This window comes from Pararge aegeria, chromosome 25 (assembly GCF_905163445.1).
Source record: "Pararge aegeria chromosome 25, ilParAegt1.1, whole genome shotgun sequence".
NCBI classification, from domain to species: Eukaryota; Metazoa; Arthropoda; class Insecta; order Lepidoptera; family Nymphalidae; genus Pararge; species Pararge aegeria.
The window spans coordinates 7,692,245-7,764,333 of NC_053204.1; the positions used below are offsets into that span (position 1 = coordinate 7,692,245).

General features: G+C 36.9%; 1 protein-coding gene across 1 annotated transcript; it reads left to right on the plus strand.

The window, feature by feature from the left end:
* Positions 1-6,325: 6,325 nt before the first annotated feature.
* LOC120634965 (sex peptide receptor) lies at positions 6,326-51,774 on the plus strand. Its single transcript, XM_039905877.1, has 5 exons — positions 6,326-6,748; positions 10,012-10,249; positions 29,084-29,184; positions 49,556-49,694; positions 50,229-51,774. Exons 1-5 carry the CDS (start codon positions 6,504-6,506, stop codon positions 50,772-50,774), a joined length of 1,269 nt encoding a protein of 422 aa, XP_039761811.1. The 5' UTR covers positions 6,326-6,503; the 3' UTR covers positions 50,775-51,774.
* Positions 51,775-72,089: the final 20,315 nt, after the last annotated feature.

A 72,089-nucleotide genomic window follows, 5' to 3' on the forward strand; every position in this document is an offset into this window, starting at 1 on the left:
TTGGTATGCATGTCACCTATGCTATAGAAAAAGACATGAACTTCCTATACCGATCTCTCAAATAGTTCCCGTGGTAGGATTAAAAGTTGTTAACGAACGAAGAAACAATTCCTAAGGCCTCGCTTACATCATTAGGCATTCTATTAAGGTGATGCAACAATGCCTAGGTTTAGTGGAAACGGGACTCCTCCCAGACTAGACCAGAGAAAATTCAGACCCTGCCGGGAAATTAACCCGGGCCGTCCAAATTAAAGCCACAGCGCTGACCGCTGCACCAGAGAGTTGAAATGTGAAACACTGTATGTCTAATTCCGTTTCATAGCAAACTCACTTCCATATATTATTAATCCTATATTTATTGAATATTGAATTTACCGCATTTTTTCTCTTTTTGTGAGCTAAAATAGTTATGTAGTATTCACATCAAAAACATCGCATGCAAATGTCGTTTCTATAATACGAACGGAAATTACGTCAAGCTAAATAAATACCCACGTAACGTTCACAAAGAACTGTCACAGAATTAAATTACACTCGAGGTAAATGTTACAACGCTATATTAGTGACATGGTGGTATTATACCTTTTGATACTCCACATTTAACACGATTGTTACTCCAAAAGTGTGTCTTGTGTTACAAGTTGTTAACGAACGAAGAAACAATTCCTAAGGCCTCGCTTACATCATTAGGCATTCTATTAAGGTGATGCAACAATGCCTAGGTTTAGTGGAAACCATCACATGAGAACAATTTGAAGAACACACACCAAGTGTGTGTTCTTCACAGTAAAATCAAAACAATAATTCACACAAAACGAGCAGACAGCTTTGAAAGAAGGTATGCATGTCACCACCTATGCTGTGGAATAGGACATGTACTTTCTATATCGATCTCTCAAATAGTTCCCGTTTTTGGTATGATTAAAAATTGTTAACAAGCGAAGTTTTAGACCCTATTTGAAGTCCACGCAGACGAAATCGCAGGTATAAACTAGTCCTATCGTACTAATATTATAAATGTGAAAGTGTGGATGTTTGTTAATCAATCACACAAAAACAGCTGAACGGATTTGGATGAAATTTGGCATGCATGTAGCCTTTGACATGGAAAAGAACATAGACTACCTTTTATTCCGGGAAATAAGAGAGTTCCCGCGGGAATAAAAAACCTTCGCGGGTATCAGCTAGTAATCCACATACCTTTGGGAAAATTAGGTAGAACTCTCAGGCATGCAAGTTTCCTCACGATGTTTTCCTTCACCGTTGAAGCGAGTTATATTTAAATGACTTAAAATGCACGTAACTTAGAAAAGTTAAAGGTGCGTACGGGGATTGTTTTTGCTCATAGGGAAATACTCATCACGGCACGGTCAATATTTCGCACTCTTACCGACTAAAACCCCACGGTGTTCCAACCAGTCGCCTGGAGGCTGGGCCACGGGAACGCTTTCGCACACATCTGTGACTATTCATAGAGGCCTATCACAAGCACTTTACGAAGCGTTCATTCATACATGTTACATTATTGTGATGCGATGTTAATAACTACGTTCGGAAACTTAAACCTAAAGCTAAGAGGGTTCCAAACGCGCCCTGGATCTAAGAAAAGACTAAAAAAAACGTAGCCCGCTAATGTTTTTTGGTATCACCGGTAATTAAAATTTAGCTATGAAGTTATGACGATTCACAGCCAAGCTATTCTATCGTTTGAGTAATCGTTTGAGGATTATTATAATAATATGATTCCTAATGTAATTTTGGTTGTATATTTATTTGTTTATTAAATTGGTAGGTAATTTAATAAATAAATAAATATACTACGACAATGCACATCGCCATCTAGTCCCAAAGTAAGCGTAGCCTGTGTTATTGGCTAAGACGACTGTTGAATATTTTTATGAATAATATATATAAATACTTGTAATATACAGATAAACACCCAGACACTGAAAAACATTCATGTTCATCACACAAACGTTTTCCAGTTGTGGGAATCGAACCCGCCAATGCATAGCTTTAAAGCATATGTTAAAACACATATTTAATTACAGCGAGGTTACTATACCATTGATGAATTTCGTAATGAAGGGTTGCTTGGTAGCATCCGGCTCCGATTGCATCTCTCACAAGATAGAAAAATGAATGTCAAAATGTAAAAAATGTAATATAAAATTGTTGATATTGGAAAAGAGCAACTCCTGAGATTCTGGCAAGCTTCTTTTCTGTAGAATCTTCCTTCCGAACCGGTGGTAGAGTCACTACAAACAGACGTGATGTTTCAAAAGTGCTTATAGAGTAAGCCAACTTGAAATAATAAAATAAATAAATAAGCCATTTAATAGAAATAAACAAAATAAAGAGAATCTTAGTAATAAACATGCATTAGTTAGTTGGGTACCCATCTTCGGGTAAAGGCCTCCTCCATCTTGCCACACTGCACTCTATTAGTGGCGAGCCTCGTCCAAGTGGGCCCTGCGACAACTTCAATGTTGTCTCTCCAACGAGCGCGCGGTCTTCCGCGAGGCCTGCTTTGGTCACGGGGCCACCAGTGCAAGACTCGCTCGCTACACCCGTCATCTTTAGAGCGCGCCACATGACCCGCCCATCGCCATATCAGTTTGCACGCCAGTTCCGCGGCGTCAACTAACTTGAAATAAACAAATTTCAAATTTGAATAGGATTTTTCTATAAGCTTACGTTTTATATAAACTTTGAACTTATTAAGATATATAATATAGATTTTATATCAAAAAATAACCTCAACACAGATGGTATTCATAAAGAGCATCGGGATTTGATAACTTTGACTTGTTTCCAAGTTTTATAGCAAACTGTTAAAGTTTCGAGGCTATTTCTCGATTTTCTTGCAAACAAGTTGATAAGTAATCTATTTAAAACATCGAAGGTATTCCGCTACAGCATTTTGTACATCCGGATATTACGTGAAGCTAAAACAAGATCAACGATACCCCTTTATAGAGAACTGTCACAAAATTAGATTATGCCCCGAGCGTAACGGAAGCTTTGTAATTAGTATGTACGCTGTCATAGGGAGGGGATAAATCGATGTATCGCAAGTTTTATCGACTTTTAATTTTAATTAATTAATTTAGTTAAATCCCATTACTATTTATTCCAAGTTAAAATCGCAGCACGCATGCTAACTTTTCTTAGTTATGTGCGTGTTAAGTAATAAAATATCACTTGTTTGAACGGTGAGAGAAAACATCGTGAGGAAACCTGCATGCCTGTGAGTTCTACATAGTATTTTCAAAGACGAAACCCATCAATGCGCAATGGGCCAGCGTGGTGGACTACGGCCTAAACCCTTCTCATTTCGGAGGGGAGACGCTTGCCATGTAGTAGGCCGGTAATAGGTTGATATGCTAAGGATGATAAGACAAGTAGAAACAATTTATTGTATACTAGCTGTCATGGCGAACTTTGTACCGCGGATCATTTTTTTTTTTTTATGAATCTTATATTTTAATACTTATTATCCTATTCCGGACTAAGAGAAATCCAAAAAATCAAATGTTGACGTTTTTGAGTTATAAATGGTGTAACTAACACAACTTCTTTTTATATATATATACTAGCTGTCCCGGCGAACTTCGTACCGTGGAACTTATTTTGATGAATGTCATATTTTAATACTTATTATCCTATTCCGGACTAAGCGAAATCCAAAAATTTAAATATCATAAAAATTGGTCCAGCCGTTCTTGAGTTATAAATGGTGTAACTAACGCAAATTTCTTTTATATATATAGATAAGATTATGAAAATTAAGCCTTATTTGCTATACTCCACACAAGCAGGAATTTATAATTACTTCATCTTTCATCCTTATACTCCACACCAAACAGATCTTCGGCAATGTACCCTCTACGCACGTTTCGCTCCGAAACTGGAGCATCCTCAGTAGATGTTGACTTTACAATGAATGATTGTTAAGATATATTTACAGTATAATTTATTTTTTAGTATAAGGATTTAAGAAATTATAAATGACACCATACAGATGTGCCTGCTTCTCGCGAAGTAAAGCAAATTCAGCTTAATTTTCAAAATACATTATGGAATTCCGCAAAGTAAAAGCTACTTCTATCCAATAGTCTATTGTATGCACGAAATAAAACGCAGTTAATTGTATAGAAACAGTTTATTGTATGCAAATACTAGTATTACTTGAATGGGTTAAACTGGTATTATTAAACAGAATATAAATAAAAGATAAACAATTTACGTTCAATTGAAAATCCTTTTAAACGTCCACGTCGGTTGGAATTACTTAAAAGTTGTTCGTAGATAAGATAAAGGGGTCACGCTGAAATTAATATCGTTGTGACCCCTTCTAAAGTTAACTGTCAGAAAATTAAATTACCCCGGAGTCGCAAAAGCTTTATGCTTCTAATTATAAGCGTAATATAGGAAGTAAATTGATATCCCGGCAGCATTTATATTTATATAATAATTCTTTAATGCGGTACGGAACAAAATTATTAGGAATAGAAGAAAGTCAAAGTCAAAGTCAAAGTCAAAAATATCTTTATTCAAGTAGGCCCATAGGTGGCACTTTTGATGCGTACATAAGAATTACACGGTAGTGAGATGATGGCGATAACCACATTCGTAAACTTAAAACTAAAGCTACGAGGGTTCCAAACGCGTCCTGGTCTAAGAAGAAGCCAACAACAAACTTAGCCGGGTGCTTTTTTTTGTTATCACCATCTCACAATGTCATTTTAAATTATTAAAAGAGCAACCTGGTTAGAGCAATAATTTACACCCAAGCTTTTTTATCGTTTACGTAGTCCTTTATACTATAATAGGACTTTTCTATAAGCTTACGTTTAATACAAACTTTGAACTTTTTAAGAGACATCTCCAAGATGTCAATTGGTAGTTTATTGTAGAATTGTATGCAATTTCCTTTAAACGAATTATAAATTTTATGTAACCTAGTATATTGCACTGTAAGTTTATTCTTACTTCTAATGTTTAAATTATTGCAGTCACATTTTTTCTTAAATTTAGAAATGTTTTTATGAACGTACATTAAATTTTAAAATATGTACTGACTATACACTGTCATTATTTTAAAATTTATCTCTCAATGACTCTCTCGGACCCATTTTGTAGATAGAACGAACAGCCCTCTTCTGCTGAAGAAAAAGCTTAACACATGTATACATTACATGGCTTACGTACTCTGTATGATATAAAAATTTATATATATATATTGAATTTGATAACTGCTGTGTTGAAAAGTGTTTTTCCCCTTTCCTTTGTCGGGTTGCCTAGCAAAGGTCGATTTTAAGCGATGAGGCCGCCCATTGTACCTATGTTTTATTTAGGGTTGTTTTTGTTTATAATTTAATTTCTGTTAGGTGTACAATAAAGTGCATTTTTATTTCATTTCATTTACATTAAAATAACAAAAAATAAAAATAAAATGTTTATAAAATAAAACAAGTTAGAAATAATAGAATAACTCAGAAGATTATTCCAACTAAAATACCGACACATCTTTTCTTAATATTAAACAGAAGCGTGCCGTGAAATAAACATATACAAAATATAACATGATGTACGAGAAAGTGTAAGGTGTAACAAAAAAGAGGCGAAATTCACTTACTTACACCTTATCTCACGGAATGCTGCAAATTTTACATATTCATACAATTTATCCCGCCATAAAAAAGACGCTTCATGCAACGGCTTATGGCGTGGATATTTCTTTACACATTTCCCAGGAGCGTGACGTGGTAGCATTATATTTTGTTTATGCTAGGTGTTTACCGCGACTTAGTCCGCGTTTGTGTCTGTTTTTAAACACTACTTCTTGTTTTCTCGGGCTAAAAAGTCATTTTTGGTTTAGCTGCTAAGCCGCGCATTGTAGGAATGCAATTAGTAACAGACATTTTAATTTGACTAGTATGGAAGCGGTGAAAGTCCAGTGGTTAGGACAGGGCCGAGTTCGAATCGCAGCACCCTCCCTAACTCTAACTCTTTTAAGTTATACCTATTCATTTTAAGCAATTAAATATCACTAGTTTAACCGTGAAGGAAAACATCGTGAGGAAACCAGCATGAGAGTTCTCCTTAATGTTCTCAAAGGTAGTGTGAAGCCCACCTATCTGCTCTTGCACAGCGTGATGGACTACGGCCTAAGCCCTAGCCCTTCTCATTTTGGGAGGAGGAGCCTTTCCTGTGGTGTTCCGCTAATGGGTTGTAAATGATAATGATAGAGATCGTAGGTTTTCCTAAATTACCTATTAAAATAATGTACTTACAGATGTTTTCTCTTGTCCACAGATAATCAAAGAATGATGTAACCCCACCACCGAGTAGCAAGATATCACAGATAAACCACCAGGCTGTATGGTGTCTTACCTTTGCCTGTCCTGAAGGAGACCAATCAAAAAACACCAAACCAATCTTCGTAATCAACCACCATGTCAACATCAATCGCAAGATAACCGGGAAGGAAAAACAAGATGGCGTCAGAACAAGACGACTGGCTAGACAATTCCCTTCAATACAATTTAACAAGATACCAGCCCATAGATAAATTACTTCCAGAAGTGTCAGATACCAGATTAAACTACAGCTTGAGCGATAATGTAACGGATCTTGGTTATTCAAATTTCACTTCGGACGACTACTGCTTGTCAAATCACTCCCACGTTTATTTGAACGTAACTTGCGAGTTTCCCATCAATTATGCGGAACCTATGTATGGGTGAGTCTTAATTCCATTATAACTTACTTAGTAACTGTGGAGCTAAATTTAGTAACATGAGGATATTCCCATAGGAGCACATATATGTGTAAACGGATAGCAGGAGATATTTTCGATTATCAAACTGTGTATCTACAAAGTAAAATTGACCTAATAACCCTCGTTTTGGAATCGTATATCCTGCATCCTTTATCCTACTACTGATTTTTGTTTTAGTAATACTCAACAGCCCGAGCTAAAGAACTGTAGGCAAATTTAAGCTTTAAATCAATGCGTAAAAGATCCATTTTATTCCAAGGGCCAAGTATACCCGTACTCGAAACAGACTTGTCGATTATATGAGCTAGCAAAGTATTTATTATGCTGGACACAGGTCTTTTGTAGGGAGTTCCACATACAGGGTCCTGGGTCGCTTGCCTATAGCGGCTTCCAACGACTCGCCTGATGTCATCTGTCTACCTCGTTGGGGGCCTACCTACGCTTCGATTACCGGTTGCGGGTCGCCATTTCAGCACCTTGGAACCCCAACGTCCATCGGGTAGGGAGTTCCACAATCCAGGGTCCTGGGCCGCTTGCCTATAGCAGCTTCCAACGACTCGCCTGATGTAATCTGTCCACCTTGTTGGGGGTCTACCTACGCTACGTTTACCGGTTGCGGGTCGCCATTCCAGCACCTTGAACCCCAACATCTATCGGTTCTCCGAGCTATGTGCCCCACCCATTTCCACTTCAGCTTTGCAACTCTCTAAGCCAGGTCGGTAACTCTGGTCCTTCTGAGGATCTCCTCATTTCTGATTTGATCACGTAGAGATACTCTCAACATTGCTCTTTCCATCGCCCGCTGAGTGATTCTGAGCTTCGTACGAGGCTAAGGCTTACAGTATTCATAAATATTCCATCATCATCATAATTTTTACCGATTGACGTCCACTTCTGGACATAGGTCTTTTGTAGGTTCCACAATCCACGACCCTGGGACGCTTGCCTCCTGCGGCTCCCAGCGGCTCGCCTGATGTCATCTGTCCACCTCGTTGGGGGCCTACCTACGATACGCTTACCGGTTGCGGGTTGCCATTCCAGCACTTTTGAACCCCAACGTCCATCGGTTCTCCGAGCTACGTGCCCTGTCCATTGCCACTTCAGCTTCGCGACTCGCTGAGCTGTGTCGGTAACTCAAGTTCTTCTAGGGATCTCCTCATTTCTGATTTCATAGCGGAGAGATACTCGTAACATCGCCCGCTGCGCCGCATAAATATTTGAACGCAGATAGTGCTGTCCTTTTCTAATGGGAAGATTGTGAAATAGATATTCTTAGAAATTTCAAAAAATTCAAAAGCTATATTTAAAGCGCTAAATTCCGACCAAATAAAAAATAGGCTTCTCAAATTTTGGTTAAATACTTGTTATACGCTTCTGTCATAGCAAATGAGTCGAGTGTGACCCAATTTATAAAGTATCATGTAGCAAATTCACCAAAATTGTATGTTGATATTTGAATAAAGGCATTTTGTATACTCTTTGACTCTTTGTTAGTTTGAGTACTCCTCGAATAACATAGGTCACGAATTCATCTGTTTAACAAATAAAACTGTCAAAAAGTTTCCAAAGTAACACGAATGGGTGATCAGTGAAATGGCAAAATGTCAAATTACATTCCCAACTTCTTGACACGTATCGGACCGATATCAAAGGGGCAAGATAGTTCCTACCGTTCTTAACGCCCTGTTGGTTTCGATTGAATGCTATATTTTATTCGTATTACTTATAGGGTTTGGAAGTCAAACAAGGAAAGTTTTATAGTTATGTCTTGGTTTCTGTCCGTACAGACCGATAATTTATCTGTATGTCTTTGTGCCACAACAGTTTTATTCAAGTACTGTAGAGCTATAAGGAAGGAGGCGATGAGGAATTAACTGGCCGACTGGCGCAGTGGGCAGCGACCCTGCTTTCTCAGTCCAACGCCGTGGGTTCGATTCCCACAACTGGACGATGTTTGTGTGATAAACATGAATTTTCGGTAGTCTGGGTGTTTATAATATTATTGTGTTATTATAACTTTTTATGATGATGATGAAGCTACGCTTACTTTGGGACTAGATGGCGATGTGTGCATATTAGCATATTAACTATACATACGAGTAATCTGGAATAATCATTACCACTATTAGTTGGTACGTTGCTAATCTTCTAAATAATGTTTTAAGGATATTTCGGATATTTAACGCCTGCTTCTGTCCAATATGTAAAATGGAATTAATGCCTTTGTTTTAAAGCACACTTCACTTGATATAAGGGTAAAGGAAAACCTCCTGAGGAAATCTACATGTGTAAGATAATCATTACCAAGCTATACCCAGCTCATTGCCGGACACGGATTTTTAATTTGTTAAAAAAGTTTGTTTGATCCAATAACTATAGCTTTTAAGCATAGCTTTTAAAAACAAGAAATTAATACTTTCTATAACATTCTTACGTCGGGGCAAGTAGAATGGAAAAATTATTAGGTAACTATAGCTTTTAAAAACAAGAAATTAATACTTTCTATAATATTACATAATAATATAAATAACATTCTTACGTCGGGGCAAGTAGAATGGAAAAATTATTAGGTACCTTAAAATCAAATTAAAATACACTTTATTGTACACCATACACAAAACAATAAAAAACAAAATTTCGCGGAGTATAGCAAATTATGTTTAATTTTCATAATAGACCGTTTCAAAAGTGTCGTAAGGTGTACTTAAAATAAATGAAATTTTAATTTTCTTGAATTTTGATTTTTAATTTATGTTTATATATTGACCGTACCGTACAGCTCTTTTCTGCAATAAAAGCATATAAAAGAGAAAGTGTGTGGGTATGTTCCGTATAGGCTCCGAAACGGCTAGATCGATTTCAATGAAACTTTCAGGGAATCTCCGGATTGACCTGGCGAGTAATCCTGTAAAGTTTGATGACGATCGGAGCACTCCTGTTTTTGAACTGTCAAACTGTCAAATACAGCTTTTATTTACTATGATGATATTCTATTGTACATGGGTGTAGTTAATGATCTTCACCTTTCTTTCGCTCGAGAAGAGAATAGAAGAGAATGAATACTGAGAGAAATAAATGATTTAATATATTATGAGACTTAAATTAAAAATTTAATGATGTAAGTTTATTGTTTAAATTAAATAAAGCAAAATCTTGCCCGGCGTATTGGGCTGGGTACGCTAGTATCTTATATAGAAGACTAATATTTGACTACTACCTCGCAGATACATCGCACCGTTCCTGCTCGCTACTACAACTGTCGCGAACACCCTCATCGTGGTGGTGCTTTCCCGGCGCCACATGAGAACTCCCACCAACGTGGTCCTCATGGCGATGGCTCTATGCGACATGTTCACGATGCTGTTTCCCGCACCGTGGCTGTTCTACATGTACACCTTCGGGAACCACTACAAGCCTTTGAGTCCGGTGAGAGCTTGCGAGGCATGGCATTACATGAACGAGGTAAGTTACTTTGATTTGACGGACTGGCGCAGTGGCCAGCGACCCTGCGTTCTGAGGATGTGGGTACGATACGCGCAACTGCAAAATGTTTGTGTGAAATTAATGATTTTCAGTGTCTGGGTGTTTATCTGTACACTAGCTGACCAGTGCCACTTCGTCTGCACCAAATCGGTTATTACCGGAAAACTTGAATAAAATGACATTTTCTAAAAATGAATCCTCGCTAGATCGATTTATCGCCCTAGAAACCCCCTGTATACTATAATTTCATGAAAATCGTTGGAGCCGATTCCGAGATTCCAATTATATATTAACAAGAATTGCTCATTTAAAGATATAAGATTATAAGTTTAAATGTATATTATTCATAAAAATATTCATCACTCATCTTAGTACCCATAACACATGTGTGGGCTAGATGGCGATGTGTGTATTGTCGTAGTATTTATATTTATTAATTTGGTGCTGTGTCCCGCTGTGCTACATGCGGTGAATAAGTATTTTTTTTATTCCACTTTAAGTTAACCCTTGACTGTAATCTCACCTGGTGTTAAGTGACTGTGTAGTCTAAGATGTTAGCGGGCTAACTTGTTAAAGGGTACGGCAGTTATATTAAACCTTAACTAACACATAATAAGTTTCACGACCAAAGCCTGCCTCCTACAAGACCAGAGAAAATTCAGAAATAATAAATTCACAAATTGCCTGTGTCGGGATTCGAACCCGGGACCTCCTAATTAAATTCACAGAGCTATAGCTGCGCCAGGGAGGTCATAAAAATTATAAGTTAGGATAGGTTAGTTAGTTTGTTTCAAATTATATTAAAAATATCGACATATTCTATAAATATTTCTCACCATTGCACAGTCTTATGAGAGATGCACAAAATGTATTACAAATTTTAGTTCGGATTTAATTTTGGAGTTAGTTTAATTGGTGACAATGAAGAGCTCTTTCTCTCTAGTTAATGTATTCTGAGATGGCTACAAAACAGACTACTTAATGATATCTGATACCTGGGTAAGAGCCCGGATAAAATGCCTTCGTGAAATTTAAGCAAATAACATCCTTTTTGCGAAGGAATTAAAGGAAGAGATCCATAGCTCGCAATGCGTTAACAAAAATAAAATTGTTATTTCATTCAAAATTTGGCTTGCTCATTTTTTCTGGTTTATTGGCAATGTTACAATAAAACTTATAACTTAGCTAGTTACTGCACAAGTCATGCCTGTGTTGTCACTGGCTGGATGGCTCCGCACTGAACATTCGGGCTGATCCTTTGCCCAAAAAACGAGCCAGGGCTGGCTGGCGACATCACACAGCATAACGCCTCGAAAGGGTCACGAAGATACACCCATATTTTCTATCAAAATTAGTAGTAATTGGATAATTTTTCGCGCTAATTGCAGCTCATATAAGTACTCAAAAATACTTAAAATTCTACTCTTAAAGGCAATTTATATATTTAGGAAATAGAGATACTTTTGTATTAAACAATTTATCAAAACACATTTAACAAATCGTGGTTACTACACGATTGATGAATTCCTTAACGACATGGCTGCTTGGAAGCAGGCCACTCCGCTCTCATCTCTCACAAAACAGAAGTATTCTAAAGATTGTTAAACTTTAAAATGATGTTGGAAAAGAGCAATCTGCTTAGTTTCTTGCCGGCTCTTCTCAGTGGAATCTGCCTTCCGAACCGGTGGTAGAGTCACTACAAACAGACTGACTTGACGTTTCAAAAGTGCTTATTAATTAGGCCTACTTGAAATAAATGAATTTTGAATTTGAAGTTTAATATCGTACAGCCGTTCCTTAATATTCCATTGATATGAGCGCATCAAATCTATCTTCCATTGACTTTGACATTTAAAATGTTTCCATCCATATCTAAATGTAAAACTTTTCCTTTTTTATCTTGCGTAGATTAGTTTCCGGTCAATTAAATTTTAAATGAAATTGTAGCAGACATTGGGTTGGGGAAAAAGTTTCTTCGCATTTTTTAAGAAAATTTAAAACATTTTTTAATATAGCTTATTTACATTTAACTAGAGTATGTAGGCACCATTTTGTTCGATAACTTTTTGCCATCTTCTAGGTAGGGACATAATCCCATTGCTATAGAATATTTTGGGGCTTCTGATCAAAAAACCGCGACAAGTAGTTTTGGCAGTCCTCTCGTGATGTTAACCTGATACTGCCTAAATAATTCTGAAGAGTCCGAAACAGGTGAAAATCTGAAGGTGCAAGGTCAGGAATATACGGCGGATGCATTAACACCTCCCAGCCAAACTCTCTTATTTTTTGCTGAGTGGCTAAAGATGTGTGAGGTTCTATTACAAGCAACACACAATAAATTATACCCTAAACGTCTTCAAAGTCTTCTTTTCAAAATCTGTAAAATAATAAAAACTAGCTGACCCCTGCAACTTCGTTGCACCAAATCGGTTATTACCGGAAAACACAAATAAAAAGACATTTTCTAAAAATTAATCTTAGCTAGATCGATTTATCGCCCCCGAAACCCCCTGTATACTAAATTTCATGAACATCGTTGGAGCCGATTCCGAAATTCCGATTAAATATATACAAGAATTGCTCGTTTAAAGATATTGAAAATTAAATTTAAAAAGTTCCATAAAAAATTTTCTCAAACTTGTACAAAAATTGCTAAGGTGGTTTCCGCGTTTCTTTACTGTTATTTCATTCAGCGAATGCGACACGAAAACTTTTGCAAAAATGTCTAAGGCGACATTTAATTTCACTGTGAATTATTCAGTATTATCTCAAGCCGGTTGTTATCCGGTTTTACTCTTCAAAAGCGTTTTATGTTATCCGGCTTTTAGGCGTGTATCAAGATCCATCTTATTTATTATACCGTTTTGACGAATCTGTTCATTTATTAAGCCCATTATAAATAGTACTCAGAGTGCTAGCATGTAAAGATCAAGGCACACGTGTTTTATGCGACGTTTTTCAACACACGTTAGAAAATGATCAGGCGTTTTTGCCGCATTAACACTGTCTTAAAGTTGCGTAGGCCGTTAAATATACCTTTCTTGCTTATTTTACGGTACCGTCGTAAGCTAGAAAGGTATATTTTGTTCCCCCTTCTTCTTTATTTGGACTTGGTTTTTGGTCTACCTTCTTCTTTATGTGGCCTCGTACGAGGCTAAATAAAGAAGAAGGTGGAAAAGATAACAAATTTACAACACAAATGGGGCGCAAATTTCTTTTCTTTTTAATACTTAACATAAATAACAATTAAAAAGAAGAAAAATATAATCTGAACACATATTAAATGCAGATTGCTGTGAGGTAAAAATATAACTAAATCAGGGTATTATAATACACGAGAGTTGTAATATTAGGTAAAGACACAAAAACGTGTTTAGTAAGTATATGGAATCTACATTTATATACAACAACTTTTAGATGTAATTAAATAATGCAAAGCAATAAGTGATTCATAAAACGCTATTAATATTTACGTGCTTGGTTACGACTTAATTTAATAAGATATTTTGTTTGTTAGTCTTTGTCTACAAAAAAGTATATTTACTGGTATCTTGATAAAAGAAAAATGAGGTCTGGAATACCTTTATAAATAAAACCCGGATAACAACAAGCTTGAGTTATTCAGGGCAAAATATAATGCCGTAGGAACAAAAAACATTCAGATTATGTTTTTAAATCATAAATATAATGTTGCCTTTAGTTTTATCTTGTATTACCTTTTGCCGGAGGCTTACTTTGCGTGGATTTGTTTTCCCAGTATAAGCAGTATTATTAGTTATGACTCATGAGTCTACTTGAATAGTGGTAGTGATTTATACTAAAAGGGTCATACTTTCTTCTCAGGTCAGACTATTTAACTATCTTTGCTGGCGTTACCTCTCTCTGTGTCTGTCTATTAAAGAAAAAAACTATTTTCTTAGTTCATTGTTGTGTGAAAGAAAGGCAAACCAAAAAATAATAACCATAAAATAATTACATCTTATTTACTATCTTGGTTACAATTGAATCTAGTAAGTTTTTTTTTTGTTACTAAAAAAAGTATATTTACTAATATCTTGATAACCGGAAAACGGTGAGTTAGAATAAATTTACAAATAAAACCCGGATAACAACAGACTTTAATTCAGGGCGTAAATAAAATGGTCTTAAAATCAGTGCCGTTTAAGAAACATTTAGTTGAGGTTTTAAATCATGGCTTTAATGTAACCTTAAGTATGTTATTGTTGGCCGCGGTTTTCTACGTGAGGATTTTCCATGGCACAGTAGACTCAATATAAAAATCACTGTGAAAATAAAACAAGAAAAAATGACATTAGTATGAGACCATTCGATGTTGTTTTCACTTACATTTATTTGCAAAAACATTTGAAGTTCTAGATGTTCGAATGAGGTAAGACAATTTGTACCCGAGATCTATACCCGGAGAGGGTAAAGCAGATGGCCCACTTGATGGTAAGTGAAAAACCAATGCCTATAAACCGAGGCATCACTTTGCTGGGTATGCAAGGAAAACACATCCTCCAACGTGCCGCCCGTGTCCGTCAACTTGCGGCGTAGGTGTTAAATATCATGTGTCTGTAATTACAGCGGCAACCACGCCCTTCAGACTGAAACACAGAATTGCAGAAGTAAGCATGGTAGTACGTATTTTGATGAACTTTATCAAAAAAAAGCTCTACCTACGACAACTAACTATATTTCGAGCTTCCAAACTATGTACTTTAAAAATTTCGCATAAAAAAAAGCACGTTTTCGAAATAGTGATTTTACTGGGATTATGAACAAAAAAAATGCACACAAAGAATACCCGGATATTAATGTACCCGGGTTTTGTATAACCGGCAACTTGGTAAAGACAGTCGGCACAACTATTGTCCTTAACAAAAGGCTTTCAGACCCGATGCTATCTACGTCTACCTTTGTTATTATAGAGTACATGTCGGGTAAATTCTAACTAATGGTCGGTAGTATTGATGTGTTTCGAATACCAGTTACTCCTTCGACTGAATCTTATTTAGTTGAATGGGTACAGCGATGTTATCAGAAACTAGCTGTTAGAAACTTATGCTGAGATCCAATCCATTCATCAAAGTCGAACTGCTCGTTTGACACTCCAGTATAAAACACCAGACTAGGTGTCAACATCCAATTTAGTAAGGAGTGCGTCAGGGAGATGTAATCTCACCAGAGTTGTTTATGATTTCATTGGAAAACCTCTCTCTCTCTCTCTCTTTAGTCGGTCCCTCATGACTGAGGATCGTGATCACTGGTATGGCGAGTAATCTTGTCATATAAGATCTCTCTCCATCGGGTCCTGTCTTTGGCCATTTGTATTGCGTTATAGAAGGTACGGGCACCAGTTTCTCTTAGTTGATCTGACCACCGGGTTGGAGATCTGCCACGGGGACGTTTGCCTTCTACATTTCCAACCAGTATCAACTTTTCAATGCTCTATGAGCCTTCTATATTGTAACAAGCTTAGCATCAACATCAACAGAGAGTACAACATTTAACTACTGTTTTTTAAGATGTAATCGTTATGACAGGCACTAAGGAAGACATTGCAGTCATCTTTATTATGGTTCAGCCAGTTGGCCGCTTTGGATGCTGTCGATCGCCGAGCCAGGAGACTCATAGGCAAGGATTTACCACTTTTGGCTTAACTCCACTCTCGATCATCGTCGTAAGGTGGCCAGTTTGTCGGTGCTTTATATAATTTGGGGAGTGTACTCAGGAACTATTCGATCTCATTCCCTCTTCACCATTCTACCATCGCACTGCAAGACACCGGGCGGGTTTTTACCCCTTTATTGTCAATGTCCAAAAAACTCTAACGAAGCAATTTGCTTCTTCTTTTCTTATATGCATGCCTGCAGTGCTAGCATGGGCAGGAGACAATTATCTCACAGGGGAAAGGATACAAATGTATCCTCTCCCTCAGCTTTGACAACTCTCACAGCACTGGCGCACAAGTGGAAATAATATCCATATAATATTTGTGTAATAATAAACGGGGGTAAACTTCTTCCAGTGGCGTGCACTTCATACATGCAGAAAAGCACTGCATACCCTAAAATTTTTGTACGACTCATAAATGCAAAGGATTTTTCCATTTTATGGCACCTTCCTTTATGCATACCCTGGTCAAAAGCCCTGTGCTGACTTCTTCTATTCCCTGTTCCCATGATTGAGCTCGTGGGCACGATAATTATATCACTTGTCAGGGAATATAAACGGGGTATATAATTTTTGTCTCCTGCCTATGCTAGCCCTGCTGGGGTTTAGAACGCCCTTCCGAGTTCTGTGTTTCCTAATTCTAACCACCTTTCTAACTGGGTATCTTAGAAAACAAGTGAATAGGCATCTTCTAGGCAAGCGCGTCTTATCTTAGGCCGCATCTACACTTTGATTGTGGTTAAGCGCTAGTCTATTAAGGTTAAAAAAAAACCTCAATAATAACTGACCAAAGCGGAGTTTCTTAATAGGAGGGCCTAGCACGAGCAAGAGTTTTTACTCAGTAATCGCTGAGAACTCTGCACCCATAATTGACGGCCGATTGGCGCAGTTTGCAGCGTCCCTGCTTTCTGAGCCCAAGGCCGTGGGCTCGATTCCCACTACTGAAAAGTGTTTGTGTGATGAGCATGAATGTTTTTCAGTGTCTGGGTATTTAAGTATATTATTCATAAAAATATTCATCAGGCATCTTAGTACCCATAACACAAGCTACGCTTACTTTAGGGCTAGATAGCGATGTGTGTATTGTCGTAGTTTATTTATTTATATTTATTATAATTGTACACGAATACATTTTATAATTTTACAATTTTTGCGTCAGTGACTAAAAATAAAAATAAAAATGACGGTACTAAAATAACTGATAACTTGGTTAAGAAAATTAAATTTCAGTAGGTGCCTACACGCATGAGTTGATATTAATATCAACTGAGGTGTAAACTAGAATTATAAATATTTTCTAGCATACTGACTTTCCAATATGTTTAAAACATTGAATTAATGAATTAATGAATGTAAAAATTTTATTGCACACCACAAAAAGCACATAAAAAAAGAAAAGTATTATTAAAAAAAAGTAGAAAGTACCTGTCCTTTTCCACAGCATAAGTATTATGCATACCAAATATCAAAACTATCTGCGGCCTAGCTCGTAAACAATTTTCAATTTGCCCTTGGGAACTACTTAAGGAATCGGGATAAAAGGTAGCCTATGTTCTTTTCCATTCCAAAGACTACATGTATGCCAAATTTCATCCGAATCCGTTCGAAAAGTAAAGTATAACAAAATAACGTATACAATTTGGCGACCTGAACACCCTACTGGCAAGTTAACACCCTACTGGCAAAGACGTGCCGCTAAGCGGTTTGAGGTTCCGATACGATGTGGCGTAGATACCGAGTAGGGGTATGGTTGCAATATAACTGCGATACTCCCTAACAGGTTAGCCCGCTACGGCGCTTCCTTCTCAGAATACATTATCACTAACCACCACCAGTCAAGGGTAAACGTGTGGTAGTGGGTTTTTTTTTGTATGTTTATGAATGAATGAATGAATGAATATTCTTTTATTGCACACCCCAAAAAGTACATAGAACAAAAAGTAAAGTATAACAAAACAACGTATACAATTTGGCGGCCTTATCGCTACATAGTGATTCCTTCCAGGCAACCAATGGCGAAGATAAAAAACAGTTACAGAAAATAGATAGGTGTTGCATACATACATATACCCATAAAATACATATTTCATTACTTAAATAAATACTTATATTATATAAAAAAACAATATAAAATTATATTTACTTCAAAATAATATAATAAATTAAATAAATAATATATATATATATATATATATATATACATATACATGTATATATATATAAGTACGCACAGTCGTGCTCTCTTGCCACAAGCTCTGTCATACAAAGGTTGCCTGTAAGAGGTCGCTTACAGCAATAAGGCCGCCTTTACATGCCTACATTTTGTGTTATCTTTATTATGCAATATAGTGTTTCTTCTTAAATTCAAAGACCTAACTGACTGATATATCAACGTACCTACAATTTTTGTATTCGCATCAAATGGCCACAATTATATACATATACCAATGAAACTACTAGACTTTACGTAAGAGTAAGCAATTGATCGTAAGTTTTGCGTAAGTAAAAAAAGTGACTTTAATTTTTTCTGGTTTAATACACACGTGTATCGGTTTTTCCAGTACAAAGCATCACAGAATCAGCAGTAATAACAAAGTTAGAATTTCCCTTACGGCCGTAACAAAACATAATGGCGAGACCCTTGTCATATTTTTGCGTCATCGGATACATGCAAACTCTTGATCGAACGAAATTATAATATTTCGTAAGGCTACGTACACGTGTTTAAAGATGATTTCTGTTTTGGTGTTGCAGATGCATAAATCATAAACATCTTGAACATTGAGTGGCGGCCATCTTGGATGTTAAATTTGTCTCAAGCCCTTTCATTTGACACCCACATAAAGAAGATGTGAAACACGCGCTCACGAACACGCACCCGCACCCACAACCACACCCGCACCCTCACCCACACACACCCACACACACACAATAAATTTTTGCGTCGGGGATTAATAATGGAATCTATCAAGCTCTTTTTAAGGCTCAGATTCGTCTAAACTCATGAAGCAAGCGCTCTTTGCAAAATAAAATCAGGATTACCTACAGTATGCGTGACTCTAGATACAGCAATTAGGTCCATATTGCTTTGACGTTACCAGTTCCGATAATGTTTTTAGTGCTGTCTTTGAGAAAATATCACTGAAAAACAGTAATTTTTTAATATTTTATTCAACTACAAGTTGGCCATTGACTGAAATCTCATGATGTGGTAAGTGATGACGCAGTCTAAGATGGTAGCGGGCTAACCTGTTAGGGAGTATGGTAGTCAGACCCCTAATCGGGTTCCACGCGGCATCGCACCGGAACACTGAATCGCTTAGCAGCACGTCTTTGTCGGTATGGTGGTAACTAGCCACGCTCAAAGCCTCCTAAATCAGACAAGAGAAAATTCAGAAATTATAAATTCCCAAATTCCTACCTAGACCTACTACCTAAACTCACAGCGCTCACCGTTGCGCTGGGGAGGTCGTCAAAAGGGGTCGAAAAACAACCAAAATAATCTGTAACCCCTCGTAGCTTCAGTTTTACGTTTACGAATATGTTTATCGCCATCATCTCACTACCGTGTATTTCTCATGTTATGTACGCATCAAAAGTGCCACGTATGGGCCTACTTGAATAAAGGTATTTTTGGCTTTGACTTTTGACTTTTGACTTTGACTTTGACTTTGACTTTGACTTTGACTTTGACTTTTGACTTTGACTTTGTTCGTATGGGTTGATAGTAATCATCATAACTATGAACCCATTATCCGCCCACTACGGGGCCCGGACCACTCTGGAAAAGGTTTTGAAAGTCCACCACACTTGCCAAGTGGACGCCCGTGCCCAGTAGTGGGCCGGTAAATGATGAACGACAGATGTACAGGTGATTTTATTACGTTCGTCTGGTTTCACCCTTAATCCGTTTTACAGTTAATATATTTTTTTTAACATAGACGAAACTATTTTCTATGAAGGACTTATTAGAATACATGCTTCAATAAAATCATGTTTAGAAATATTACAATAAGAAGGTATGCTTATATTCCTATCCCTATCCCTACTAATATTATAAATGTGGTTGTAAGTTTCACGCTAAAACTACTTACCCAATCCTAATGAAACTTTGTACACATATACTTGGAAGTGTTAGAAGTAATATAAGATACTTTTTATCCCGACATTAAGCTCGGTTCCATTGGGAGAGGGGATGAGTGTTTGACGATTTTACACCATAACTCCGACAAATTACAACCTATTTAAATAATTATTTTTGTACTATAGAGGTTATAATATGTGTTTAATTTTGCCCAAACTGTGGTTGGAGATAGAGGAAAGAACTCCTCAGCGGACAGCAGCAAACTTCTCATTTAAGATTTAACGAAACTGAATACTTAAAATTTTTTTTAGATCTACAACTAAATTGAACGCCACATCAAAAGACAAAATCAAACGCAGACGAAGTCGCGGGCAACAGATAGTATATGATATATTGACGGATTTTAAAATGTCTGTAGGTAAACTTATAACATCTAAATCTCACCTTCTGGTAAGTGAAGATGCAATGTAAGTTTTTTTTTTTTAATGTTTATAGACGACTGTTTGACTCCAATCACACCTGCTGCCAAGTAATGGTGCTGCCTAATGGTGCTGCCAAATGGTGGACGCTTGCCTAGAAGATGCCTACCCACTCTTGATTTGAAAGTACTCATATTGTAGGTGCTGGGGAAAATGGAAGATCTTGGCGGTGCGAATCAGAAACGAAGATGCAAAGCGCTTCGTACGCGTCCGCGGTATATCAACCACATAGGGATCATTACAGGACCTAGCCATTCGATGGTAAAAAGGTGAGGGGGGAAGTAGATCTAACAGTTCTGGAGCACTCCGAAATATAAGACGGTTATGGGCTGATTAAATATTTTTTTACAACTCCCTCAATATAAAAAATAATAATAAATACACTACGACAATACACACATCGCCATCTAGCCCCAAAGTAAGCGTAGCTTGTGTTATGGGTACTGAGATGGCTGATGAATTTTTTTATGAAAAATATTCATAAATACTTATAATATACAGATAAACACCCAGACATTGAAAAACACTTATGCTCATCACACAAACATTTTCCAGTTGTGGGAATCGAGCCCACGGCCTTGGACTGACAAAGCAGGGTCGCTGCTCACTGTGCCAGTCGGCCGTCAATATGTGTATCAAATGAAAGGCTTGACTAGTAGAATAATGTACACTATATTGCAAGTTGGGGGTTTTTAAATATTAAATGAATATATTATTTATAATATATAAATTTTCAAATTTGCTTTAATAAAAACAGAGTTACTCAAGATGTCTGGGAAAATATCGTTTCATCATTTTATAAGGACTTTTCTGCTTCTGAAACCTCACGTTCCCGATAGTTTAACGAGGGAAGCAATTTTGTGAAATGTCAATGAAAAATGTCGCGTACGCTGAATCCCGTCTCTCAGAGCGAACAAAATTCATAGCTTTTAAAATTTTGCACAACTAATATCGCAAAATATAATGCAAAAATATGGATACGAAAAATGTGTTTTTGGTGAACTTATCAGGGAGACTTCATCCGGCCGGGAGGTGCAGGTGAAATGATTGGATCTGATAAGCAGTGCAAGTATGATTCACAAAAGGGCTCTGAACCAGTTTTTTAGATTTGAACTTCACAATTCTAACCTGCCTTTATTATATAAAAAAAAGGTTAGAATCAGAAACTCGGGTCGGATCAAGAATTATAGGGTGCTGGTTAGACAACTACCGGTCTTCGACCCCGTACAAACGTTAAGACTGGTACCAAATAAAATTAAAAAAAAATGTTCAAATATTCAATTAATTAATCAAAAATACTATATTGCACACAAGAAATAAATAAAAGAGAACAAATGTACAAATCATTTAAATTTGTGTAACAAAGGCGGCCTTATCACTTATAGTGATTTCCATTATGAGGAATTGGCTCACATAAGAATCCTTATAGCGGTGCGAAAAACTCTAATATACATAAAAATATACATACATATTACAAATTGTATACGTTGTTTTCTTATACTTTTCTTTTTGTTCTATGTCCTATTTGTGATGTGCAATAAAAGTATATTCTGAACGAATATATTTTTATTGCACACCATTCATATTAATAATTACTAAAACAGTCCATATATAAAATAAATAATTTACCCGTTAAACAAGGAGCGAAACTTTTATCCGGCAACCAACCGAAACCGACTTTGACCATCCACGGGCCATGGTTGTGTTACACAATATTATATTGGATAATTTAAATTAAATTTTAAAATTGAGTTTAAAACAAAAAATTGCGTTAGAGAAGAAGAAGGTGCTCCTTCTTCTTCTCTCACGCAATTTTTTCTTCTGATTTCTTCTTCTTCTGATTGCGGCGTAGGTTCGCCTGGTCCCTGGTGTCACGTCGACCGGCTACGATCTATTGTGACGCCGCTGTCTAGATCTCCCAGCAAGCATTGGTCGCCGCCAGGAATAGCAGCACTTTCCTTGCTGGAAGAAGTTTAGCATCTTCTGGTTGTATTATATAAGTCCCCAAAAGAGTACTGCGATTATGCATCAGCGCGGGGCAGGTACAGATTAACTGCAGCGGCGTCTCCGCAGCCTCCTTACAGAGTCTACATAGATCTGTGTCCTGCAGCTTTAGGTTGAACATGTGCCTGTTAAGCCCACAGTGTCCCGTAAGCGCTCGCCTAGGATGCATAGGTTTTTTTTGTTGACTGCTAATGCCTCAGACGCGGCCTGTTGAATGGTTTTATTAGCACTCGAGAGTGGTTCATTCCTGGGAGTTATTAGAAATAATAAATAAATAAATATACTACGACAATACACACATCGCCATCTTGCCCCAATTTAAGCGTAGCTTGTGTTATGGGTACTAAGATGACTGATGAATATTTTTTATTAATAATATACATAAATACTTATAATATACATATAAACACCCAGACACTGAAAAACATTCATGCTCATCACACAAACATTTTCCAGTTGTGGGAATCGAACCCACGGCCTTGGACTCAGAAAGCAGGGTCGCTGCAAACTGCGCCAATCGGCCGTCAAAATTCAAAAGTTATTCTCAAAAGTGTGTGGAGTACACCAATAGGCACTGGGTCAGTTTAGTAGACTACGCCCTTAGCTCTTTCTCATTGTGGGTGCAGACCTGTGCCTTCTAGTGGGCCGGTAATAGGTAAATATAACGATGATAATCAAGAATTACGCACAACAATGTACAAATGACAAAAACTTGCTTAAATTACAAGCTTTTGGAAGCTTATTATAAAAAAAGCGGTCTTAAGTCGAAATTTCGGCCATTATAAGTTAAAGTGCCCTATTCAAGTTTAAGGGCTACGCGAATTAAACTCTTCGTTTGTTTTTGTTTATGTATATATATATAGGTTCATGCATGTATATTGTAAAGCGGTGATAGCATAACGCCTGAGAGTTCTCTATAATGTTCTCTGAGATGTGTAAAGTGTGTAAAGCGTAGGTGACAACGGTCCTAACCCTTCTCGTTCTTAGAGGAGAACCGTGCCGTGCAGGGCTAGCACGGGCGGGAGATATAAATTATGTCCCCCGATTATATCCCCTTGATAAGGGATATAATTAACGTGTCCATCTGCTAAATCGCGGGAACTTGGAATAGGAGAAGTTTACCCCCGTTTATTAAAACACATATATTATTTCGATAATATTTCTACTTGTGCACCAGTGCTCTGAGAGTTCTTAAAGGGGGAGAAGGTAAATTTTTATCCTTACCCCGGGAAGATACTTGTCTCCTGCCTAGCCGTGCTGTAGTGGGCTGATAATGGGTTATTAATCTTTGCCGGTAGGGTAGTAACTAGCCACGGCCGAAACCGTCCACCCGACCAGACCTGGGTAAATTCAGAACTATAAATTCCCAAATTGTTACCGCTGGAGATTGAACTCAGGACTTCGCACTGTGACCGACCGATCATGTGACCATTTTTTTTATTATGTCCAGCAGTGGTGGTCTATCGACTAAACTTCAATATACCCTTGAACCTTTTGAACCCTGTTTCGCAGTCAACGTGTTAAGACGTTTGATTATAGTTACTCATTTTTCCATAAAAATATTATTAAAATTATAAATTAAATCTTTAAAACTTCGTTTAGCATATTTAGCGTCAAAAAAAAAACCCTTTATTCACGCAGTGCAACTATATAGAATTAGAATAGGAATTTTGTGTTTTATACGAATGAGTCACAATTGTTTTTAGTTTTAGTTGCCTGATAAATAAATAAATAAATAATGAAGACGATGATGACTACTAAACCAGCTAAGTAGTTAAATGTACAGGTAATTAGTAGTAAAGTGAAAATCTCAAAAACTCTAAGTTCTTAATAAAATTTCAAACATTCCCGAGAGCCATTTCCCGCGCGCAAGAAACCGAGCTTCCTCGGGAAATTGCGAACTAGCATATGAGACGATGAAGTGGCCACACTCTCGACGAGGCAACTTGACATAATGAAGTAGCCGAGATGGGATTAGGATCTGGAAAACTTGATATTTTTACCAGACTGTTAAATGTGACTATAGCAAGCACACCATTATTGATTTATTTATTAAATAGGAAACGGTATACAATGATTTCTTAAAAATACTTCAACGGGTAACCAACTACGATAACAGTACAGGATTTATCGATATTTCTAACTACGCAACGCACTGGCAGAACCTAACTACGCGCTTTCGTGTTCTTTTTGTTGGTATTTCACGAACTGTTTGACACACTACACTGATGTCACTTTAAAATTAAGAAGCTGCACGATTCTTTCTCAGTTTGCATAATTCCTAGTCATTATTTTTATGAAAAATTGATTAACAACGAAAATCTTAGTTTAAAACTTTTGGTAGACAATGAAATAAGCATTAAAAACCAAACATTTCCGTATTTAAATATTAATAGGCTTAATTATTATTTATTTCCTTTTGCATACACAAAAAAATACGTAGTTTCATACACATTCATGTATATTTTAGCAACTGCAAAGTCATGCGACACATGTGGTACTTACTAAAATATTAATGACAACATTATGAAGTCGCCACATTCTTGTCGAGGCGTGAATAGAGAGCGCCGCGCCGCGTCCTTTTGACTTTATTATGGGTCTTTCCACCCGGCTGCTCGAGACGTGCTTATTTTACACGCGTTTTAGATACCGCCATTTTATGTAGATACTACTACTAGCAGTTGCTCGCGTTCTTCGTCTTTTACAAATCTCGTGAGAAGCGTTCATTTTCCTGGCACAAAAGTTACTTACCGTCCTTCCAACTAACTCTCAACATTGCTCAGTTAGAACAGTTCAGAAGGTAAACCATAAACTCGCATTTATAATATTACTATGGATATCTCACGTTTTATGTTCATCTTCTTCTTACAGTGCCGACTCCTATCGGAGTTTGGCAACCATTAAAGGTCTTTAGACGCAGCTGCACGGAACAACGATCGGGTACTATTCCCGAAACATTGTCGTCAATTGTAGGCAAGTTAAAGCTTTAATACAATTGATAAGCGACTAAGACACCAGGAGGTATCTTTGCATCGTTCGATTATATAAGAACTAAGTATTGATGATGCAGTCGTATTTATATCGAAATACCCACCAACCCAATGTCATGAACATAGGTTCTTAATGAAATATAATTTTTAATTATATCTTGAAAACTATTTATTAATGAAACAAAAAACATTATTAATATTTGTAAACAATCTAATCAATTTAATAAAATATCTGGCCGATATGTATTTATAGTTATAAAAAGTTTAATTAATTACTCACTTTATAAAATTACTGTAACAGAATGCAATAAAGATTTATACTATGTATGTTCAAGTATTACCACACTCGAAAACGAATCCTCATTAGCAAGCGAGCAAATCTTGTACGAAGGTCACTATACAACGTGTAACAGAATTACAAAATAATATTCTAGGATGCATAAGTATATTTGATAAAGAAATTACCTTGTAAAAACTTTACAAGGTATATATAACCTTAAATAAACTATGAAAAACTAAATAAAATCTATAACGTCTTCGAAACCACCGCAGCGATGCATAGTACCTAAGATTCTGGCAGCATTGCCCATTTGGATGGCCAAACGTTATTATTTTTTTTTTTTTTTGATAACTCTTTAAAAAGAGCTCCTGCTCCCGGACCCCACGGTCCCAGTCTCTAATCCAAAAGGCGAAAAATGAAACTGCTATCCAGGTTTTCCTTGTAAAAATATTTAATCAAAAGAAGCATATATTAACATACACACAACATGTTTTGGTGTGGCAACCCTACGATTAACAGCTGTTCAAATTTTCTCCATAATTTATTTTTTGTTTTAATTATTATTTTGTGTGTTTTGATTGCCCAAATCCAATTTAATCGTTTTAATTAAACGTCTAACAGTGTAATACATCTATAGTTTAGTGCAAAGTGCTGTAACAAAAGTTTTTCTCGTCAATTTAACAAGTGACAGTTAGGTCAGTACAAATTGAATTTATAACAATTGTTTTGTAGATATTTCGGTGTTCTAAGACTTGCATTAGATTAAAGACAACTATTTGTCATGGCAGTGGTTTACTCAAAATCGTATGTCCGCTCTTCAACATGTCCTTACAAAGGTAGCATTTTGCTCAAGGCATCTAAAATGAAAACTCATTAGGCAAGCGAGTCACGTCGCAACATAGGAACACTCCTTTATTTACACAGACTATGCATTAACGGACCGTACCTGACGTATTTTAATATCAAGTAACATACTAAATAGGTATAATGATACCTACTAAGTAATTAACATTAGCTAACTTATTATATAAATGTTGTTGTTGTAAAATCAGTTGCCGGTAAAAAAAAATATTTCAATTTCCGAAGCTTACGAAAACAAAAGTGCGTCCTAACTATCACCACACTGTACAATAAAGTTCCTGAATCTATTTCTGTGTATTTTCATCGTCAATGTGATATTATTTAAACGTGTTTACAGAAGTTTTTTGTAGTTTTGAGTAGCTTAGAGTAGCTTTTAGAGAGTCGCGCCTCAACATCGGTACACTCCTTTATTTTCGCAGACTATGCAGTAAAGAAGCATAACTGACGTATTTTAATGTCTACTGAGATACTGAATAGGTGATATAATACCTACTAAGTATATCCCTTAGTGGTTTTTACCCCCAGCATTTAAAATAGCTCACTTATTATAACATAAATGTTTCGGTTTTAAGTAATGTTGTCGGTAAAATCTTTTACTCCAATCGCGTGTAATCATATAACTTTCGGAAACAAAACTGCGTCTTTAAACTTTGGTCGCATTGTACAATAAAGTCCTTGAATCTCCTTTAGTATATTTTCACCGTCTGTATGCTCTTATTTAAGCGTGTGCTTACACAGTAGCTCTTTGCGCGAGTCACCTGAGATGAGAGCTCATTACGCAAGCGAGTCGCACCTCAACAGCGGTACACTCCTTTATTATCGCAGACTATGCAGTAAAGAAGCATAACTGACGTATTTTAATGTCTACCGAGATACTGAATAGGTGATATAATACCTACTAAGTATATCCCTTAGTGGTTTTTACCCCCAGCATTTAAAATAGCTCACTTATTATAATATAAATGTTGCGGTATTAAGTAATGTTGTCGGTAAACTCCAATCGCGTGTAATCATATAACTTTCGGAAACAAAACTGCGTCTTTAAACTTTGGTCGCATTGTACAATATAGTCCTTGAATCTTCTTTAGTATATTTTCACCGTCTGTATACTCTTATTTAAGCGTGTGCTTACACAGTAGCTCTTTGCGCGAGGCACCTGAGATGAGAGCTCATTACGCAAGCGAGTCTCGCCTCAACAGCGGTACACTCCTTTATTATCGCAGACTATGCAAAGAAAAGAAGCATAACTGACGTATTTTAATGTCAACTGAGATACTGAATAGGAGTTATAATACCTGCTTAATAAATTCCATAGTGATTTTAGCCCCCATCACTTAAAATAGCTCACGTTGTATATAAATGTGACGGCCGATTGGCGCAGTTTGCAGCGACCCTGCTTTTTGAGTCCAAGGCCGTGGATTAGATTCCCACAACTGGACTGTTTGTGTGATGAGCATGAATGTTTTTCAGTGTCTGGGTGTGTATCATATTGTAAGTATTTATGTATATTATTCATAAAAATATTCATCAGTCATCTCAGTACCCATAACACAAGCTACGCTAACTTTGGGGCTAGGTGGCGATGTTTGCGTTGTCAAAAAAATAAATGTTTCGATTTTAAGTAATGCTGTCGGTAAAAACTTTTACTCCAACCGCGTGTAATCACAAAACTGAGTCTTAAAACTTTGGCCACATTGTACAATAAAGTCCCTGAATCTCCTTTAGTATATTTTCACCGTCTGTATGCTCTTATTTAAGCGTGTCCTTACACACTAGCTTTTTGCTCGAGGCACCTGAGATGAGAGCTCATTACGCAAGCGAGTCACGTCTCAACAGCGGTACACTCCTTTATTTTCGCAGACTATGCAGTAAAGAACCGTAACTGACGTGTTTTATTGTCTACTAAGATAGGCACTGAGTTTAATGCTAGTATTAATAAAGGCTCTCAAAAGGGATTTAAAGTAAGAATAATGATATTCGTTGTTTATTTTCTCTTTGAATTACGGAGTTTACGTGTGTAAAAATCTATATTTAATATTAAAAAGATAAAAGATTTTGTTTGTTTGTACTCATTAGGCTCCGAAACTACTGCACCGATTTGCTGCGTTTACCAGTGTAGGGTTGCCATTCCAGCACCTTGAGACTCCAACCTTTATCGGTTCTCCGAGCTATATGACATATAGCCACTACAGCTTCGCGACTCGTTAAGCTATTACAATAACTTACCGAGTTGTGCAACTCGGAAAACAACAATAGTACAGACTTAACGAGTCGCTGGTAGCCGCTGGAAAGGCTAGTCTTTATTTTACATTTAATTTAGCGACGAGTCACGAAGCTGAAATTCTAATTGGGGGGGGGGGGGGGGGGGGCACACATGGATTTTAATACTCCCTACAAAATATATTTTGATGTGACACTGATGATGATCTTTGTTTCCAGGTGATTCCAGCGATGTTCCACACAGCCAGCATCTGGTTAACGTTGGCGCTTGCTGTTCAGAGGTACATCTACGTGTGTCACGCGCCGGTAGCTAGGACGTGGTGAGTATTTATTGCAGGCATTTAATTTAAACTCATACTAAATGAACTTATCGGTCGACGGCCGATTGGCGCAGTTTGCAGCGACACTGCTTTCTGAGTCTAAGGCCGTGGGTTCGATTCCCACAACTGGAAAATGTTTGTGTGATGAGCATGAATGTTTTTCAGTGTCTGGGTGTTTATATGTATATTCTAAGTTTTTATGTTTATTATTCATAAAAATATTCATCAGTCATCTTAGTACCCATAACACAAGCTACGCTTACTTTGGGGCTAGATGGCAATGTGTGTATGGTAGAAATTTATTTATTTATTTTCTTTATCCTAAAATAATACCTGAGAGCTGTTCCAGTATACAGTTCCAAAAATGATTAGGTGTATTGCAGTTACGTTATAACTGCAATATCCAATATTTATATCAATACTAGCTGTTGCCTGCGACTTCGTCTGCGTTTGAATTTGTTTTTTGATGTGGCATTAAATTTTGTTGTAGATCTAAAAAATTTGGGGTTTGCTGCTGTCCGCTGAGGAGTTCTGTCCTCTATCTCCAACCATCAAATCTACACAAAGTTTGGGCAAAATTAAACACATATTATAACCTCTAACAAAAATAATTATTTAAATCGGTTATAATTTGTCGGAGCTATTGTGTAAAATCGTCAAACACTCACCCCCTCTCCTAAAGGAACCGAGCTTAATTTCGGGATAAAAAGTATCCTATATCACTTCTAACACTTCCAAGAATATGTGTACAAAGTTTCATGAGGATCGGTTAAGTAGTTTTTGCGTGAAACCGTAACAAACAAACTTACATTGACATTTATATTATTAGTAGGGATGATTCGAATCCCAGCACTCACCTTAAACATCGTGAGAAAAAATGCATACCTGAGAGTTCTCCATAATGTTCTCAAAGGTGTTTGAAGTCCACCTATCCTAAATGGGCCAGCGTGGTGGACTACGGCCTTTCTGAGAGGAGACCAGTACCCTGTAGTAGGCCGGTAATGAGTTTATATGATGATGATGATGGTGTTCTAAGTGTTCCTTGTGGGAAAGTGAAGTCAGAGAAACTGTCGCCAGCGGGTAAAAACCACTTAAATTAGGCTGTTGGATATATTTCATTCTCAGAAAGCTTATTGAAAACACAAAACATATTATCACGTACTACTCTTCATTACGTAAAACTTGATTATACGAGCTCGTTTGATAATAATTAATTACTAAGCGATCCTGACAGCAGAAGTCAATTACAATGTTGTACCGCTAATGTATGCTAATATCAATACTACATATCCCCGTGTGAGGAATGTCCTGCGAATTCCACAAATAATGCAATATTATGCACATGGCGGGGAGATTATGTATGTAAGCGCCGACACACATTGAGCGTTAGACAACGTTTTTTTACAGTCTGTGTTTCTGTCCCTTTTTTTTTGATTGATTTTGATTGTTTAGCCGCGAGGTTATCCTCGCAATGATGAAGATAAGCTGGCTGATAACCTGTGCTGCGTCTTTTTATCAATGATAGGTATTACAGATAAAAACATGTAGATCTTAACCATGTCAATTTGGCATTCAAATTATTATCAGGGTAGTATTTAAATTTTAAGTGACGGCACTACTCGGTCCAATTGAGATATTGACAACTTACAATAATTTTACATTAATATTAATTACAATTATGAGCTTTGCACACCTTTATAGGGATTTGTATGTGAGTAAATTCCTCATAATGGTTGCCTAGAAGAAATCACTATATGTGATAAGGCCGCCTTTGTTACACAAATTTGTACCTTTTCAATTACTTGTACCTTTGTTACTTTTAGTTATTTCTAATTGTTCTTGTGTGCACTTTTCTAAGTGTGTAACTGATCTAAGTTATGTGCGTTTTAAGTATAAAAAAATATCATTTGTTTCAACGGTGAAGGAAAACATCGTGAGGAAACCTGCATTCCTGAGAGTTTTACATGATGTTCTACAAGGTATTTTGAGTCCACCAATCCGCGACGGGCCAGCGAGGTGGACTACGGCCTTAACCCCTTCTCATTTTCTGAAAAGGCCCCTGTTGTGGGCCGGTAATGATAATGCAGTCCAATATGGTAGCTAGCCTGTTAGGGAGTATGGTAGTCATATCCCAAATCGGTCTACACGTAACATTGTACCTGTACTCTAAATCGCTTAGCAGCAAGTCTTGGTCGGTAGGGTGATAACTAGCCTCGGCCAAAGCCTCCCAAGGCCAAAGAAAATTCAGAAAGTATAAATTCCTAAATTGCCCCTGCCGAATCGAAGCCGAGACCTCCTACTTATGTTAACAGCGCTCACCGTTGTGCCAAAGAGGTCGTCAATATTGACGCGTGGCAAGTTACACACATACCCAGTCTACATTTAATTATTATGAGTCTTATTAAACCAGCACGTTACACTATTACTTAGCGATTCTGGCAACTGACAGTAATTATATATCGCTGTGTCGCTAATGTACATATGCTTATATCAATATTACATATTATCTATTTGACCTGCCACATAACATACGTAAACTTTTATTTATTTATTTCCTAGCTCTTGCCCGCGACTTCGTCTGCGTTTGATTTTGTTTTTTGATGTGGCATTAAATTTTGTTGTAGATCTAAAAACATTTAAAGTATTCAGTATCGCTAAGCCTTAAATGAGGGGCTTGCTGCTGTCCGCTGAGGAGTTCTGTCCTCTATCTCCAACCACATTCATCAAATCTACACAAAATTTGGGCACAATTAAACACATATTATAACCTCTATAGTACAAAAACAATTATTTAAATCGGTTATCATTTGTCGGAGTTATGGTGTAAAATCGTCAAACACTCATCCGATCTCCCAAAAGAACCGAGCTTAATTTCGGGATAAAAAATATCCTATATTACTTCTAACACTTCCAAGAATATGTGTACTGTTTCATGAGGATCGGTTAAGTAGTTTTTGCGTGAAAGCGTAACAAACAAACATTTTTTCAGATTTAAAATATTAGTAGGGATTTTTTATGTACTGTAATTGTGATTGTGAACATATGTTACATGAAGTGTACAAAGGAAAGCTTATCTCTATTAGAGATCTCTTCCAGCTACCCCGGGATGTGAGTAAGATGATTTTATTACTCTATTAAATTTTCTTTTATTATATTTCGGTGTCCAATACCGTGTATTAAATAAATTAAAAATACATGTCATACGTTTTAGGAATGTGCTTGCGAATACCACAGATAATGCAATATTAAGCGCTAGCACACACTGAGCGTTTACGTTTTCTTTCCCACTCACGAACAACGACGTGTGACAGAAATAGTTGGAAGCGTCTCCACTGCGTTTTTTTTATGTACGAATTTTCCTAATCATATTATTAGAAACACCTTAAAATATATCAGATATAGATTAAATATTTTCACATAAACATAATGAAACCTGAAAACGTTTCTACTACTTAGTCTATCCTTCATTACGCCGAACCTCATTACACGAGCAAGTTATATAATAAGTAAGCGATACTAATTGTAATTAGAAATAGTTTTGCCGCTAATTTATGCTGACAGAATATTTCAAACATGTTTGTAATTTGCGAACCCTGCGCATATTGCTATACCAGCTATTGCCTCGTTCTTAGTCCGTGTTTGTAACGATTTTATACAAATCACATAGGAATGGCTCGCTATCCTTAAAACAAAGTAGCTTATGTTGCTCTCCGGCATTTAACGAACTTTAACGTTGCTTTAGGTTTAAGGCTGGGCTGAAGGGCAAACAAAAACATTTTAGCATTTATAATATTAGTAAGGATTTATTCCTATATAATACACATAAAATAATATACAAAAAAGGATACAATATAAGAAATGTAAATAAAAAATACTTTCTTATATATAGATAGAAAGATAGATAGAAAGGCTTGCACATACAGAAAAAAAAATTAACAAATCAAAAGATAATAAATAGATATGCCGAAAGGTGGCTTTATTGACCACCGCCTGGCGAGCCTTAATAAGTAAAGATGATATAGCCACGGCCCTCAGCCAAATTCAAGACGAAGATGAGAAGAGAAAGTATGATATATAAACGGTAACGCAAGAAACTCGTGCAAGACCTATGCCGTAGAGTAGGAGAGCCTCTACAAACAGTCATACTTCACGATTCAAAGTGCGCGTGTTAGGCACACTTGAAACAAATGAATTTTGAATTCGAAAATTCACATATTGGATAGAAGCAGGCATTACTTTGTGGAATACCAAGATATATTATGAAAATAAAGCTTAATTTGTTGCAAACACAGGAGAATCTGTATTGTGTATTTTATAATTTCCTCAATCCTTGTACTTCACACCAAACAGACCTTCGGCAATGTACCATCTACGCACGTTTCGCTCTGAAACCGGAGCACACTCAGGACTTGTTGTTGTTATGTACAATGTATATGTTGACTTACAATGAATAATTATATAAGGATTGAAGAAATTGTAAATTAAGTGTACAAGCTAGTCTGCAGTCTCACCTGATTTTAAACAATGTTATAGTCTAAAATGGTAACGGGCTAAACTGTAGGTGTACTGCCACACCATAGTAATAATAAACTCATAGCTACCCTTTATCGGTTTCATAATGGTATCGTGCACGTGTTTGACGGCCGAATGGTGCAGTTTGCAGCGGCCCTGCTTTCTTAGCCCAAGGCCGTGGGTTCGATTCCCGCTACTGAAAAGTGTTTGTGTGATGAGCATGAATGTTTTTCAGTGTCTGGGTGTTTATATGTATTTTCTAAGTATTTATGTATATTATTCATAAAAAATTTCATCAGGCATCTTAGTACCCATAACAAAAGCTACGCTTACTTTGGGGCTAGATGGCGATGTGTGTATTGTCGTAGTATATTTATTTATTTATTTATTATTTATTTATCGTGCCGGAACACTTAATCGCCTGACGGCACCTTTTTGTTGGAATGCTGGTATCAGAGAAAATTTAAAAACTACAAATACTCAAACTACCTTTAGAATCTTCACTGCGCCATGGTGGTTTTCGTAAAGCTTTGTTAAACACATTTCATATTCTTGACCCATTTACAAAATACATTGTTGGAATACATTAATACATTTCCGGCCAACCTCAATAATAATTGTTCAGTCCATTAAAATAAATATACGCAATTTCGTCGTGTAATACATGAACATTATGTAAAGTGTAGGTAATCACTCCACTAAAATCTTAATTGAAACACATTTATTACATCGAAGTCATTAATACGAGTATAATTAATGAAGTCCTTAATGACAGGGGTACTTGGAAATAGTTGGATTTGCTTTCCTCTCACATGACACATGATAGGATAAAGATTGAAAAATGTATAGGGTGTCTTACCACCTTCTTCTCAGTTTCTGTAGTAGTAGAGTCGTAGTAGACAAACAGACATACTGGTCGTTCCAAAAGTTTGACAAACTTGAAGAGATTCTTCATCTGCGTAAAGTGAACTGTTTACTTTTATTATTTTTGAGTTAGCCGTCAAACCCGAATCAGCGTTAGCAATACTGTTACTCTATTTATTATTAAACATATTAATTGACGGATCTTGCTGGATTTGCAAGGTCTAAAAACAGAGCAACACTTCGCAGATCATGTAAGGAACACGTCCTACAAATGTCTTTATCAACCTGTGACGTAGGTGTTAATTAGGTCGGCGAACAAGCCCTTCAGAACGGACTACAGCAATGCTGATTGGCTTAAGAAATGAACATGGCAGTAGGTACTTCCACAGACGAGCAGTGTATAAAAAGCTACAACTAAAATATCTAGGTACAGCAAACAAGTACAACATAAATGGCAGTTGCGTGTTTCGATGAAAACGTTAAGGGCCGTAATAAAAATGCGGTTAAATAAAAAAATGCCCGTCCTGTTCTCTGTGTGCTCTACGTTTTACGAGTTAAACAGTTCGGTCGTGTAACCTGAGGGGAAGTGTGAAAGTTATGGGTGTTGTTTACTATAAAACTTCACCCCGGGTATCGGAATACGTGAAATAGTGGTTGTATTTTTTTATGCAACAAGATAGTAGTGTATTAATATAGCTGCGTTTATATAAGGTTATAATAAAAGTATGGTAGAATAAAAAAACCCCCTTTCACTTCGCTGTGTTAGTACATGTTATGAGAATTAAAGTTTGGGCATGTAACCTGAGGGGAAGTGTGAAAGTTATGGGTGCTGTTTACTATAAAATTTCACCCTAGGTAAAATAGTGATTGTACTTATAATGCAACAAGATAGTAGTGTATAAATTTCGCTGCTTTCATTTAATGCCATAATAAAAGAATGGTAGATTCTATTCATTTCCCTATGGTCACTACATGTTATGAGAATTAAACATTGGGCATGTAATCTGCGGGGATGTGAAAGTAATGGGTGCTTTTTACTATAAAACTTCACCCCGGGTATCGCAATACGTGAAATAGTGTTTGTATTTATAATTCAACAAGATAGTGGTATTTAGATATAGCTGCGTTTATTTTAGCCCAAGATAAAAAGATGGTAGAATAAACTACCCATTCCCTTCGCTGTGACAGTACATGTTATGAGAAATTAAGTTCTGTCATGTAAACCGAGGGGAAGTGTGAAAGTTATGGGTGTTGTTTTTTATATAACTTCACCCATACTTGAAATAGTAATTGTATTATAATATAATACAGCCAGATAGTAGTACATAAAGAAGGATTCCTTCGTTTAGGGTTGTAGTAAAAGTATGTTAAATAAAACACCCCATTCACTTCGCTGTGTTAGTACATGCAATGAGAATTAAAGTTTGATCATTTAACCTGAGTGTGAAACTTATGGGTGTTGTTTACTAAAAGACTTCCCGCGGTTCTCGGACTACGTGATATTGCTAATGTTATCATTATCAAAACATTAACGACCCACTACAAGACACGGATACCCTTTTAGAATGAGAAGGGTTTAGGCCGTAGTAGACCACGTTGACCAAGTGCGGATAGGTAGACTGCACAAGTCCTTAAGAATATATATGTATAGTCCTTAAGAATATATAGCTAGCTTGACGCCAATGACACCTGTTAAAAAAGAAATGTGCTTATCTAGAAAAAGCCTATTTACTGTTGCCTTGAAGTTACGCGAATTATACGTGATGAAGGGCGTTCTACACTTAAGTGTTTCTTGCCAGAAACGTTGATAAAAACGCTTCGTGCGTGTAGATTGAATATCAACCACATAATGATTTGTATGACTGTATAACAATTTGACTCGCCCGGTTTCGCTTTTCTGTCACCACTGTAATGTATGACTCAACTTTTTTTTATATAGGATTATATATCGCAAAGTACTTGACCAACAAGGCAGTTTTCCTAAAAGTTTATCCTGAAGTATACGAACAAATAATTTGCCGTGAATTGCGGTCGGAAACTACGAGTACTTTGGTGGAGATAAATATACGAGTAGTTGCGTGTTTCGTCGGTCTTGTTTAGGACTGTAGGTAAATTTTGGTTAAATAAAGTATTACGTTTTCTCTTCTTATCACTATGTCAGTTACATGAGAAGAAAAAGAAAGAAGAAACACTTTATTGCACGTATACATATTGGAAAAAAAAACAGTACGGAGTATGCAGTAAACAATGAGGACACGCAAAGGCGGCCTTATTGCTGCAAGCAATCTCTTACAGGCAACCTTTGTAGACTGGACTTACAAGAGAGAACGAGATAGTGCCCAGAATGTTGTAATATATATATAAATACCAAAATGTATAGATACAAATCCATACACAATTTAAATAAATATACTTAATCCACGCGAACGAAGTCGCGGGTATCAGCTAGTGAAGATATAAATTGCAGTGAATTTCGTTCGGAAACTCCAAGTAGTTAGTAGAACATTATAGTTGCGTGTTTCACCGAACTCTTTTACGCCGTAGTTAAAGGGCGGTTGAATAAAATATCGTGATAACTTCACTGTTCCGAGAGATACATTATGATTGTGCAACTTGGGGGGAAGTGTGAAAGTTTTGACGTTGTTTACAATAAAACTTCTCATGTCTACGTGAAATATTTTCTCTATATTATTATAAGACAACGAAACTCTGTTTTGCAGTTGTGCCACCACTAAAATGTATGGACTTTATAAAGTGAAGTGATCTGTATAGAAACGAAGGGTAACTTATCATTGTTATTATCAGGATTGATAATTAATCAAATCAATGATAAACGATTATAGTAAATTATAAAAAAAAATATAGAAACATAAACATAATTACACACACACACACACAACAGACACACAAACACACACGCACGCACACATAGCCGCGGCTCGCGGTTGACGGTCGATATGATTTTGATGCGATGGTACTTCAAAACTATCCGCTTACAATTTAAGATTTATTTATTGTGCGCTCGAGGATGCTATTTTTTTATAATAACCTTCTGTAGCCTGTAAGTTCCATTTTTAAATTCCTTTATGGAACAATAAATATTAAACCAGAAGTACGTTAGTACAATAAATTGCACAATTCCACAATTGGAAAAATTCAAAATTCAAAATTCAAAATTCATTTATTTCAAGTAGGCCTAATACAAGCACTTTTGAAACGTCAAGTCTGTCCGTGTGTAGTGACTCTACCACCGGTTCGGAAGGCAGATTCTACCGAGAAGAAGCCGGCAAGAAACTCAGCAGTTGCTCTTTTCCAACATCAAAAATCTCGAAACTCCAACTGGTATTATTTTTATAACACTATAAGTTAGCCCTTGACTGCAATCTCACCTTATGGTAAGCGATGATAAAGTCAAGATGGCAACGGGCTTTTTTTTCCCATAACCGCTATTTTATTGATCCGGTGCGATGTCATGTAGTAATACAATAAATCGCTCGGCGGCAGGTCTGAGGTGGGAGGGTGGTAACCAGCCACGGCCCGAGCCTCCCACCAAATCAGACCAGTAAAACTTCAGAACCGGGTACTGGGATCTCCCACTTAAAACCATAGAACTCACCGATGCGCCAGGGAGGTCGTCAAAAGTTACCAGGATATTAGCAGTTAGCAGGACATTACTCCGATCCACCATAAGCAAAAAGTCACGCTGAGTCTCGATTCGTTATTCCCAGGAAAAGTCATCATCATCATCATCATCTGAAGCCTTTAAACATCCCACTGCTGGACTCAGGTCTCGCCTCTCATGTATGTCTCAGATGGTTGTATTGCTTGGAACCACCACGCCGCTCCAATGCGGGTTGATGGGCTTTAGAACAAATGATTTTAACCGGGACCGACGTATTAACTGGCTTTCTGAGACACGGGGGTTGACACCACCAATTAAGTTAATTCAAGCTGGTATCGGAAATACTTCAACGGATAATATATATTAACTAAAAATTTCTGGCCCGACCGGATTCGAACCCTCGAAGAATTAAAAAAAAGAGTGTGTGTTCTTATGTACACGCGTTAGAAGTTATACTTCTTTGGCGTATGGAAAAAAAAAACTAAAATGTAGTAGTGATTAACGATAAATATTAAAATTGATCAATATGATTTTATTTAAATAAAAAAGGTTTTATTAACGTAATAATATTTATTTATTCACACTGTTTGTACTGCTACGAAACACGTGTTCTAAATATAAAATACTAGAATATAAAACTTGAACATAGTTATCGATTTTCATGCCACCTAGAACTAACTTTACGATGTAGAATTCAGGTGTCGGTTTGCGCGCGCATCGTAAAAATTCACTCTCATCATTTTTCTTCATCGCGCCAAAAGAAGTATTACTTCAAAAAAAATGTTCGATATTAATACTATGCACAATATTGCGCCGAGGTCGTCACGTCACGCGGCGCGTGTCAGCCAAGTTCCCGCCAAGAGTAAGGAATACAATATACTTACCCACTAGATATTACGCAATCAGTCGTCGTAATACCTTATTACAGAAACGATGCGGGTTTTCAAATTTTACTTCAATCTTGTCAATTTGATTTGTAGTTCTTGAATTGTATTGGATTGTAAAAGGCAATCCGGCCAAAAAATATGTGCTATACAGATCGGTTCCGTAACCATAAAAATGTCTTGTTTGGACTTACTTGGAATTGTGCTGAGTTTCCGGCAACTTATCTGTAACCTTAAGGAGAAAGAAATAAAACAAATCAGGTATTTTTGCCTATAGCAACCCTAATAAAGTTGTTAGTCGATAGTCATTACGATTTATTGCATAAACTTAATACCAGGTATGGGCAGTAAAAGAACCCAAATAGTTGCGTGTTGCAAAGTAGAAATCGTTTAGGACTGTAATAAAAACGGCCGAACGAAATATAAGCTAATTCCACATTACTAAGGTCGATTACTATGCGGCTGGACAAGAATGCTCAAAGTGGTGGCGTGCACAAGGTTTTCCAGCCTAGCTTAGGAATTAAAAAACATGATATATAACTGGTATAAATTAACGCTAGCTTCTGCCCGCGACTTCGTCTGCGTTGACTTCAAATTCAAAAAAGTTTCATTCATGTAGACCTTATCACAGGCACTTATGTAGCTTCCATACATTTAACATGTTTAGACATTTTCTTGTAATTACTATCTCACAGTCGAGTTAATCTTGAGCCTTGAAGTTAGAGCAATTCATACCTTACATGCCATAGATGCTAAATGTCATCTAAATCAGTTCCGAAACCGATTAGGGCTATGACTACCATACTCCCTAGCATACTCCCTAGCAGGTTAGCCCGCTGCCATCTTAGACTGCTCATCAGTTACTACGAGGAGAGATTGCAGTCAAGCGTTTGATTTTAGTGAAAAAAAAGAAACTTTATTGAACACACATTTAAAAATATAGAAAAAAAAACAAAATAACAGTATAAAAAACACCTTAAAATAAAAATTGGCGTGCAAATGCGGTACGTTGCACGTAATGGCGGTTTATTTTATTTTGTATTTATATTCTTTATTTGCACACGAAAAAAAAAAGATGGAGAATAAAAAAAAACACAGAAAGAAGCAGTATTCAAAAGGCGGCCTTATCGCTTCGTAGCGATCTCTTCCAGGTAACCTTGGGATAAATAAAAAAGGTTTGTCATACGTTGAGCAGCAATGTGGAAACTTCACTACGCGATAAATGTTAATAGTGTGCTACTAGCATTAAATAGCAACTAGTGTAGTTTTATGACGACAGTTTGGTCATTTTACCTGAGGGTAACTACAAAAGTTTTGGGTCTGCTTTATGTGTGGCGAAGTTTATAAAGAGCTTTCTTTATTATCATCCTAAACAGCCCATTTTAATCCCACTTCTGGACAGAGGTATCCCTTTCACATGGATGCATTTTTTTTTATAAGTAGGTGACCCGCGCAACGTCGTCTGCACCAAATCAGTTCTTCTTCTTCTTCTTCTGGGCAGTTTCCGCACGTAAGCGCTTCGTTTGTTGTACGTGAAATTTCCCATTGTTGCTCGCTACTCCAGCCATCCAAGCTCGTTCCAGAATCCCAGCATGCCGCCCAGGTTGCTGAGGACTTCTGGGATAGTGGCTGGTGATCCCAGGTAGATCTCGCGTTGCTCTGTCACGCCCGTGCACTCCAGCATCACGTGCGTAGGTGTTTCATTCTCCTCCATGCACGCTCTGCAAAGAGGGCTATCGGTGACACCTATAATGGAATGATGTCTGTTTAAGGAGCTATGCCCTGTTATGAGTCCCACCACCTTCCTAAGTTTGCTTCTATCCAGGCGGAGTAGTTTGTTAGTTAGATGTTGGTTTAGGTTAGGGAAAGCTATTTTAGTTTGTTTACAATCTTTTGCATTGGCCCAAAGTTGGGAATCTGTTATTAAAGGTTTTAATATCTTAAAAAAAAACTAGAAACTAATTGCCATCTACCAGGTCCAGTTTCATTTCCAAACTATATTCATCCATACATCCATCCTCACAAACTTTCGCATTTATAATATTAGTAGGATGATACGCATGCATTCGATCGTTATCCCACATGCCTTGCGACTTGCCTTTGTCCTTTATCTCCGAAAAATTTAAAATTAGAGAATACATGCTTGATAGTATACACTTTCAAATAAAAAAAGATTTATTCAAATCAGTTCAAATTTAACGGAGCTATAAAGTAAAATTGATAAAAAATTTCATCCCGTTTCCCGTAGTAAACTTATAGTTTATCGGGATTAAAAGTATCCTATATTTTGACCCTGAATATCAGCTACCACTATACCAAATTTTATAGAAATCCGTTCAGTAGTTTTCACGTGAGGCCCGGACAGACAGAAAGACAGATAGACATCAACAACATGGCAAAACATGTTTGGACCAATTTTATTTTGTACCTATTTACCACTTATTATGTAGCCCACGTTTAATGCAAATAAATGAGTTATTATTATTATTGACAGCTGGACCGATTTGGATCATTTAAGTCCTAAAATACTCGTGGAAATCTAGGGAAGGTTTAAACGGTGAGAAAAGTACTAATATATATTATATATTCCTCTGTACGTGAGTTGTCGCGAAGCTCCTACTAAATAGCTGGAGCGATTTTAATGACATTTTGTATGTATATTTCAATAGGTCTCTGGTTTCTGGAAAAGGGGGCCGCAAGTCTAACAATATAATGCAAAAAAACTCTTACGAAACATTGTAAACGGTCAGTTGAAACACTGAATTCTCAGTGCAATACCACTAAGTGCTTGTAACACTTTAGAATTAAAACGTGAATTCTTTTCCCGCTTTAAAATATTTCACTTTAACACGAACCGGCCGGTTGGGCGAAAGGAGAGAATATTTATGGACTTTCTTGTGCAAGTAGGTATTACATAAATATAGAAATTAAAAAAAAAAGCCCTACTTTTAAAACAGCGTACATTATTCTACAAGGAAAGCACTTTCTTTTGAAACCGTTCATGTTGAGGGACTTGTGAAAAAATATTTATTCCGCCATTTTGTGGCGGCGGCCATCTTTGACTGATGTTCATCAAACATAGCTAAAAGCTCCACTCCTAATGAATTCATCTGTCAAACAAATAAAACAAAATCAAAATCGGGTTATCCGTTGGTAATACGATGCCATAAACACAGCCCCCACACACAGACACGTCAAACTTCATGATATGTACATCAATCTGCTTTGTAGACTTAGTAGCAGTTGCCCCTGATCTTGGTCCGCGTTTATCACTTTTTTTTATATGAATCGTTTGATTGCTTGGGAAACAAATTAGTCTATGTTACTCTCCGTCCTTTTAACTAAGTTTTTCTTAACCTGATATTTTTTTTATTAATTTAAGTGATCAACTTAAGAGTAAAACAATTGACGACAACTAGTTAACTCACCTCATCTCAAACCACACAGAGTTTCTGAGACAAGGTTACTTTGTTAGGTCGTGAAGAAAGTACAATCTAGCAAACCAACACATTTTCGCATTTATAATATTCTTCTTCTCAGTCGGTTCGCTCTCGTCAGAGCGCCTATTCGTCGCCACTCCTCTCTGGCAACTGCCTTTCTTGCACACTCTTGTAAGGGGACAGCCACTGCAGCCTTTATTTGGCCAGCCCATCTCATGAGCGACCTTCCGCGTGATCTGGTGCCCTCGATACTTCCTTGGACAACCAGACGTTCAATGGAGTCGTTGTCTCTTCTTGATACGTGACCAAAGAAAGTGAGAATACAAGCCTATACTATGGATAGACGTTTTTTATTTCTATTTTTATTTATTTATTAAAGGTACACCAACAGCTTGTTCACAATACATAGTAAAGAAAAATTACAAATATTTTGTTTCTAATCTACAAACTATTATAAAAATACGAAAAGTTAAACATAACTAATAATACAATAAGAAAAGTAACCAAAATAACAAACGCAAAGACGTTATAAGAAAGGGTTATTATATTAGTTAGGATTAGAATTAGGTCTAGGATTTCACCGGAAGACGTGTTCGATTTATTTTAATACGCTTCTGCGAACTTTACCCATACATAAACCGGCTTTGAACACAAGGTTCTTAAGTGTACTTTAATCTATGCTTAAACCGAACTTACCGAATACCTGTTCTTAGCTAGAAATTGGTTGACTAAGACGGGCCATAAGAAGCCCTGTGGCTAGGAGCTCGACTTCACTTTCGGGGGGCGGAGTTCGAATCCCAGCACGCACCTCTAACTTTTCTAAGTTATGTGCGTTTCAAGTAATTAAAACATCACTTGCTTCAACGGTGAAGGAAAACATCGTGAGGAAACCTGCATGTCTGAGAGCTCTCCATAATGTTCTCAAGGGTGTGTGGAGTCCTTGATATCATAATGATGATGAAGACGGGTTATAATGTCGATCATTTTGCTCGATGTCTAGTTGGGGTAGGTAAGTATGAAAACAACAATCTGACTTTCCTTTCAACCATACTGTATTATACTAAACGCAACAGAAACCGTCTTTTGTCCCGCTGTTAAAGGAATATATTTCGGAGTGCACGCGAAATCTCCATTCCACCACGTAAATGCTTCCGACGGGTTGAAAGTGTGGTTTTAATATTTTAAAAATACTGCAACATTTTACATGCTTAACGAATAAAATTTCTTTTACATTTCTAGTGTTTTTTTTTATTTTTACTGGAAAGAATTATCAAAAAATTGATATAGAAAATTGAGAGATTAAAAGATTATAATAATATAGCGACCGGTCATGAGATACTGCACCGAGCATCAAACGATGTTCGCGAAAAATGTCTAAAAAATGTATAAAAAAAAACTAGCTTATTCTGCCGAAATCGTCATGCCCCGAACAGCAGGGCTAGCTAGCTACCGAGTCTACTTGTTCTACAAACCAATCAGAAGCTCATGACAATTCAATCAATCAATCCTAACCGTATTCGGTCACAGCGACTGTTTCGGATTCCGGCTGAGAGCGACGCTGGTGAGGTCTTAGATGACTCGCAAAACCTGATTTTGTGCTAAACGTGCGGCTGCATTCGCTACACGTCAAAACACCGGCTATGTAGTTATATGATACGGCCGCTGGTTGTCGGGCCTTTAGCTCATCGCATTTCATCAAGCGCCTTAAGTCGTCTCAACTCAAACTTCGTATTTACTAAGCGCCGCCAATGTGAGCGGTATTTCGTAAAGGTTTCCCATCTTGCCGGAACCATGAAACATTGCTTCATATGACGCTACAGCACATCTTTATACCGCAGAAGCTGGCCGCCTTGTTTCCGCTAGCGCGATGCAGGATTTAGTGAGGTAATGTGGACCGCTACAAGGCCTTTAGTCCATCAGTGGACTATAATAGACTATTGATGGATGATGGAAGCAATTATAGCCAAATTGAAAACAAATGTAAAAAATGATACAAGTTTTTAATGAAATAACGGAGCAACCCTGACAATTCACTTTTATACCATTTAATGTCACTTTTAGGGTACACTTTACGAGCTCTAAACTTTAAGTGTCGCTCAAATTATCTTGTTGTCTTAAGTTTAAGTGTTTGTCGTTAAAAAGATTCAATTTTAAATGGCACGATCAAAGTGACGTTTGCAGGGTTCCGTACACAAAGGGGTTTCAACGGAACCCTTTTTAATTTCACTACAAGTTAGCTGTATATAATAAATAAATATGATACGACAATACACACATCGCCATCTAGTCACAAAGAAAGCGTAGATTGTGTTATGGTAACTAAGATGAATATTTTTTTGAATAATATACATAAATACTTATATATACATATAATCATATCGGGCACATAGTTCGGATAAAGGATGGACGTTGGGGTCCTAAGGTGCTGGAATGGCAGGCGTAAGGTACTGGTAAGCGCAGCGTTGGTCGACCCCCAACGAGGTGGTTAGACGACATTAAGCGCGTCGCAGGTAGCCGCTGGATCCAAGCGGCTCAGAACCGTGGAATTTGGAACTCCCTACAAAAGACCTATGTCCAGCAGTGGACGTCTATCGTTTGATGTGATGATGATGACATATAATCACACAGACACTGAAAATTATTCATGCTCACCACACAAACGTTTACCAGTCGTGGGAATCGAACCCACGGTCTTGGACTGGGAAAGCAGAGTCGCTGCAAACTGCGCCAATCGGCCGTCAACTGTAGTCTTATCCTGTGGTTAGTGGTGATGCATTCAATCATGGTAACTGGCTAACCTGTTACGGCTATGACAGTTATTTAAATCAATATTTCTAATCTTTGTACGTGGCATTTCAAAAGTGAAATCGTTTTGCGGCATGACTATGTGTTATTGTGGCTTAATTAGCCACTAGGTACTGGCCGAATAGGTGACACCTCGATGCCACCATTGTGGAGGGGACCAAGACACCGCACAACACACACTCGAAGATTGCCCTGCCTGGTAATCCGAGCGCCGTGTGTTGATCAACAATGTCGGGGGTGACCTCTCTCCACCAGCCGTCATAGCGGCTATGCTGGCGAAAGATAGAGCTTGGAAGGCAGCGGCCTCCTTCTGTGAAACCGTTATGTTGAAAAAGGAGGCTGCAGAGCGGGACCTAGAGAGAGGTAATCCTGCCCGGAGAAGATAGCGCCGAGGTCACGATAGCAACTAGCTAGATCCGCGCACTTAATTGTCCCAGGCGAAGGGAATTTGTGGTCAGAAGCGGTCTGAGTGGGGGAATTGACCCCACTGACAATTGACTCTTGCAGAGGAAAAAAGAAAAAAAAAAAAAAATTGGGAAAGTGTCGAAGTGTTCTTCCCGGGACGTGCCCAAAAGGCGTCGTACACGGGAGGCACCGGTGCGTTCCTAGGAGATCCCGGAGCCTCCCTTCATGTGCTGAGGCCAGCAACCGAGCGGGTTTTAGTGGGTAGAAATCCCACATAACCCAATTATTTACAATTCGGGTATCTCGTAATCAGGAGATTTCCCCCCCGTCAACAAAAAAAAAAAAAAAAGGTACTGGCCGAAGCCTGCCACAGGTGTTTCATAAATTATGGATTCTCAAATAACCCCAGCCAGGAATCGAACATGGGAGGTCCCACTACACCATTGCGCTATGTATATGTATTTTGGTGTCGTTGACAACATCAATGAATAAATAAAGCTCTTTTGCTATGTTTACCCCATTAATAAGCCTCTGCTGCCTGTATTTCCTTCCGTCTGTCTGTCAGTGCAATGTATCTCATGAACAGCAGAGAAATGAAATTTAGCATAACAATAGCTTTTTCTGAGTGAGATCGTCAGGGGAGGTACTCTGTAGTCTGTATGAGGTGCACGCCACTGTAGCAGAGGCGTGCACCTCATGCACAAAAGTACTGCCTCACCAAAAATCTATATACCTATTACTCTTATAGGAGGAGAATTTTAGCCGTAGGTAATTTTCCTGCTGTATGCAGTGGCGTGCATAGAGGGTATGCAGATGATATAGAGTGAAGAAAATCTCAAGTACGAGTTATAAAAAACTCAAGGACCAACATTGTAAGAGGTATATAAAACCTAGCCATAAGTATTTTTAACTAGTTTACTAGTTTTTTATTATCTGCATACCCTGTTCATACCCTCTATGCACGCCACTGCCTGTATGCATACCCTGGTGAGAAACCCCTTGCACGCTACTAGGTGGTAGTCCGGGGACGTGGTTCCCTCGATACCCTGGGAAGTGTTGTTCTGATTATAGGCAATAGTTTTCCATGTTGGTTATTTTTTTGGCAAATTATTATCTACTTTAAAAAAAATAGAGACAACAGGAATATATTTAAATGAAAAAAGAAACAATATCTTGCAAACTAAGCCCTCAAGGAGATAAAAATGTTGCCATAAAAACTTTCCCGAAACTTAACACACGCTTTACAAACTTTCTTTCATTTACAAATTGAATTTTACTTTCGGGTTAGAAAATGGAAAGCATTTTCGTTAAGGGCCTACTTAAGGTCAACTAATAAACCATACAAAGTAATGTCGTTGACAACATTATTTATTAAAAAAAATAAACGTTTGTTTTTGGGCCTTCAATACTGTGAACTTGTTTGGTTTGTGAAATATTAAAGTCTCCAAGTATTTTATTTAAAGTAGGAAACTGGTATTATTACCTGGAAACATTAATGAATGTCTGATGTATTTTTTTTCAGGAAGTCATAACTTCTGATACCACTGTAAAATCACATATTAATTTATCAGCAATAAAGTTTGAATTGAGCCCACAGTAATGCCCACAGTAATATTTCTGTCTACTTAGATATGCGAAAGCTTACTTTCGCTTATCTAAGTAGGCAGAAAGCGGAGGACCTTAATAAACCTGAACCTAAACTTGGGTAAAAGTATAAAAGTTAAAATCCAAAAGAAGGTAGGTAACTCAGATTGCTTATTGAATTTCTCAAAGGCTTTTTGAATCACAATACCGAGTTTTGAATAGGCACTCGCTAACGTTTCAAATACTCGGAACCGTTTAAAAGTGTACCCTCGCTTGCGTTTCAAACGTTTTCAACACGCTAGACCTTTTTGAACACCTGAGGACATCCCGACCAGGTTATTCATAAAAAAAAATTGGAGTGTTTAACTCCCTCGCTCTTTAATCGGGTCAACCTGCATTTATTTCGAGTTCTAAGAAGCATTACCATTACAATAAATAATGAGCTTTTATCTTATTTATTACTTTTATTCAAGTAGAAGTGTGAGTGAAAGAAAAATAAGTTTGTTTTTCTCTCTCTGAACGTTCCTTCATCACTGAAGATCGTGGTCATGAGATTAGATCTCAACTTCGAGTGGGTAAACTGTCTCCATCGGCTTCTGTTGGAGGCCGTTTTGGCGATTTGATAAAAGCAGCACGAATTTGACTCCTTCAACTGGTCAGCCCATCTCGTTGGAAAGTTTGTTTTTATTAATCACTAAATGAAATATCAAATGGTTTACTTTGGGTATAATTTTCTGTATAAAAGGTATATGCAAAACTGCTTTTACGGTCAAACTACAACCGTAGTTAAGTACATTTTAATTTGGCCCATTGTTTGCATGTGACGGTTGGCAAGAAGATTTTTTTGAATTCATTGATTTAGGTTAAACTCTTAAACTGGTAACAATCAATGTCATCGTCCAATAAACTAAGAACAATGAATAATAAAGAAATAACGGAACTAAAAGAGAAATATACGATTGAAACTTTCTTGAAATTACCGCGGCAATCTTAATTAAAATAATCTAAAAGCCTTGTACCAAGCCTAAGACCAATCACCACCGACAGAGTGGTGGGGTCTAACATAGTGCCCAGATTAGCTAAAGGGATATAGCATATAGGCAGTAGCGGACTCGACTAGCATATAGCAGAGAGCGAGAAGACGACTAGCACGGTCTCTTTAAGATGGCATTTGGTCTAAAAGTGTGTCAAAAGGTTTTTTGCAAATAATGTCGTCCCACTGTCTCTGTGAAAAAAAGAAACCGACAAAATACTGGGACTAAGAGCAGACGAACTATTTCTTGCCTCTGCCAAGTATGACACCTCTATGGAACCCAAAGAACTGGATATAATTTTATGATAAAAGGTGTGTGTACTAAACAAAGAGGAAAGAAAGAACAAATATTAAAATGTAACACCTTCAATACCATAAGAACAGAGAGAAACAAAGAGAAGAGTTAAAACAGCGATGCGTTTTATAGTAGTGGACCAAGTACTCGTTTACTACTCCGTAGGTACTCGGCACAATCGGCAGTTCTTTTATTTACTTGTACTTGGTAACTGTTACTGTATTCGAAATATACAAGGCGTACTAAAGTTGCATAAAATACACTTTTGATCTGTATGAGAGGCGTACTAAAGTTGCATAAAAGACACTTTTGATCTGTATAAGAGGCGTACTAAAGTTACATAAAATCAATACAAGAAGCAAGTGTTTGCTTCTTGTATTGATACGTTCAGTACGTATCAACACACAAAAAAAAGCACTTACATATACAAGACGTACTAAACTTGCACATAAGACACTTGCAAACTGTATACGATACTAACTAAGCATGGATAAAAGACACTTGCCACCTGTATACGAGACGTACTAAACATGCATAAAAGACACTCTTCATCTGTATACGAGATGTACCAAACTTGCATAAAAGACCATAGCGAGCTGCACATGACACAGGATGTACCAAACTGACATAAAAGACATTCGCGAGCTGTATACGATATGTACCAAACTTGCATAAACGTCACTTGATTCTTGTATATGAGATGTATTAAACTTGCATATACGACACTTGATTCCTGCATACGATACGTGCTAAACATGCATAAAAGACACTTGCGACCAATAGACGAGATGAAATAAATTTGCATATAAGACACTTGCGACCTCTATACGAGATGTACCAAACTTGCATTAAAAAAAACTGGCGAGTTGTAATATGAAAAACCGGAGACTTTTAAGCCTTTTATAAAAATGTCCAACTTGTCCACAGGTGCACCATGCCTCGAGTGAAGAAATGCCTCATCTACATCGGAATAGCGGCGTTCCTACACCAGCTGCCAAGGTTCTTCGACCTGAAATACGTCCCACACGTCACTGTGTGGCGTGGACACTTCGAGGAAGTCTGCCGGGTAAGAATCTTTTTTTAAAGAATAGAAAGGAAGAAGCATCTTTGTTCAATCCCTCACACTTAAAAGCACTAGTTAGTTACAAAATTATCAATATAATAATATTACAGAGATACCGTTATTCAAGCATTAGCATTGAATATATATTAAATAGAAATATATATATATAACAGTGCTAATTAAATAGAAATTCAGAATGAAATATATAATAATAAACTAGTTATATAGAGAAGTTTACTTCAAGTAGTTGTTAAACATTTTATTTATATATATGTATATACACATAATAGTTTAAATTTGGTACTATATATAATACAGATATAGAATACATAGACATGTACAGTCTATGTCCATATCTGAATTCCATTTCTTTTAGTACCTACTCAGCTCTACGCTTAATTTTTTTTCACATTCGAGGGCTTCTGAAAGAAACCTCTTTAGAGATAAGTTGCCCTTGTGCAAGTCCAATCCTTTTTATGTTATTTTATTTATTTTTGGTACTAAATAAATTAATTCATTCATTTATTTTGTTCACAGGTTGAAATGGCACCTTGGGTACACGCAGTGACTCTCGACGCCTACTTCATAACCTACTTCGCATTCCGTGTACTATTCGTCCATTTAATCCCATGTACTTCCCTAGTAGTACTCAACGTCCTACTTTTCCGGGCGATGAGAACCGCGCAAATAAACCGGCAGAAGTTATTCAAGGAGAATCGAAAATCCGAATGCAAACGACTGAGAGATTCGAATTGCACAACCCTAATGCTCATCGTCGTTGTAACAGTATTTTTAATGGTAGAAATACCAGTCGCCGTTGTAACTATACTGCATATTATATCTAGTACGTTAGTAGAAATTCTAGACTACCATATCGCCAACATACTCATTTTGGTGACAAATTTTTTCATTATCGTATCGTATCCTATAAACTTTGCTATATACTGTGGAATGTCGAGACAATTTAGGGAGACTTTTAAAGAGCTATTTATAAGGGGCGCGGTGACAAGTAGAAATGGAGGGTCAAGTAGATACTCCCTAGTGAACGGCCCTAGAACCTGCACTAACGAAACTGTGCTTTAAAAACTTAAAGCTGTATATAGAACGACGATTTTTCATGTGTTTTCACGTTATTGTTTGTCTATTTTCATATATAGACATATCAATAAATGACACAGAAATTGGAGGGAAAATTTTCTATATTGCCTGTGGTTGTTTGCTTTTTTTATTAAGTGTGTACCACTATAAAATATCTTTAACTTGTAAGTAGTGTCATAGATTATAGAATGGTGTTGTAAAATAAATTGAAGATACTTTTTCGCGACTGTGCTTTTACCTGATCGAACAGTAAATATTTGATAAATTTTTAATATTCAAATATATATGTTGTCGGTGTAATTTAGTGTTTTATATTTATCGATGAGCTAATCCCACAGTCCATAAATGGTGAGCCCCCATTAGGAAAAGTATCTATATGTGTAAATAGTTTTACTTTTTAGTCTGTATTTATATATTTTTTATTTCTGTAACTATGCTAAAGTGTAAAATAAACTAAGTAGTTATTGTAAATAATGTTGTACAACAGAAAATTATAATGATCCAAACATTGTATATCTTATTGGATTAAGTATATTAAATTATAAATGATAGTATCACATATTTCTGTTAGATGTTAAAAAGCTTTTTATGCTACACAGCAAAAAATTGCATTAAACATTGTAATTACTTTGTCGCCTGGCTAGATTGGTCTTCAAGGAAGTTGTTCTTTAAGGGGGATACATACTTAAAACTCGCAACGCGATCCGTTAAAAATGACAGCCTTACGTCTTATGCCCGAATTTACACTATTAACAACTGACGCTATGGTGTTGGGCGTTTGGTCGCTCGTTTAAAGAGTATGTCTCTACCTTTATTCTATCTAGATGGAATACTTCATTTAAATCAAACTATCTAGACAGCCAGATGGATAAATCATTTAAATATGGAAAACGAAACTTTTATATGTTGTAAGAGGACCATGGTGAATTAAAATCTATGGTATAGTGAATACGTTACTACTATAATAAAAAATTTAAAAAATATACTATTTTGTGTTTAATTTCTCAAAAGTCATTTATTTCAAGTACCCATACTTTATAAACCCCTATGAAACTTCTGTCTGAAGCAACGGTTATGAAAGCAGACTCTACCAAGAAGAAGCCAGAGAAAACCACAGCAGGTGCCCTTTTGCATCACCAGTTTACAATTTAACAAATCTTATAGCAGAGATGAAGAGCTATTTAGATATAAAATAAAAAAAATATGGAGACCCGCGTAAACACTATACGTACCTAAACTATATGTAACTATACTATATAATATGCTACTATATAAAAATATGCCATTCGCGTCGCCTACCTGTAGCAACACGTCACATAAGCTAAAACGCATCGCGTGTCGGTGACGCAGGGTGAAAAGTGTGCCCGTACCGAAAATAATACAATATTTTTACACCAATGTAACATAATGATTTCTGAAATTTGCTTTAAATAATAGATAAATTTAAAATGAAAAAAAAACGCTACCTTTCAAAATCGTGTACATTATTCTACTATTCGAGTACTTAGTTGTGAAAAAAAATTGAATTCGCTACTTTGTGGTGGCGGCCATCTTAAATTTGAAATTTATCACAGTTTATGGTATTCTACTAGTCAAGCCCTTTCATTCGATACCCATATTTAGGGTGTAAAAAAAATTATAAACCGCCATTTTGGTGAAACGACCACTTTCATCAAACCTAGCTAAGAACAGTAAAACACAAAAGCACAATTGGTCATCCGTTCGGGCGCTACAATACCACATACAGAGACACAGAGACACCTCGAAGTTATAACCCTCGTCGTTTTTTGCGTCGGGGGTAAAAAAATTGCCTGTACTCTGTACCCTCTACCCTTATCATTTATATGCCAAGACCAGTTAAGACTTGAAAAATTACCGTTCGGTGCGCTCTATAATATCACAAAAGAGATTGGGTTTACTTGACTACAGAATTTAAATAACAAACCTTGATGAGATATTTATTCAATATGAAATAGGTGTATTTATTTCAAAAGTTGTGATAGACTAAGAAAGAAAGAAAGAAAAATCGTATTTATTGTCACACATTTGTGTAAAATGTTACATTTGTGAAATAAAATAATTGTTTAAGTATAAAAATTAAAAAAACATAGCGGCAAACTAAAACGCGCAGCACTGGTTTTCAGCCAGCCCCATTATCTTCGTCGTCACTGAATCCTAGCGACTAAACTATAACAAAATAATCATAAGAAAGTCATAAAAAAAAAAGTGTTCTTAGGCTAGTGGTTAGGACTACAGCTTCTCTTTCGGGGAGCCGAGTTGGAATCCCATAACGCACCTCTGACTTTTCTAAGTTATGTGCGTTGAAATATCACTTGCTTTAACGGTGAAGGAAAACATCGTGAGGAAACCTGCATGCCCGTGAGTTGTCATCATGTTCTCAAAAGTGTGTGAAGCCCACCAATCTATACGGGGCTAGCGCGGTGGAATGCGGCCTAAACCTTTCTCAGTATGGGAAGATACCAGTGCAATGGGCCGGTTATTGGTTGATGGTGATGATAGGTACATGTATTCAATACTTTTTGTAATGTGGTTCTTGACCGTATTACTGACTAAATAAATGGTTATCGGATGTACACGATTCAGTAAAATTTTCACAACGGTGAAAGAAATTTCAAATTTAGCTATAACTACGATTTCTTAGCTATATATTAATATTTAGGGATAAAATGAAAAACACTAAATATATGGATTTTAAGGGGTTTTTTTTAATATAGGGGTATTATTTTTAACTATAAATTGAAAATGAAAGCCGATGTGAAAAAGTGAACGGAGCGGCTACGGCCGTTTGAATACTCGTTTTGAATGCGATGTCCTGAAATCGAATTCGGGCATGTAACGCTTTTAAAACACAAGACCACATTGCGGTTTTGTTTTATACTAAGAGATGGTCGCTTACAGTGGCATGTCTCATATAGGTACAAAAGCACTGCCTACCCTAAAAAAATTGTATGTCTCATAAAGGAGACGGATTCCATTTCATGCCATATTCCTTCTTTATGCATACCCTGGCCAAGAGCCTTGTGCGAGCCACTGGTCGCTCATTAGAAAACAAAACGGCCGAGTGGCGCAGTGGGCAGCGGCCCTGCTTTCTGAGTCCAAGGCCGTGGGTTCGATTCCTACAACTGGAAAAATGTTTGTGTGATAAACATGAATGTTTTTCAGTGTCTGGGTAATTATCTGTATATTATAAGTATTTATGTGTATTATATTCATAAAAAAATATTCATCAGCTATCTCAAACCATAACACAAGCTACGATTACTTTGGGGCTAGATGTCGATGTGTATATTGTCGTAGTATATTTATTTATTTATTAATATTATTTATAAAACCGCAAGAAGCAAGGATCGTGAAACTAATTTATGTCCCGACCGGTTCACTTTAAACTACGGTCGGTACACTGTGAAATCTGTAATTGCCTGTCGCTTCGACAAGTTTCAGCCGGAAAGCAATAAAAGAACATAATAAGACCGGGCAACTTTAATAGTGCAGGATATCTTGCGTGGAATTTATGCTTGGATTAGGACAGACTTCTCTCTCCTGTCTAACTTTAAGCATGTTTAACTACGGCTCACGAGGTTTTGTGTTCGAATTTGTGGTCGGGCCAAAACTTTTTTGTTTGTTATATAAATCCCGGAGTAAGGAAACTGGCGTTGTCAAATCCCGTGCAGCAGAGAGCTGGTTAGGCTGTCTGTCACTACGCTGCTCCAATAATCACGAGTATTGGAGCAGCGTAGTGGGTCATGCAAAAATGCTGGGGGCATTATATATATAAAAGCTTGCGAGTAAACTATTGCTCTAACTAGGATGCTTCTGAAATATTTTCAAATGACAATGTGAGATGGTGATAACTAAAATTACTGAACCCGGCTAAGTTTGCTGTGGGCTTTTCCTTATACCAGGGCGCGTTTTGCCGCCTTGTGGCTTTAGTGTTAAGTTGCGTTAAGTTACAAATGCAGTAATCGCCATCACTACTCACTACTATATACTCAACACATTTTGTATGTAATCAACGCATCAAAAGTGCCACGTGCCTATTTGAGTAAGGAAAAAATTGACTTTGACTTTGTCTTTGACTTTAACTTTATGTAAACAAGATGGATCTATGAATTTCTTCTTATTGTTTTTGTTTTCAGTTTTAATACCTGAATACCAATGAGAATTTATGTTTACAACAGTAATCCCTGTCCCTACTAATATTATAAATGTGAATGTATGTTTGTTTGTTACGCTTTCACGCAAAAACTACTGAACAGATCATCATGAAACTTTGTACAAATAATCCTGAAGGTATTAGAAGTAATATAGGATGAACTTTTTATCCCGAAATTAAGCTCAGTTCTTTTGGGAGAGGGGACGAAAGTGTTTGACGATTTTACACCATAACGCCGTCAAATGATAAACGATTTAAATGATTACTTACTCACTTTTTTATATACGAATCTTAAAAATTTTACTGGAATTGCACCTAAATTTACATTCACAAAAACAAACGCAGACGAAGTCGCAGGCAACAGCTAGTTAACTATAAATATGCAGCGTAGTTCTGAAAACTTTTACCCTATGTGAGAGGACGCCTCTACCCCAGCAATGAGGCGTTAGTGGCTGAAACATCCTCATCGAAGAATCCAATGGTTTCAAAATTAGCAGCGAGCATGAGGCAACTAAGTTTAAGGAACAATGAATGCCTTAGTATGAGCAAAGTTTTACTGATAGGCATAATAAGAGCCTTATTCTGTTAACTCGATTTGGATTTTATCATATACACTATAGTTATATATATTATTAAAATTTACATAACATGCTGCATTGTCGTATTAGGATAACTTTTTCCTGTAATGACAAAAATGTAAGATGGGAATAAATAAATAAACTTGCAGATCTCGTCATCACATCGACCCATAACTTGTCTCCTCCCACAATGAGGAGGGGTTGAGGCCGTAGTCCAACACGCTGGCCCAGTGCGGATTGGTGGACACCCACCTTTGAGAACACTATGTAGAACTGTCAAACATTCCGGTTTCCACACGATGTTTTCCCTCACCGTTGAAGCGAGCGATGTTTTAATTACAAAACTTTTAGATCTACGAGGTGATGAGTAATGTTATCTATTACGTGAAACATATTTTTAGGTCAAATGTTGACACATTTATAAAGCTCTCTTTAATTAATTAATGAATATACGTAAATTACTATAACATGGCCCTTGAGCCCTGTTACCTTGGCCAACGCTATGTTTTACGGTCAATGCGTAATTTATCTTTTTTTGTTATAATTGAAGGTCTCAACAGACGGCCCGCCTGATGCTACCTGGAATATCACCTTATATTAGCTGAATAACAAGTATGGAGGGTAGAGGTAAGGAGAGTCATCTGTGTATATGAAAAAGTGTCGTCAAAATGTATTAAATTAGGATGGCGCCACATTTGCATCAGGGTAACTCTTAAAAGAAGCGCCAAATATAAATATTGTTAGAGTAGGCTTGAAAAATAAACAAGGAAGTATGGAGATACAAGGAAGTAAGGTTATATTTACCACAATATTTTGTACAACGTAAGTTGTTGAAATTCTCAATAATTAACTACTTCAGTCGATAATGACATTAAATTTTTTAACTCGGCATACTTCAATTCATCTATGATTGCTACATTCATACCATACCCTGTGCATCCACCAGCGCCATTGTGGAGGATTTTTGAACTGTTATTTAGCGCAACAACTGGACACTTTTTCAACTTTTCTCCCATATAAGATGACTCTCCTTACCTCTACCCTCCATAGTAACAAGTCTTTAAAAGTGACGTCCGGTGTCCGTCAATCTGAGGCATAAATGTTAAGCCATAAGTGAGAACATCCTCATCGAAACATGCAATGGTTTCAAAAGGCAAAATTAGCTGTGAGCATGAGGCAACTAAGTTTAAGAGAAAAAAAATGCCTAAGTATAAGCAGGAGTTAGTGGTAAGTATATAAAGCAAAGTTTCACTAATAGGCATCAGAAAAGCCTAAGGTACTGTTAACTTGCAGATCTGGTCATCGTCATTATCACATCAACCCATTCAATGTGGGAGGAGACCAGTGCTCGGTGCACTGGTCTCCTCCCACAATGAAAAGGGATTAAGGCCGCCCACCACGCTGTCCCAGTGCGGATTGGTGGACTTCCACACATTTGAGAACATTATGTAGAACTCTCAAGCATGCAGGATTCCTCACGATGTTTTCCTTAACCGTTGAAGCAAGTAACATAACTTCGAAAAGTTAGAGGTGCGTGGTGGGCCCCCCCTATTCGAACTCGGCCCCCCTAAAGTGAAGTCGAGCTCCTGCCCAATGCGCTATAACCGCTTCCTAAGCGCGAGGTTTAATATAAAACCATCGCCTTTAGGCAGAGCAATACTATCCAGGGCATGAAAGTAACACGTCTCGCAACAAGTCTCGCAACATGTCGCCTTGTGTCTTTCAACCTGAGGCATAGATGCTAAACCTCATGTGGATTCGAACACAAAACCTTGTGAGCATGAGCGTGAGCGTGTGAGCGTGAGTTATACATGTTAGACAGGAGAGAGTTAGAGAGGAGGCAGCTATAGTCGTGGTCTTATGAGTCCCGGAGGTCCCGGTTTCAATCCCCGGTGGAGGCAATGCGGGGATTAATTAATTTCTAAAATAAAAATAAAAAAATAGAAAAATTACAAAAATAGACTTTAGGAAAGGTCATTAGTGATTTACTTATTTACTTTATTTATACTCTTTATTTGTACACCACTCAGAAAAACGAGACAAAAAAAAAGAAAAAACACATGAAGAATGAAGCAGGATACAAAAGGCAGCCTTATCGCTAAGTAGCGATCTTCTAAGGTAGACTTAGTTACCTTTTGTTACACCGACAATCAAGTCCTTTAAACCGTAGCTCAGCATTGATTATTGGCGGCAGAAATAAGCAGGCAATAGTACTTCCCTGGACGTGCTCTGTCATAAAAAGCTCTAGATTATATGTTGACTTTCAATCGCGGAATAACTTACAATTCCTGTGGGATCATCATATCAACCGATAGACGTCCACGTCCATTCCAAATTCCACGGTTTTGCGACGCTTGTGTCCTGCGGTTCCCAGAGACGCTCTTGATATCGTCAGCCCACCTCATAGGGGGTCGACCAACGCTGCTCTTACCAGTGCGGGGCTGCCATTCTAGCCCCTTGGAACCCCAACGTCCATCCGTTCTGCAAGCTATGTGCCCCGCCCATTGCCACTTCATCTTTGCGATTCGTTGAGCTATGTCGATAACTCCGGTTCTTCTTAGGATTTTCTTATTTCTGATTTGATCAAGCAGAGATACTCCGAGCATAGCTCTCCCTATCGCCCACTGAGTGATTCTGAGCCTTCTTATGAGCAGCGTTCACTAGGTTACTTACCAGCAAATCTTCTTGGTAGCAAAATATTTTCTCCTATACGAGTTAGAAATATATTGGCTGTTCATTTGCGCATGTATTAAGTGCACGCCACTTCTTATCAGGCCCATAGTGTACAATCACGATTCAGAACTACAAAATACGGAATAAAATCACAAAGTAATTAAATATTATGCTATTAAACTACATATATAACCTCTAACAGTGATACGATATAATATCGTCTATTATTTCAGCCGTCTGTAAAAACAATCGAAAATTGGGTAAGACGTCAAACGCAGAGCGACAAAATCCGACAATTTATTTAATGGGGGATGTTTTCCACGCCCTCCAATTTGCATGCCTCTACATCTACCCTATATTTTACGTTTTAGCGTAATACAATAATATAACGAGCCTTACAGTTTTCGGGAATTCAGTCTGCAGTAAAACATAAATGTTTCCGAGATGAAAGAAAACTGAGTAATTTGTAGATATCTCTTTTATTATGTACGTTTGTTTGAGGAGGCTCTTCATTATTTTAATAATAAAAATGCCTTTACACAGATGTTTTATAGTAAAAATAAACCTGCTTTCTACCTCAAATGTAGTTATGCCATGTGCGTAAAAATATTTATTTATTTTTCTTTAATTGGAAAACAAACTGTTGTAATTACTAAATAAGTAACAAATGGGCTGACTTAAAACAAATTAACAGGTTTCCACAGATGAGTTTTATATAAACAAGGGTACCTGGTAGAACCCAGCAAAAATGCAGCAAACTATAACTAAAAATTAAGTTTACCTAACATGCAACAGTTTATCTTATTCATCTATAATAATATTATATAGAGGAAAGATTTGTTTGTTTATTTGTTTGTTTGCATCGAATAGTCTATTAACATAAAAACAAAAATAACTAGCCAACGCCTTCCACCAGACAAGATTATTATAAATGTAACATTATGTAATGTGCTGAATAAATTGAAATTGAAATTGAAAAAGAGCGACTTTTAAACTACTCCCAGCCATGTTCATATTTATATATTGTAAGGCCAACAAACGTATAACGTATAACGTACTTGAAGCACGTTAAACACGCCACTACACGTCTGCGGCATTTTGCCTTACACGAGTAATTGCTGCGCTCGAAAGCCGTTAAGTGGGCCTTTTATCCCGGCCGGGTGTAAAGTATCATCCAATTGACGTCTTGCGGTGACCGGTAATAGATTGATAATGGTTCGTTAGCGTGGGCATCCTGCTATTAACGACCCATTGCTGGGTACTGGCCCCCTCTCCCAAAGGAGAGACGGGTTGATAGCTGATGGGCTGCAACGACTTTGGTTGGTATCACCAAGTGGATGTTCACTGCTGGACATAAGTCAAAAATTCAAATTCAATTTCCAAAATTCTTTATTCACGGCCTATCACAGACAGTTATGGAGTGTTTATGAATTTTTATTAAGTTTCAACTATGTCTTTTTAGGGAGGTTTAAATACCACGGTCTTATTCCGCTTGGGTCTCCGTCCACTAACGCTGCGTTTACCGGTAAGAGATCGCCATTCCAGCACCTTTGAGTATCTCCACCGCCCGCGTCAATAACCAATCTAAAATATCTTGTGTATTTATTATTTCTCCTAAATTAATTGCGCAATTGTCTCTTCCAAATAGAAACAGGTAGTTTATATTTATTATGACCTTACTGTGCTATATTGTGGTTTAATTTATGGCAGGTTTCATTTATCATAAGATATCCACGATTTATCATCATCAGCAACATTCTATAACAGCCGACTTTGACGGCCGACTGGCGCAGTGGGCAGCGACCCTGCTTTCCGAGTCCAAGGCCGTGGGTTCGTTTCACACAACTGGACAATATTTGTGTGATGAACATGAATGTTTTTAGTGTCTGGGTGTTTATCTATATAAGTATTTAAGTGTACTATTCATAAAAAATATTCATTCATCTTAGTACCCATAACACAAGCTACGCTTACTTTGGGACTAGATGGCGATATGTGTATTGTCGTAGTATATTTATTTATTTATTAGCGTCTCCCATCAGCACGGCTAGCATCTCATGCGTCGCATGAGATGGTCTCAATCCATCAATGAGAGCGTCATGCGTGCGTAATATGGGGCGACAGAGGGGGGAACTAACCTCACTTCGTACCGATCAAGGATGCTGTCTATGTTTCAGGCGCTTCAACCAACAATGACCGTGACTAACCCCGTTTATTATTACACATATATTATTTGAATATTATTTCCACTTGTGCGCCAGTGCTCTGAGAGTTGATAAAGCTGTGGGAGAAGATTAATTTATATCCTTTCACTATTTTGCTTCAAAATAATAGAAGACGTTTTGAACAAACTATATATTTAAGTAAGTATTTGACGTTTAAACTCAGCAGCATTTCGCTATGCACCAAAATATCTAAGTGCAAATAAATGAAACACCAAAGTTAGAGTTGAATAAAGTAGCTAAAGGTGAAAATTAAGCAGAATCCTAACGTAAGTAACAAAGAGGAAATAGATAAGTTTATTTTTCACAATATGATTATTTGTTATAATTATAATTTCCAAAGTACTTACTGATCGACTAGTGCGTGTGTACTCATATCCATCAGGATTGAGAACGGGTGCTAGCCGTGCTGATACTCATGCTAGCCGTGCTGATGGGAGAGGCTGCCGTCCGTAATCACCGTGAAATCATCGCAGTAAATGGTAGTAATAGCAGAGACAACTTTGTTTTTATTCCATTAATCGTACGAAACACGCGGGACGATGAGGGGTCATGACCACTGAATTCTGATCTCTTTACGGTACAGAAAAAGGTTAGCTCTTTTAATTTCAAACTGCAATCAATATAAACTTTGGGTGTAAGATGGTAGCGGGCTAACCTGTTACCAATGATGCAGTTAAACTGAACCCTTAAACCAAGTCGGGTTTTACGCGGCATGTTAGGGTGTTAAACCAAGGCCAAAGCCCACCAGAATCATTAGTCTGACACTTGGTCTCGCAAACCTACTAATATTATAAATGCGAAAGTTTATGCGGATGGATGGATGGATGTTTGATACTCTATCACGCAAAAACTACTGAACCAATTAAATTAAATTTTGGAATATAGATAGAACCCTGGATTAACGCAAAGGCTGCTTTTTATCACGGGAAAATGTACGGTTCCCGCAGGATTCATGGAAGACCAAAAAACAGCTGGTTAGTGATATTTCTTCGAGTTGCTGACAATCTTCATCAGATAGGTAGATTACAAAGGATGTTTGAATTATTCGCATCATTTTGTAAAGTGTAATTTGATGGACGTTGATACACCTATAAAATCCGCCCCACTTCTGTGATACGGGTGATGTAATGAAACAGGCGTGGTATGACAGTCGCAAAAATGTTATTGCCGTAATTTTTTAGGGCATCGTAAATCTACTGTTCACGCGCATTTCTTTTCGTCTTTTACTTTTTAACCCCTCGGAGCGAAAAGTAGGTTTTTTTAAGCTTTATTGTTTCCTATGTGTCAAATGTCACATTTTAAAGTAATAATTTTGCTTCCTATCGGTGTCTATGAAATGTTGCATCTAGAATCCTTGAGTGTAGCGAGGGTTTTAGGGGTGCCCGACAAATGCAGTACTATCCTTGCTTTGGATTTTTTTGCACCTTGCGAAACAATGAAATCAAGGTTATTATAATAAAAACGTGTTTGTTAACAGATGAACTGATTTGAACACGATTTTAAGCACATTTTGTGAACTTAACGTCATCTGTTAAAGTAACTTTTCATACAAAATAATATAAATCATTCACTTCTTCAAATACAACCTTCGCTGTGGTCATGTTTTTTATTCATTCAAATCTGCAACAAGAAATCCCTAAGGTTTCCCTATCGGGCCGTATGGTGTGTACCAATCTAAGGATTGAACACATATACATATTCACTTGTTTAAACATCGCTTAAAAAATTATTACTTATCTTTGCAAATGAGTCTTATGTAATTTTATAATAGCATAAATGTATATCATAAATATCTATTATAGTATACATAAATATATATCCGTATTTTTGTAGTTAATATGTAAATGTAGTTTATATGTTAATATGTTAATATTAATATGTATGTTCATGTAAGTTTATTTTATATTTTGTAACATCCTTTATGCACCACCAACTTTTCACTATTTTATAGGTTTCGCACGCACAGGTTGCCTTTAAAAGATCACTTTTAGTGATAAGGCCGCCATTGAAACCTAGCACTAAGTACTATTACTGTTTTCCTTGTGTATTTCCTATTGTGTTGTGTTGCAATAAAGTTTTTCTATTCTATTCTATTTCTGCACACTCCGAGAATTAAACAGTAAGTACATAGTTTTATATGCAATCCAGGAATTTCTTTCACATGTAAATAACTCATTACAATAAAAAAAATAGGAACGATACGTACTTTCACGGGCAGCCGCGAACAAAAGCAAAAACAAATAATAGAGTGCGAGGCTTTTGAGGTGAAAAATGGAGACACTCGTGTGAAAAAGTGTGTCACGCCTACAAGAATAGTACAAAGGGATTGTTGTATAAAAAGTTATATACGTAACAAAAGCAAACAATGTCTATTCAACAAGTTGATATCAGAAATTGTTGTGTAAAGATAAACGTATGTAAAAGGTAAATGGTAGACATTGTTTACGTCAATAACATGTAACAATGATTTACATACACTGACGCTATACAATAAAAAAAAAACACAAAACATCGATGCCAGTTCATGAATGAATAAATGAATGTTATATTACCATTGTTTCTTTTGATATTTTTTAGTATAGAAAGTAGGTATATATATATACTTGTATACCACTAGTAGTAGTACATATTTCATCACGCTAATTTCATCCGTAAAACAGCATTGTTGCAATGCTTTTCTGGTTTCCGTAACATCTACGCCTCAGGTTTTCCACTTACCATCAGGTGGGCCATCTGTTTCGTCCGTCAATTATTATTGCTAAAAAAAAACTAAACTTGACTTAAGCTTGAAATTTATCAACGCATTTTACTGGTATGGTGGCGATATTTAAACCTGCAAACTCTTATCAAACCATTTCAAAAACCTCATCTCCATGACGGCATAAACCCTATCTATTACTTTGCGAAAGTTTAATTGGCCATAGATAACTCTATCAGTTGTCTAGATCATTAAATTGTATTCGTAGGCACAGAATTAAGAACATACAGAACCCTCATTCAGCCATTATTGCATGCAGTGCATTGTGTCCAAACACAACACCCGCGAAATATTGCTAGCTCACAAACTTTTTCCATTTTCCTCATTTTATGGTAAACTTTTAAAAATCATTACTGTCAACTTCTAAATGGCATAAAGCCGCTTGCTCGAGAAACACTACTAAAGTGGAATGGTTTTTGATGCTTCAACGTTTGCACACGGTTTCTGTATATTCTTAATTCCACGTTCTTAGGTACTGGCAAACTCTTGCTGACCAAGTACTACAATACCTATATTGTAAACCAAATCTGCCTCGTTGGTTTAGTAGTGAGCATGTTCGACTGCAGACCGCGAGGTCTTGGGTCGAACTAGTTTAATGTATTGGGTTTTCTATCAAGAAATTCTTAGAACCAGTCCAGAGTCTGTCAGAGAGCACATAAATTTTCGGTCTTGCGCCTGATATAAGTAGAGTAGTAGATATAGTATATTTGAATCTACCGTCCCATCGGACAATAGGAGAAAAAAGTGAGTGTACACCCTTGTACACTATAATATCCCCCAAGTAGGTGAAAAATCTCTTTGAAGATAGACAAACGTGGCCGATATCGGTCAGGGAAACTTGTGTTTTTTTATCTACAAAAACAAATAAATAATTTACACGCGTAATTCACTCTTGCGAAAAGATTTTGGCGCAAAGTTAGGCAGAGAGCTAGTCAACAAATTCTCTGTAAATCATCATCATCTTGTCAACCCATTACCGGCCCACTACATTCCACGGGTTCCTACCCGTCCCACAATGAGAAGGGGTTTAGGCCGTAGTCCACCGCGATGGCCCAGTGTGGACTTCACACAATTTTGAGAACATTATGGAGAATCATCACCTCACCTGGTAAAGCAAAAATTAAATTAAAAAAAAATTAAGTTATAAACTGCTTCGTTGGTATAGTGGTTCCGTCGTCAAACATGCGATCCACAGGAAATATAATATTTTAGGTACCGTTTTGTTTGTTGGAAGTTCTAAGTATGAGCCTGGAGTTACGAGTTTGGCGTCATCCATCTTTGAGTCTTGTTTCCCGGTAATTATCACTATTTTATGATAGCAATCGTTGAAGCCCATCACAACGTTTCGGAACAGAGTAGGTCATAGCACTCGATTTCTGTGCCGAACTTTTACTCACACACACTTTTATTCGAAATATTTATATGCATTTTAAATTTTTACAACGTGTAACAGAATCACGAAATAATATTGAAGGATGCATAAGTGTATTTCATAAGGAATCACCCTGTAAAAATATTAATTCAAAAGAAACATATATATTTTTCCATACAAACAAATTAAAAACTTTGACAAGTGATTACTTATGACAGCCCTATTGAAGATAAAAGACCGACACGCGCATCGTACCTCCGCTACGCAATGCGTTCCTAATAAAGTGACAGGAGTCACATGATGACTGTTTTCCTTGTGATGCATGTGATGTTAGAGCTGTAACCGATTTCTTCAGTAAAAACTACGGTAGTGGTGCACTCAAAAACTAGCATTTTCGGTTTCACACAAACAACAAACCCTATGAATTATTATTTCGGTTCTCATTTATACGTTATATATTTGACAATTAATTCTGTCAACCTAAGACAGAAATCATGATAAATATAGAAATTTAAAATGCATACAAGAATTTAAAATCGTATATAATCCAAATATTCATAGAGCGCTTAAATTAATAGATATTGTATAAAAAAATAAATAATAAATATACTACGACAAAGCACACATCGCCATCTAGCCCCAAAGTAAGCATAGCTTGTGTTATGGGTACTAAGATAGCTGATGGGTATCTTTATGAATTAAATACTCGTAAATACTTATAATATACTGAATTTATATTGCTGTCGCCTTCTAGTTTTTTTTTTAACTGGCTCTTAGACTATAATGTGTTAATGTGATGGGCGACGAGCCATAAAGGCCGCCCGCTGCTTCAGTGGCGTAATGAAACGGGCGTGGTGTGATCGACGCAGCAATTGATTAACGTTATTGTCTCGAGGACATCGTCGATTGATTGACTCGCTCTTATACAATTGTTGAGTGGTGTTTGTGCCTTTACATCTTAATATGGTATCATCATCATCGACATCGTCTTCATCATTTTCAGGTGATAAGTATCCCAATGCTTGTCTCAGATCTCTACTCCCATAACAGAGAGATTTGCATGCATTGGGTAAAGAACACTGCTCAAGATGCAGGTTGCTTTAACGACTTAAAAGTGATCTTCAAAGCTCTGGTATTAAGAGTTTACCATAAAACCGAAATCCAACAGAAACCTGGACGTGGAGATTTGAAGTCGAACTAGACCAACTACCTGACCAACGTTGGCCTGGTGGGAAACTTCGGCAGCGGCTTGTTATCGTCCTAGCGAAAAATGCGTGCCACCAAGCTATTAGAAGTTGCGAATACCTTGCGTTTTATTTTACAGTTATACTTGACGGATCAAGCAGATCGCATAAAATAAAAAAAAAAAATCATTTATTTCGAGTAGGCCTAATATAAGCACTTTTGACTAAGTCTGTCTGTTTGTAGTGACTCTACCACCGGTTCGGAAGGCAGATTCTACCGAGAAGAAGCCGGCAAGAAACTCAGCAGTTGCTCTTTTCCAATATCAACAATTTACATTTTGCAGTTTAACATTCATTTTTCTATCTTGTGAGAGCTGAAAGCGGAGCCGGATGCTCCCAAGCAACCTTGTCATTAAGAAATTCACCAATTGTATAATAACCGCTGTAATAAATGTGTTTTAACACATTCTTTAAACTTATTGGTAGGTCCAAAATTACCTTAGGAATCATATTATAAAAGCGTATACTCAATCCCACAAATGACTTCTGCACCGTTCGCAGACGATATGCAGATGACACTAATTTCTTGTAAGTCGACTGTTTATGTCCACTTTTTGTTTATAAAGACTAATATGTTGTCTTACAAATACTATATTGTTATAAATATATTGTGAAGCTACAGTAAGTATGCCTATTTCTTTAAACTTCTCACGGAGGGATTCGCGTGATTTAAGTTTATATATTGACCATATCTGATGGTAAGTGGAAACCCTCGCCTATAAACAGAGCAATACTTAACAGGGCATGCAAGGAGCACGTCCATCAACATGCCGCCTTTGCGTCCATCAATTTGAGTGTTAAGCCTCAATATTAAGGATTACTTAAACGATAAAAAAGCTTGGGTGTGAATTGCTCTAGCTTCATAGCTACATATAAATTAACTGTGAGATGGTGATAAAAAAAAATACCTGGCTTAGTTCGTTGTGGGCTTAGACCAGGGCGCCTTTGGAACCCTCGTAGCTTTAGGTTTAAGTTGGCGAACGAAGTTATCACCATCCCCTTGCGATTATGTAAACATATACCTATGTATGAACGCTTCATAAGTGCCTGTGATAGGCCTACATGAATAAAGAAATTTTGAATTTGAATTTGAATTTGTATTTATGCGTGTAATAACACCGGCAACCACACCCTTCACACCGAAACACAGCATTGCAACAATGCTGCTAAGCGACAGAAATAAGCCTGACGTTAATACTTCCCCGGACGAGCTCTGTCACACAAAGCTCTGCCACTAATATATACGAGTGTGAGATTATCTACCTACCTACGTCTACCCATTCGATCAAAGTCAAAGTCAAAGTCAAAAATATCTTTATTCAAGTAGGCCCATAGGTGGCACTTTTGATGCGTACATAAGAATTACACGATAGTGAGATGATGGCGATAACCACATTCGTAAACTTAAAACTAAAGCTACGAGGGTTCCAAACGCGTCCTGGTCTAAGAAGAAGCCCACAACAAACTTAGCCGGGTGTTTTTTTTTTTGTTATCACCATCTCACAATGTCATTTTAAATTATTAGAAGAGCAACCTGGTCAGAGCAATAATTTACACCCAAGCTTTTTTATCGATTACGTAGACCTTTATACTATAATAGGACTTTTCTATAAGCTTACGTTTAATACAAACTTTGAACTTTTTAAGAGATATCTCCAAGATGTCAATTGGTAGTTTATTGTAGAATTGTATGCAATTTTCTTTGAACAAATTATGAATTTTATGAAACCTAGTATATTTCACTGTAATTTTATTCTTACTCTAACGTTTAAATTATTGCAGTCACATTTTTTCTTAAATTTAGAAATGTTTTTATGAACGTACATTAAATTTTCAAATATGTACTGACTATATACACTGTCATTATTTTAAAATCTTTAAATTTATCTCTCAATGACTCTCTCGGACCCATTTTGTAGATCGAACGAACAGCCCCTTTCTGCAGCACGAAAATAGTGCTAATATCAGCAGCATTACCCCAATGTAAAATTCCATATGACATATGTGCTGATAAATATGTACTGACTATTTCAAATCCGATGGGCCTCCCGTCATCGGTGTCACAAATGGGATCGGATTTGACAACATATCCGAGCGCGCACGCGACGACTTTGCTGAAGAAGAAGAAGAAGAAACACTTTATTGCACGTATAACATACAGGAAAAGAAACAGTAAGGAGTATACAGTACACAATGTAGACATGCAAAAGCGGCCTTATTGCTGCAAGCAATCTCTTACAGGCAACCTTTGTAGATAGGACTTACAGCAAGAGAACGGGATAGTGCCAAGAGTGTTGATAGATATACATAAATACCAAAATGTAAAGATACAAATACATATATAATTTAAATAAATATACGTAATATATAAAATATAACTACATGATATATAAATAGAAAATATACATAATACATATAAATATATAACAAACATAATATATATAAGTAGATTTTAACACACAGTTAAAAAAAAAAAAAAAAAAATATAAAGAATCTACTTCAAATTTCATCACTCAAAGAGAGGTAGTAGTCCTTCAGACGACTCTGACAGTGACGCAGGGACATTGCACGGACACGACAAACCAACAGGCTCAAAGCCAATGATGGCGGGCCCTAACCCCTAGATAGGGGCTAAAACAACTAATACCAGGGCAGCATAGCCCTGCGAATATGACCCGGGTAAGGAGGTGAAGCCTCGAGGCCAGTACCCCCGACCGGCCTATTGGCCGCTTGGAGACCCGCACATGACGTAGTCATCATTCCAGAACGTTCTCTCTAGTACCATTAAATAATTAGAACAAGAATTTTACGATAACACGCGCAGGTGATCCCAATTCGAAACTATTACAAAAGGAACGTAAAAAGCGAACAATGAAAAAGTGATAAAAAAAAAATGAAGCTCCATACAAATTGAAACGGTGGCAGAATAAGGGGAAAAAACACATAACTCCATATTATTATTTCTGACCCATTTAGGGTTATGGGCGAAATTATCTCTTTAGAGTTTACGACGCAATAAAATGTTCCTTTGCTTCAGGAGGCTTGGCTAAATATAATGCTTAGTGGATACTGGCCAGGAAATGATTTCGTTAGGTCATTCGGTCAGTTTACTAAATTAAAAAAAAAAAAACAAAATACTTACTAGGCTACATAAAATAGCTAATTCATTCAAGGGCAATTGTATAATATGTTAAAACAAATTACCGAATTAAATCTTTGAGATGTCTCTCAATAATTTATATAAAACGTAAGCTTACAGAAATATCCTATGAAGAAATATCCTAAGAAAAAAAAAACTTGGGTGCGAATTGCTCTAACTTCATAGCTGTTAGTTTACTGTGAGATGGTGATAACAAAAAAAAATACCCGGTTAAGTTTGTTGTGGGCTCTTCTTAGACCAGAGCAAAATTCAAAATGAAACCCCTCATAAGTGCCTGTGATAGGCCTACATGAATAATCGAAATTTTGAATTCCAATTTGAACCTATAAAATTATCATTATATATCATAAAATATAAAATGTGATTAAACTTGTGAGAAACGTATTCAAAATTTCACATATACCAACTCTCTATACTAATTTATATCCATATTATAAAAAGGAACGATTTTTTGGTTCCTTTGTACCAAGCATACTCAAAAACTACTGCACTAATTTTTATATTTTCACCAATAGAAAGCTAAATTATTTCGAAGTTAAATAAGCTTTAATTTTCTTTTTAAGAAATTTGAGTTCCAATCTTATTTTGTAACTAGCGCGGACAAAGTCACGGGCAACAGCTCGTGATATTATAAAGAAGAATGATTTGTTTGTTATTATATTACAAAACGATGATCTCTCAGCTTTTATCGTTTCCATGTTTTTAAATTAAATTACAGAAAAAAAATACAGTGAGAAGGTAGTGGTGGCAAAGTAATAGAATGTTGTGCGAAGGATCATTCGTAAGTGTGCTAAATAATTGGTTATCATCCATTCAAATGAATCCATTTAAAGCGCATCTATTGGGTTGTTGTTATTCAGCACCAGGCTTTAGAGCAAAACATTTTTATATTATCGTTCGTTGGTAAATCAAAGAAATTCTTAACTTAGGACGTTGTGGCCTGAATGTGTATTGGAAACACATTATGTTAATGTGGAACAAACCGTGATAGCAGTATTCGTTTGGAAATTTAGGAAAGACTGGGGCGATCTGCAACACGATATAACAACACTTTATACTACGATTTTTTTTGATGTGTCGACCTTGTCTAGTTACCTACAAATACGTGCCATGCCACTAAGCGATTAAGAGGTGATGCCGCGTAGACTCCTATTAAATTCAAAAAATTCAAAATTCAAAATTCATTTATTTCAAGTAGGCCTAATACAAGCACTTTTGAAACGTCAAGTCTGTCCGTGTGTAGTGACTCTACCACCGGTTCGGAAGGCAGATTCTACCGAGAAGAAGCCGGCAAGAAACTCAGCAGTTGCTCTTTTCCAACATCAAAAATTTACATTTTATATTTTAACATTCATTTTTCTATCTTGTGAGAGATGAAAGCGGAGCCGGATGCTTCCAAGCCACCTTGTCATTAAGAAACTCATCAATTGTATAATAACCTCGCTGTAATAAATGTGTTTTAACACATTCTTTAAACTTATGGATTGGTAGGTCCAAAATTACCTTAGGAATCATATTATAAAAGCGTATACTCAATCCCACAAATGACTTCTGCACCTTTCGCAGACGATATGCAGATGTCACTAATTTATGACCATTTCTTGTAAGTCGACTGTTTATATCCACTTTTTGTTTATAAAGACTAATATGTTGTCTTACAAATACTATATTGTTATAAATGTATTGTGAGGCTACCGTAAGTATACCAATTTCTTTAAATTTTTCACGGAGGGATTCACGTGATTTAAGTTTATATATTGACCGTACAGCTCTTTTCTGCAATATGAATATAGTTTCAATATCAGCAGCTTTGCCCCATAATAAGATCCCGTAAGACATCACACTATGAAAGTACGCGAAGTAAACAAGTCTTGCTGTTTCTACGTCAGTAATCTGTCTAATTTTCCTGACGGCGTAGGCAGCCGAGCTTAGTTTACCTGCTAGTGTATCTATATGGGTACCCCACTGAAGCTTACAATCCAAGGTCATGCCCAGAAAAACTGTGGAATCTTCCATTTTTAGTGATTCTCCATTTATTATTATATTTTTATTAACTTTCTTTACATTTGGTAAAATAAATTCCACACACTTAGTTTTTTTTGCATTTAAAAGTAAATTATTGACAGTAAACCAGTGCGACACATGCGACATAGCACGGCTTACATCGTCAGAGTTGTCTCTACCTCTATCAGTTTTAAAAATTAGAGATGTATCATCAGCAAACAGTACAATGTCACAGGTTTCACTGACATGGTGTGGTAGATCATTTATATACACCAAAAATAAAAAGGGACCCAAGATTGAACCCTGTGGGACACCCATTGACGTAGCCGACCCCTGCGACTTAATGTATTTTATGCAAACCCTTTGGGTTCTGTCACTGAGATAAGAGGCAACCAAATTTAGTGCAACGTTTTTGATACCATAATGGGCTAGTTTAAGAAGCAAGGTTTTATGATCGACACAATCGAATGCTTTGGATAGATCACAAAAAACACCAATGGCATTCTGCGAACGTTCCCAGGCATCGTACACATGTTTTAAAAGTTTAGCGCCTGCATCCGTGGTGCTACGACCTTTAGTAAAACCGTACTGCTCCGGATGTAGTAAGTTATTTACATTGAAGTGATTCAAAAGTTGATTTAATATAATTTTTTCAAAGACCTTACTAAGAGCTGGTAAGATTGAAATGGGTCTGTAATTGTTAATGTCGTTTTTATTGCCAGATTTAAATAGAGGTATAAGTTTACTATGTTTCATTAAATTTGGAAAAGTACCTCTATCAACACATTCATTAAAAAGTATGGCTAAGTAAGGGGCAATAACGTCTATAATGTTAGATATTACCATTACAGACATACCCCATAAATCACCGGTTTTTTTCTGTTTCAACAACTTAAAATTCTTTATTATATCATATGCAGATATATGTTTAAAATTAAATAAAACGTTGCACTCATTAACGTTGTTCCTCAATAAACTCTGAGCTGCAGTAGGTGAAGAATTAAGTGAATCAGTCAACAAAATAGGAACACTCTGAAAAAAGTTTTCAAAGGTACTTGCAACCTCACTGTCAGCGGTAACTTTATTATCATTAATAATTAATTCAAAGTTTA

Coding starts and splice junctions, on each gene's coding strand:
- LOC120634965 (XM_039905877.1), top strand. CDS start 6,504: ATGGCGTCAGAACAAGACGACTGGCTAGACAATTCCCTTCAATACAAT. Junction 6,749..10,011: donor TATGCGGAACCTATGTATGG/GTGAGTCTTAAT, acceptor ACTACCTCGCAG/ATACATCGCACCGTTCCTGC. Junction 10,250..29,083: donor CATGGCATTACATGAACGAG/GTAAGTTACTTT, acceptor CTTTGTTTCCAG/GTGATTCCAGCGATGTTCCA.